The 72,089-nt window shown below is 35.3% G+C and overlaps 3 protein-coding genes across 3 annotated transcripts in view; 2 read left to right on the top strand and 1 right to left on the bottom strand.

Annotated features, from left to right (window-relative positions):
• zpax1 (zona pellucida protein AX 1) overlaps positions 1-6,730 on the top strand; it is a 16,865-nt gene extending 10,135 nt beyond the window's left edge. Inside the window, exons 13-19 of the mRNA XM_030128706.1 lie at positions 156-325; positions 975-1,069; positions 1,147-1,274; positions 3,349-3,538; positions 6,207-6,348; positions 6,437-6,542; positions 6,632-6,730. Of these exons, the coding sequence (XP_029984566.1) occupies positions 156-325; positions 975-1,069; positions 1,147-1,274; positions 3,349-3,538; positions 6,207-6,348; positions 6,437-6,542; positions 6,632-6,696 (896 nt within the window). The 3' untranslated portion in view covers positions 6,697-6,730. The remainder of the gene's footprint in view (positions 1-155; positions 326-974; positions 1,070-1,146; positions 1,275-3,348; positions 3,539-6,206; positions 6,349-6,436; positions 6,543-6,631) is intronic.
• Positions 6,731-11,919: 5,189 nt separating this feature from the next.
• Positions 11,920-44,071, bottom strand: LOC115414863 (uncharacterized). The gene is made up of 19 exons (XM_030128228.1): positions 43,963-44,071; positions 37,749-37,835; positions 37,014-37,135; positions 35,430-35,573; positions 35,176-35,274; positions 34,891-35,061; positions 32,823-32,925; positions 32,523-32,743; positions 30,094-30,226; positions 23,889-24,100; positions 23,694-23,803; positions 21,938-22,139; positions 20,852-20,966; positions 20,606-20,775; positions 18,637-18,728; positions 18,395-18,525; positions 15,495-15,684; positions 15,253-15,394; positions 11,920-12,018 (listed from the first exon to the last, which is right to left on the bottom strand). Exons 1-19 carry the CDS (start codon positions 44,069-44,071, stop codon positions 11,920-11,922), a joined length of 2,652 nt encoding a protein of 883 aa, XP_029984088.1.
• LOC115414832 (potassium voltage-gated channel subfamily S member 3-like) lies at positions 44,013-49,101 on the top strand. Its single transcript, XM_030128180.1, is given in 3 exon segments — positions 44,013-44,132; positions 46,815-46,910; positions 46,912-49,101. Coding segments are annotated over 2 exon segments (1,497 nt in total). The 5' UTR covers positions 44,013-44,132; positions 46,815-46,818; the 3' UTR covers positions 48,317-49,101.
• Positions 49,102-72,089: the final 22,988 nt, after the last annotated feature.

The following is a 72,089-nucleotide window of genomic DNA, read 5'->3' as shown; positions in this document are numbered from 1 at the left end:
AGCAGTCGCTGCCAAACACGAATCCATGTCATTCTGTTTAAGTGGGAACTGACGCAAGTGTGCTGCCTGAACCTTTTTTTTTTTTTTTTTTTTTTTTCCCCCCCTCTTGCTGTTGTGGTCAAGGCCAGCATTCTAATCTCATTGTCTTCCTTCAGAGTGTCACCCCAACGGAACAATGTCTGCTCTGGCTGTGAAGGTAGACTCGACTCCCAACCTCGTCCCCAGTTGGCTGACACTCCGGGACATGTCCTGCAAACCAGTTTTCAGTGACGACCGTTTTGCGTATTTTTATTTTGGTGTAGATTCCTGCGGGACCACCAGAACGGTACGTTTACTTTGAAGGACTGATATTTTGCTTTTTTTTTTAAATGGAAATTATGTAGACCACAGGGAAATATTCTAAAATTCATAAACTGTAAATGGGTCTGAATTCCTCATTAAACTCCACAGGTCCATCTTCAACTCTATTTCTGAGTCATGACACCAGAAAGGTCATTAAGTGTTGGCCCTTTAAATGCAAATGAGCAATTTCAGGCCCCGCCCCCTCTAGGTTGTTGGCTGTGCTTTCTGTCCCATTCAACAAACTGAATATTTTAGGTAAACTGTTAGAAGTTTGGACATATTTTCTTTTTTTACTACAACCGCTGCTGCTCAAACAACTATTGAGAAATATTCATCAGAAGTCTTGATCTTATATGTGCAAATATTGTGATGTAACTAGTTATAGATGTAACAAATTGAGAAAGAATTAAAACGAGTTGTAGAAATCCACTTGCATTTTGCTAAAATGAATATAAAGATAGCTTTGCAGCACCTGGAGGGTTCAAATTCAAACTTTTTGAACTATTATGGTCCCCAAATACACAAACAAATGTACCAAAGACTAATAAAAGTGGGTTTAGCAAAATGACTCCTTTAATCAAAGTCGCATTAAAGCACAGTACTCTTAATTGGAATGATGCTTGTCTTTTTAGTTTTTCGACGACCGCATGCTCTATGAGAATGAGATCAGGCCGCATTATCACAACACAGGGAAGGCCTACTCATCTCCAGCTGATCCTGAATACAAGTAAGACTTACCAGTTAAACTTAATTCATTGATGAGGAGTAAGCAAATGGAATCTTTCTAATTTCCCTCTTCTGCAGACAGACTATTTCCTGCTACTACAAAGTAGATCAGAGTCAAACAGTTGCTTTTGGCTACAAGAAAAGCAACCAACCAGCAGCAGAGATCGGGACAGGACAGCTGATGGTGCAAATGAGGATCGCCAAAGGTGATGTGATGGACTAAGTCAGGGGTGTCAAATTCATTTTAGTTCGGGGGCCACATTCAGCTAAATTTGATCTGAAGTGGGTCGAACCAGTAAAATAATAATATAATGTATAAATAATGTCAACTCCAGACTTTTCTGTGTGTTAGAGTGGGAAAAAAAATGACATCATGAAAAGGTTTACATCTACAAACTATCATTTCAAAATATGTGAATAACATCAACAAACTGAAAAAAATAATTGTAATTTGAACAATATTCTGTCTCAGTTCATTACTTACACATGTACACTATAACTTACAGATCACACTGGACCTACAAATACACACATTTAGTAACAGGCAGAATATTGTTGAATTGTACTTCTCAAGACATTTCAGGTTGTTTATATTTGTTCAGGTTATTCACTTTTTTTTTTGTGTAAATACATGAAAAAATTTACATTTAGAAACAGAAAAAATTGGAGTCATTATTTGTTATTATGATAGTATTTTACTGAATCCTGCCCACTTGAGATTGAATTGGTCTGAATGTGGAACCTGAACTAAAAGGGTTGTTAACCCTGTCATGCATGAATTATAATATCCTTACCCAATATATTTTTCCTGAGTGTTTTTATTCCTTTTTAGGCATGAAAAAAACAATGCAATTGAGGGGTTTTTTTTTTTGTTAAGAAGTTAGAAAAATGGCCACTCTATGTATTTAATTTTTGAAGCAAAGAAACATGTATTTGAAACCTAATACAGGGTGGGGAAGCAAAATTTACAATGAACATTTAGCTGTTTTTTCTCAGCAGGCACTACGTCAATTGTTTTGAAACCAAACATATGTTGATGTCATAATCATACCTAACACTATTATCCATACCTTTTCAGAAACTTTTGCCCATATGAGTAATCAGGAAAGCAAACGTCAAAGAGTGTGCGATTTGCTGAAAGCACTCGTCACACCAAAGGAGATTTCAAAAATAGTTGGAGTGTCCATAAAGACTGTTTATAATGGAAAGAAGAGAATGACTATGAGCAAAACTATTACGAGAAAGTCTGGAAGTGGAGGAAGCAACAAAAAACGTACCAAAGCTTTTATTAAAGCTCTCAAATCCAAAATCCTAAAGGATCCAACCAAATCCATGAGAAAAATGGCAATTGAACTTGAGGTAGACAACAAGACCGTTAGAAATGCAGTAAAATATGATTTGAAGATTTAAATTCTCATGACTTTGAATAAACTAATTGGTCATACACTGTCTTTCAATCCCTGCCTCAAAATATTGTAAATTTTGCTTCCCCACCGTGTATCAGAAAGTGATATGGAAAACTATGCAATAAAAACATTTTTAATGGTGCTAATCAGATGTTCTCACAATTTAACACACTCTAATACTAGTTCAATTCATTTCATGGAGGTAATATGCAAAAAAAACCTGTTACAATCTAATAACAATTGGCAATTGATTTACAGTAAAAAAAAAAGTCACTGCAGATCAGGTTTATCAAGAACAGCAATGTTACAGTAATGGTATGTGAGTGTATGGGATGATACATAAGTGTCCACTGTGTTGGCTGAAATGCAAATAAACCAACAAAACTCATGAATATACAGGAGAACAGCTGTAGAATAACTGTCCACTGTAGTGACCACTGTGCATGAAAGGGTTAATATCTTAGTGTAATTTTTGTATTTCACAAATTCATCCCAAGGACCGGGCCGGATTTGGCCCCCGGGCCGCATGTTTGACACCTGTGGACTAAATGAACGTGACACTGCTAAGTTTAGGTGTGACCCAATATTAGGAGGTCGTGGATGAAGCGATAGAGGGAATAACTCCACAGAAAAAATTTTATTATCCGTCCACCACTCTCAGTACTTCGAACTCGCCCTGTCACATGACCTCTCCCTCACAGTATCCTTCTGCCAACCCATGACAATAGTCCCAATAACAGAAACGATATAGACCCAGTGAAATTATACAAATAAAACTAACAAAGCAAAACTAAACTGTCTTACATGAACACTTTTTAATTAGGAGCCCATATGCTCTGGATATGTAGTTTTCTCAAATGAACTCTTCTTATAGATGTGTCTTACGAGTCCTTCCACGCGGCAGAAGATTATCCAGTCACTAAATACTTGAAGGAGCCCGTGTACTTCGAGGTGGAGCTGATGCACTCTGTCGATCAACATCTGGAGCTCATTTTGATGAACTGTTGGGCCACTCTGGAGCAAGACAGGACGTCCCTGCCCAGCTGGGACATCATTATTAATGGGTAAGTAGAGAGAAAGGAAAGATCCCTTTTCAGTCATGTTGTAAGAGTATTAAAAAAAAAATAAAAAAAATACAGTGGCCTGAATTATTGATCAGATTGTTTAGCCCAAAAAATGTTTACTTTCATATTCTACAAGCATGGAATGTACATTTTAGATGTTTTATAAAGCAGAACTAGATTGGATTCAGTTCAAATGTTGGATGTGACAAATCCACGTTTTTCATTGACCTTTAGAGCAGTGGTTCCAACCTTTTTTTTTTTCTCTTTTTTTTGGCTAATGATCCCATTTTAATATCACACATTTCTGGCGACCCCAGATATTCAAAATAGACTTTTTTTTTTTTTTTTTAACTAGAATTAATTTGTTTTTGATCATGTAATAGTTTGCTATACTATGTTGCAAATAAATGTTAATTTTAGATGACATTTAAGCTATATAATGTATATTATTATTATGGACGGAGGCAGTAAATCCAGGTGTAGATTACTGTACAAAGTGAGAATTGGATTTTCCTTGGTCAGGATATGTACAGTCAGTCCAGCTTGGATTTACAAGGCTGACAATTGATATTGAACAAACAAGAACTCAAACTACGAATTATGAAAGAGCTGCAGCACCTTAACCCTTTCATGCATGAATTATGACAACCTTAGTCGAGATTTTTGTCCTGAGTGTTTTTATTCCTCTTTTTAAATCAAATGTATTTATTGATTTTTCTGGTGTGAAGGAAAATATACAATATTAGTTCAACTGAAGACGTTTTTCGACACAGGAAACAAACATCAGACTCCCAACAACCAAAACAAGACAGAAAAAAACTAGAAGCACTCGGAGAACGCAGACCTCCGCCAAGGCTGATCAGTGACCCCCCCTGTGGGCCCCCCCACCCCCGATCACCACCAAAATTTAATCATTTCTTCCTTATCCCATTTCCAACAAACCCTGAAAATTTCATCCAAATCTGTCCATAACTTTTTGCGTTATGTTGCACACTAACGGACAGACAAACAAACAAACCCTGGCAAAAACATAACCTCCTTGGCGGAGGTAAAAATCCTGTTTAGACATGAAAACAATGCGATGGAAATTTATTTGATGAACCTATTTTTCATGGAGTTACAAAAATGTCCACTCAGCTGGACACCATGTGTTTAATTTCTGAAGCAAAGAAACATGTATTTAAGACGCAATATCAGAAAGTGATAAACTGTGTGAAATCTATGAAATAAAACATATTTAATGCAGCTAATCTGACGTTTCCTCACATTTTAACATACTCTTAACACTATTACTCACTTCATAGAGATAATATACTAAAAAAAACTTTTTGTTTATGAAAACTGTTCATTACAGTCTAATAACAACTAGCAACTGATTTGCACTCAAACATGTTGGTGCAGATCAGGTTTATCAAGAACATCAAAGTTACAGTAACGGTATGAATTAGTGTTTCGGATGATGCACATGCGTCCACTGTGTTGGCTGATATGGAACTAAAATAACCAAAGCCATGAATATACAAGAGAACAGCTGGAGAATGACTGTCCACTGTAGTGACCAGTATGCATGAAAGGGTTAAACTGACCACAATGAACATTTGAAAGAAACAGTACCACAGTGTGTTTCAGTTTGTCATGTCTTTGATGTATTGGAATTGTCTCTCTCAACTCACATTATTATTATTATTATTATTATTATTATTATTATTATTATTATTATTATTATTATTATTATTATTATTATTATTATTAGTAATAATAGTAATAATAGTAATAATAATAATAATAATAGTAATAATAATAATATATATATATATATTTTTTTGTTTTTTTTTTTTTTTGTTTTTTTTTTTTTTAGCAATTACAAGAAATTTCAGGTGATCCCATAGTTGAAAAACACTGCCTTAGATTCTCAACATGGAAAATTAAATAACACTGGGTTACAAAAATGTTTTTTGCAAGTTGTCTAGGTTTTTTCAACTGAATTAGGACCATTTTGCACCACTAAATCCAAAAATGACATGTTTTTCTCAATCAGGTCAGGTTTTTTGGCTAATTTGATTTTGAAAAATTTGATCTTCTCACAAAAATATAATAATTAATACCAAAATAAGATTGGTAAGCACACTTTATGAAACTTGTGACTTGATTCCTGTTAGGTACAATGGTGTATTCACCGCAGATGTAGCAGAATATGTCAGGCTTATTTTTGCAAGATCTTCTAGTCGAAGCCATTTCATTCACCTGTAATATTAAAAAAAAACAAAAAAAAACGTTAATCATAAATTGGCAAAAGTAAAATCTTCAGAACTCATTTATTGCAAGAAATATGAAAGAATTTTGTATCATATGATGTGAAAATGCCCATAAATGTAAGCAAAAATGTTAAAAAGCCAATATGTAGCATAGTTCAGAAAGTTGACCTGATTGAGCAAAATTGTGATTTTTGGATTCAGCACACCAAAATTATCCTAAATCAGCTCAAAAAACTTAAACAATAAATTTGTTGTTGACCAGTGTAATAAAATAAATACTGTGTGGTTTAGTTTCTTAAATGTCATTTTTGCTGTGCTGTCAGTCTGCTGTGGCTTCATGAGGTTGAAGTTCACTCAACATGACCAGCTTTACATTGCAAACCTTTTCTTTAACTGATCAAATCTTTCTTCAGCTGTGCGGACAGTGACGACAGCTACGTAACAATCCTACATCCTGTGAAGAATCACGACAGAGCTGCGATCCTTTCTCACGCTAAACGCTTCTCGATCAAGATGTTCACCTTCACTCAAGAGCAGGAACTTCTCAAACATGAGGTAAAAACACACTTGCGGTTTCCTTTTGGTCAGTGAACACAACAGCTGTGTCCATCCCTCTTTACCAAACCCTCCTGCTTCTCCACAGATCTACGTCCACTGCGATGCGCTGATCTGTGACAAAAGCATCAGAAAAGAAGGTGCCTGCAGTCGTCGGTGTGCACATCCCACAAGCACGAGAAAAGCTGGACGGCGTAAGTTTTTTAAAAATATGCACTGAGATGTTTCATGAAAGTTCAGATGTGTATTGTGACAGGTTTTTTTTTTTTCCTTGTATTTTCAGACCAAAGTTCAGAGTCGGCCCATCAAACGCAGATTTCCTCTGGACCAATTCGATTAAACGGTTAATCCTCTAAATAAAAGGTTTCTTAATTTAAAAAAATCTCATTGTGCAGGTGTTTTTTTTTGTTTTTTACACTCAACACACTACAGCAGTGTTTCTATTCCTTTTAATGTACAAATAGTCAATTCAACTCTCTGTAGTTTGTATGACTCTTGAATATACTTCTTTTTCTCAAGAAGTGCTTAACTGAACATGCACAGTAGCCAAATTCTTAAACATTCAGGAAAAGGAATAGTTTGCAAACAAGATTTGGTTCAATGGTTAAACCTTTGCAGTTTCATCTGAATCCCCCCCTGAACGGAAGGTAAGGGGTATTGTTTATGGTTCGGTTTAACACTCAAGCAGCAAAACTATTGGTTGAATTCATACTAAATTGGGTTTATAAGATGGCCAGTGACCCAGTATAGATCTTACTACATTTTGGGAACTGTAGGTCAAACTTTGAATTTTTTTTTTTTTTTTTTTTTCCCCCCCATTTACCTATTATGGGTGAAATTTTAAATGTCTGTAGCAACTAAACTATTGGCTGAATTCATACCAAACTGGGTTTATATATTCCCAGTGACCTCGAATAGATGCCACTACATTTTGGGAAAAATAGGTCAATTTCAATTTAATAAATCTTTACCCCCACCCCATTTACTGAACAGGCAAAGTTTCAAATGTCTATAAAAACATCAATTTTGTTTCAATTCATTTCAAACTTGCCACATATATAGAGGCAATGATATGCTGATATCGGCACACGCAAAGGATCGTTGCCAAAATACACTAATATGAGGGGTGGGGTTTGTTGTGCCTAGTACCGCCTCTACATGCATCTCAATTTTTTTTTTTAACCCTTTCATGCATAGGGGTCACTACAGTGGACAGCTATTCTACCGATGTTCTCTTGTATGTTCATGGGTTTTATTGTTTTAGTTCCATATCAGACAACATGTATCATCCCATACACTGCAATTCATACATTACTGTAACTTTGCTGTTCTTGATAAACCTGATCTGCACTAACATGTTTGAGTGTAAATTAATTGCAGTCTAATAAGTATTTAACAGGGTTTTTTTTTTTTTTACACAAGTTTTTTTTTTTGCATATAATCTCCATGAAGTGAGTAGTGACTAGTATTAGAGTATGTCAAAATAGTTTATAGTTTATTTGAAAGGGGACAATGCAATTTCATAACACATGGTTAAAAAAAAGCCAGAATTAGCCAGAAAGTAGTTTTCATCTGTAGTCCCCTGGCCAAGTTTTAAAAAGGCAGTAAAAAAAAAAATTTACAGGAGAAAGATAAGGTTAGACACTTGATAGGGCACTAATGTAACAAATAACATATACGTAACAGACTGTTAAGGAGCACAAAGCACACAATACCTATACAATATAATACAAGATACATATTTGAACACTTACTATAAAATTAAAAAAAATAAGACATCACAACCATTCACAACAACATTTGATCACATCAAAATATCACAACAGGCTTGTTTTTCAGTGTTGGCAGCTGTAGGTGTTGATAAGCCACATGTTCTATTTTTTTTGTGAAGACCTTGTATGCTGTAAGCAGTTGAACCTCCTCAGGTACTGAGTTCCACTCACTAGCACTCCTCACTGTCCAGGCCGACTTACTGAAAGTGCTCCTACGCAGAGGAATGACACAGTCACCTCTAACAGAGCCTGGAGTGACACGCTCAGAGCTGTTTCTTTAGCTGATGAACTCTGCCAGAGGATCTGGAGCCAAATCATGCAGTACTTTATAAACCAAACTTAAATCTGCAAACGTAAGAAGACTGTCCCAGTGAGAAAACATCAGATTAGCAGCATTAGAAGTGTCTTTATTTCATAGAATTCACAGTATATCAGTAAATACATGTTTTTTTGCTTCAAAAATGAAACGCATGGGGTCCAATTGCAACTCCATGAAAAATAGGTTCATAAATTTTCAATCACATTTTTTTTAAAGCCTAAAGAGGAATAAAAACACTCTTGATTAAGGCTCTCATAATACATGCATGAAAAGGTTAAACTTTATTTAAAGCCATTCCCTTTGGTTTGTTTCATGAATGACGTTCCTTTTACACAATAAAACTGAAGCTTTTTTTTTTTTTTTTTTAGAATGTTGGTGCCCACCAAGTTTTAAAGTGGGTTAGGTGTTTTTACACACTACTACAGGTAGTATTTGGCCTCTAGTTCAGTCATTGCTTCCCTTGTCCTGTATTCCAGTTCCATTAGTGAGCCAGAATAAAATCTGATTTGCTATGATGAGCTACTACTCAGATTAGTGTACAAACCAGCATCTCTGCATATTCTTACCCACAATCCTTTGAAGATGTTCAATAAAAGGCCCATAATGAGATGGTCCACTAGGGAGCCATCTTTTGCATCATGTTTTCCAGTCTCATCCCTTTGGGACCAGCAGATCCTGTTCCAGTCATTCCCATGGGAGATGAGAATGTGACTAATCAGATTTTAAAGATTAACATTAAAATGACATTTGACAGATCAGGAGAACATTTACTTTAGACTTGTCCACTTCAGCATCACTTATAACAGTGGTTCTCAAATCCGGACCTCGAAGACCCCTGTCCTGCATGTTTTAGACCAGGGGTGTCAAACTCCTTTTCTTTCAGGGGCCACGTCAGCCCAAATTGATCTTAAGTGGGTCGGACCAGTAAAACAATAGCATAATAACCTGTAAATAATGACTCCAAATTTTTCCTCTTTGTTTTAGTGCAATCAAAATTAAATTATAAAAATATGTAAATTTACAAACTATCCAAACACAAAATGATGTGAATAACCTGAAATAAACTGAAATTTCTTGAGAAAAATAAGGGCAATTTTAACAATATTACACCTCAACTTACCATTTATACATGCATATTATAGACTGGATCTACAAAGGCTTAACATATTTAATAACAGGAAGAATGATGTTAAAATTTTACTTTCAAGATTTCAGGTTTTTTACACCAAAGCTCGGCTGGCAAAAATATATGGTACAGTGTCTCCTTTATGTGATAGATGTCAACAGGCTACAGCAGATTATATTCATATGTTTTGGGGTTGCCCATCTTTTAATAATTTCTGGTCGGAAATCTTTGATGTTTTGTCAACGGTAACAGGAAAGAAAATTGTTCCTAATATTTTTACTGTTTTGTTGACCACTGACCTCTGACCACTCAGACTGGAAGCAAACAGTACCTTTGTTATAATGCAGTAGATGGCAGAATGAGAGTTTATCGTTTAAAGCAGGGCTCTCAGACTCATTTTCTTTCAGGGGCCACATTCGGCCCGATTTGATCTCCAGTGGGCCGGACCAGTAAAATAATAGCATAAAAACCTGTAAATAATGACAACTCCAAATTTTTGTCTTTGTTTTAGTGCAAAAAATCCCTTTAAATAATGAAAATACTTTTATAAACTATCCAAAGATGTGAATAACCTGAAAAAACTGAAATTTCTTAAGAAAATTAAGTGCAATTTTAAAATTATTAGGCCTCAACTTATCATTTCTACATGTGCATTACGGATCGGATCTACAAAGACACTAAACCAGGGGCCTCAGACTCATTTTCTTTCAGGTTCAACATTCAGCCCAATTTGAGCTCCAGTGGGCCGGACCAGTAAAATAATAGCATCATAACCTATAAATAATGACAACTACAAATTTGTCTATGTTTTAGTGCAAAAAAACCCATTACATTATGAAAATACTTACTTTTATAAACTATCCAAACAAAAAAGATGTGAATAATCTGAAAAAAATGAAATTTCTTAAGAAAAATAAGTGCAATTTTAACAATATTCTGCTTCATCTTATTTCTACATGTGCTTTATGGATCAGATTTACAAAGACACTAAACCAGGGGCCTCAGACTCATTTTCTTTCAGGTTCCACATTCCGCCCGATTTGATTTCCAGTGGGTCGGACCAGTAAAATAATAGCACCATAACCTATAAATAATGACAACTCCAAATTTTTTGTCTGTTTTAGTGCAAAAAAAACCCATTAAATTATGAAAATACTTACTTTTATAAACTATCCAAACAAAAAAGATGTGAATAATCTGAAAAAAACGAAACTTCTTAAGAAAAATAAGTGCGATTTTGACAATATTCTGCCTCAACTTATCATTTCTACATGTGCATTATGGATCAGATCTACAAAGACACTAAACACTTAGTAACAGGCAGAAAATAGTTCAAATTGTGCTTAATTTTCTTTAGACATTTCAGGTTCATATTTGTTCAGGTTATTCACATTTTATTGTAACAGGATAGTTTGTAAATGTAAATATTTTCATAATTTAATGTTATTTTTTGCACTAAGACAAAGACAAAAATTTGAAGTTGTCATTATTTATAGGTATAGTGTAATATTTTTTCACATCTACCAAGAAGAACATTGTCATTTTTTGTAGGTTATTCTGCGGTCATTATTTTACTGTAGATCATTAGTCTGTATGTGGAACCTGAACTAAAATGAGTTCGACAGCCTTGACTGTGGAATTTTTTGCACTTTACAAATTCATCCCAGGGGCCGCATTGGAACCTTTGGTGGGCCGCATGTTAGAGACCCCTGATTTAAAGAATGCATGCCTCAATAACAATAGCAGCAGCACATACTACAGTTGGAACCTGGTGTCAAATTGAGGTTTTATTGCTACCTTGTCCTCTAAACAGACCCTGATTGCGTCCTGAGACTCACTTAAACCTGGATCGGCCTAGTCCACCAGACCCTTGTGAACCAAGTGGTCACATAAGTGATGTTTACGAGCAGGATGAGCTTCGATGCAGTGTCATCCTTGTTCTTACTCATACCTCCAAAGAGCTTTTAGAGCATGTCAAGTGCGATGACCAATGGTAATGTCTTGCGGTGAAGCCACAACGACTTAAAATGCTCATCCGGGAATAAACTGCACAGCATACCGCTAACATGTTTTACACAGTGCAGTATTGAATTGTTATGCTTCTGTTATTTCCATCAGCATCTTTCATAACCAGTGTGTAGATTATAAAAAGTAGTTTGACTGTAAAGAACTGGGTTTCAAAAGGTAGAGGTCTTGTAAAAATCACTTTTATTCAGGATGGATAATTTATACGAATTAGTCCTGATGACACATGGTTGACGCTGTTCACTTGTGAAGCAGTTGGTCTTTGACCTGTTAATGAAAAAATACATTCTTAAGAACTGGACCTGAGAGACAGATGCAGAAAGAAGATTTCACCCATTACCTTTCATCTGGTTTGAACACTGGCCATTGCACACTCCACCCTGAGGGTTCCTGGAGTCACAGATCACCACATCACAGTGGACGAACATCTATGACAGAAACACATCGATGACCATTGTGATCAGCTTACACCTTTAACCAGAGGCGATTTCTCATAGACTGCAAGGGAAGCTCAGCTTCCTCTAAAATTACGTAAATTAAATGGTTAAATATGTTCGGTTGTGTTGACATTTCATCGACTACAAATGTGTTAGAACACGTTCATCTCACAGACGAGTTCGTTCAGAATCAGCTTTATCACAAATCAAACGGACTCGATGTTGTTCATTTCTCATACATTCCCGTTGCGCTGTTTTCTCATTCGATCTCTGCTCAGTGCATTTGCCCGTAGACGCTCAGCGTCCATGCACTTCAAAGGGACTGAGTGGAACAGTTGTTTTCATTGCCTCTAAACTGGACGGTAATTGGATAAATGCCACGATGTTGTCCCGCCCCCGGACGCCTGGCGTCTCTGGGGGTGAATGGAGCTGTGGGCGGAGCTCGGCCAGGCTGGATGCCAGGCTTTCACGTGCTGATTGGAGGATCAGTCGAAAGGCTGAACCCCATTTGATTGACAGCTATTTTCAGATCTACTCCTTCACTGACGGTTCAGTTTAATACCGTCGCACATTCTGCTGGGAAATCAAGAGAGAAACCACTATGAAATTACTCGTTCATTTCTTGCACTGTAAATAAAACACACTCATTGTACTTCCTTGTTTCAATTTAACAATTTCAACATTTTCTTGTTTACTTGGTACGATAAGGTCACTGACCATTTTCTTGAAAAGGAACAGAGGGCCGAATTTATGTTTAAATAACTTGACTTTTTTTTTTAATGTAAGCCGACAATGAGCTTCCCCTGTCTGAAAGACGAGCAGTCGCCACTGGCTTTAACTCTTTAAAACCTGACATGTCATCACTAGTCGCTTTTCCATTGGACATCTGCACAAAACTTTACCAATAGTTAATGCTGAAAAAACAGAAGCGCATAATGTTGGTTTTTCCATGAAATCACAAATGCAATGATTTATTATCGCTAAATGACACAAGAAGTCATTCCATAAACATGGTGATGAACGTAAATATGGTGTTGATTTACAGATATATTCATCATCATTATTATCATTATTATTATTATTATTATTATTATTATTATAATATATTACCCCCCTATCTCGTACTAAATTCAAAAATGAGTGGGTTTCCTGGTGTGTCCACACATACTGCGACATGTTTCTGTTTCTTCTTCATTTGTTGTAACGTCCGTCAACATCCAGTTTTTTAATTCACCTGACTCTAGTTGCGAAAAAAAAGGTCTTTCTATTGCAGTTTTTCGTGATATACCAATTGTGCTACACCCAAAAAAACACCTCGTCAGCCCAAAAACTTATAATCGAAAAATAAGACTTTTGGTAAAATTGTCATTTTTCCATTAGGTAAAATTTTATGCGCAAGTTATATTTGCCCAATTTGAGGGTCAATGGAAAAGCGACTACTGACACACCCTGCACATATACAGTATGGATAGCTGTAACTTTCACTGTTTGTGTAAATGAAAAAATTCCAACGGTTTCTGAAACCTGAGACATTGCGCTTTATAGGCTTTATTGGGTCATTACAGTAGTTTCACTCATGCCTGTACTAGAAGCAGGAGAAGCTGTTTTAGCAGAACTATAACAAGCAGTAAATTGCAAATGACTGCTAGATTTTGAAAGATTTGGAGAAGTCCATACTCTGGAATAATGGCCAAACAGACTCACTCGGTATATTTTTGAACCTTTTTGTAGTTAAAAAAAAAAAAAAAGTCTAGGTGGAGCATTTTAGGCTCAGAGTTTGAAGCAGGGGTGTCCAGTCCTGGTCCTCGAGGGTCGGTATCCTGCATGTTTTAGATGTATCCCTCTTCCAACACACCTGATTCACATGATGAGCCTATCATCAAGTTCTGCAGAAGCCTGATAACAACTGTCAGGTGTGCTGAAAGAGGGAAACATCTGAAACATGCAGGACAATGGCCCTTGGGGACCAGAGTTGGACATCCCTGGTTTAAATGGTTAAAAACTCTCTAATGCAGGGGTGTCAAACTCATTTTAGTTCAGGGGCCACATTCAGTCCAATCTGATCTCCAGTGGGCCGGACAAGTAAAATAATAAGAGTGAAAAAAGTAAAATTATATCACGATCAGGTTTACATCTACAAAGTTTCCTTAAAAATTCTAAATAACAAGCGGGCTATAGCATTTACCACACTCTTAGCCCGAAGGTTGATTCTACTTAATTGGAAGGTCTCCCATCCCCCTTCATATGCCCAGTGGGTATGTGAGGTGCTTTACAATCTTAAGGTTGAAAAGTTGAGATTCTCTCTTAGAGGCTCAATTAAATCATTTCATACAACTTGGGATCCATTTTTACGGTATTTTGATTCTTTAGATTTTCCTCAGAATATAGATGATTAAACATCATTAAGAGGGGAAAGGAGGGAATGAGAAATTGTGTGTAGTCTTTTCCTTTCTTCTCTTATTTCTGTGTACTATACTACCCTTTTTTTTTTACTTTTACAATTTGAGTTCCTTTATCATTATTTATGGTTTCTGTTTTTCTTTATGTTTTTCCTTATTTTTTTATTGATTGATTTTTTTTTGGCCTGTGGGTTGGGTGGGTGGGAAGGGATGGGTGTTGACAGTCAGATATGTCATTCTTGATTGTGCATTGACTGTTACAAATTGATATAATGTCTGTTGTGTTCATTGAAAATGTTCAGTAAATATAGTTGGGAAAAAAAAATTCTAAATAACATGAACAACTTGAAATGTCTTGAGAAAAACAAGAGCAATTTTAACATTTTACCAATATTCTGCCTCGGTTTATCAGTTTATCATTTACACATGTGCGTTACAATCACAAAAAACATTTAGTAACAGGCAGAATATTGGTAAAATTGCATTTACTTTTCTTATGACATTTCCGTTTGTTCATATTTGTTCTGGTTATTCACGTTTTTTGTAAAAGTAGTTTGGTAATGTAAAGATTTTCATGTAATTTTACTTTACACCAAAAAAAAAAAAACGAATAAAATTTGGGGTTGTCATTATTTATAGGTTATTATGATAATATTTTACTGGTTCTGACCCACTTCAAATCTAATTGGACTGTATGTGGAACCTGAATTAAAATGATTTTGACACCATTGATTGTTTAATATCTTCAGTGTAATTTTTGCATTTCACAAATTCATCCCACGAGCCGCATGTTTGACACCTGTGCTCTAACGTTTGTGCTCAGTACCTGTGGACTCATGGTATCTTGGTCTTTCATGAAGGAAAACGTCCGGACTTCGAACCGTTTGTGGTGAGACGGATACTTAACTCTGGCATCAACCCAAACAGAATGGAACACCACCTGATGCGGGTCCACAGGATTAACACAACTGCAGTGGAAGAGAGTTTCAATGACTACATGAGGTTTTTTTTTTTTTTTTTTTTTTAGCTGAACAAGTGCCTTTCTCCTGTTGCACATGTGACCGTTACCCATTAATGATGAGGTTCCATCTTGGTTGGGACGTCCCGTCTTTGTCCACCGTTGCCCAACAGTTTTCCAGTTCCAGGGATACGTGGGGATTTGTCAGCGTCATCAGCTCCACCTCGAAATACAGCGGTTCTTGGAGGAACTTTGTTAACGGATAGTCCTCATCTTGGTGAAACGCGCTGTATGTGTCATCTGCAGCGACACAGTGGAAAAGTGGAAAAGGGATTCAGTTTAATAACAAGTAGACATTCCACTTCTGCAGTTTGGACATTCAGATGATTAATTTTAAGCCTTTTTTGCATGAAGAATGGTTATTTCCCCCCCAAAACGACAAATGTGTCAGTTTGGATTAATGAGTGAAATGTACAGTACATCCTCTTAAGATTCACCAATATATATTTTCCTTTTTTTTTTATAAAGTAAAGCTGTGGAAAAACTTGTCCCCTGCAGAAGACAAAGGATATTCCATTAAAAAAAAAAATATGAAGAAAAAAAAAAGTTTCCAAGCAAGACAATTATCTAATGTAAAAGAGCCAAAACTTCTACTTTCCTGGGTGTCGGGAAGATAGATTACAGGCGACCATTTGTATCTTAAACACAACTTTAATTATTATTATTATTATTTTTTTTTTTTTTTTTAAACAGCATCCAAAAGCCTCAAGCTATAAAGAAAACATACACCTGATTTAGGACAACTATGTAAAATGTAGCTGTAGTAGATTTATATTAATAATTACACAATCCACGTAGTAATTTTCATTTTGTTGTACTATATCTACATTATTAATTATTGCAAATATAAAGAAGTCTGAGCGACACCATGTATGAAAGGGTTAAAGATGCTCTGGTAAATATTCTCAAACTTCTGTTTTTGGTGACATACTTTATAAATATGACAAACCATGCTGACCCAGTTCACAATGGACCTCATTTACCATCATGAAGATTGAATTTATACATAAATGAAAGTTCCTGATGATTCTTCTTCATTATAGAAAACAGTCCAGAGTTTGTTTTTAGATACTTTAGGAAAATGAGGCCCAAAAAAAAACACAGACTCATTTCTATCTTGCTTTAAGTGGAATTTTTTTTTCTTTGAAAATGCTCTAAAAATTAGATTTCCCCAGAATACTTTGCTTGGGATCACTTTTAGACTTATAAATCTCATAAATAAATAAATACAATTGTAGTTTCTCTTAGCCTTTCGTTCACTTTTGTTTTTTGTTCAAAACAAAGTTCATTATTCATTAGTCATGATTTTATTCATAATCTACATTATATAGATGAATACAGTGGGATTTGATCCATAGTTTAGATCAGGGGTGTCAAACATGCAGCCCGGGGGCCAAATGCGGCCAGCCAAAGGGTCCAGTTCGGCCCCTGGGATGTTTTTGCCAAGTGCAAAAATTCCACAGTCTTGAATTGAATTAAGCAAAAAAAAATTTAGCTTTAATTAAGGAAAAAATCTGAATTAAGCCAAAACACAAAACAAAAAAAATTCAATTAAGTAAGAAAAAAAATCTTCAAACAAGCCAAAAAAAAAAAAAAAAAAAATTCTTCAGTTAAGTTTAAAAAAATCTTGAATTAAGCCAAAAAAAAAAAAAAAAAAAAAAAAAAAAAATCTTCAATTAAGTAAAAAAAATCTTCAATTAAGCCAAAAAAAAAAATTCTAGAATTAACAACTTAATTTTTTTTTTTTTTTTTTTTTTTAAATGCAAAAAAATAACATTAAATTATGAAAATATTTACATTTACAAACTATCCTGTAACACTAAATGTGTGGCCCAGGGGCCAAAACCGGCCCATCAAAGGTTCCAATCCGGCCCACAGGATGAATTTGTAAAGTGCAAGTAAAGGCATCAAACTCAAAAATAATATCATAACCTATAAATAATGACAACACCAATTTTTTCTCTTTGATTTAGTGCAAAAAACATTAAATTATGAAAATGTTTACATTAGCAAACTATCCTTTAACAATAAAATGTGAATAACCTGAACAAATATGAACAACCTGAAATGTCTGTAGAAAATTCAGCACAATTTTAACAGTTTTTCTTCCTGTTCCTCAGTGTTTAGTGTCTTTGTAGATCTGATCCATAATGCACATGGACAAAACACAAGTTGAGGAATAATATTGTTAAAATTGGACTAAATTTTCTTACATTTTTAAATTTAAATTTCAGGTTTTTCAGGTTTTTGTTTTTTTTTGATAGCTTATAAAGTATTTTCATAATTTAATGGGGTTTTTTACACTAAAACAAAGACAAAAATGTGGAGTTGTCATTATTTATAGGTTATTCTGTTATTTTTCTGGTCTGGCCCACAGCAGATCAAATTTATCTGAATATGGCCCCTGAACTAAAATGAGTTTGACACCCCTGATTTAGGCTAAACTATGATATTGTAGCGTAGGTGACAGTTTGATAGGAAGTTAGCTCTGTATCAAGTATGAGCACAAGTTGTGCTTTAAATTTAGCAAGTAGGAAAATGGGAAATACAATAATCACAACAGGACAGCCATCGCTCTGCCTATGGCTCTCACTCAGGGTGCAACTTTACAAATTACAAAAATATATTAAAAAAAAAAAAAAAAAGGCCAATAAACATTGCCATACATATGTTAAGTCAAAACTAATACCCAACACAACAACCCTTGCACATAAAAATAACACATTTACAACAAAATACCCACCACCCATAATGCACTGCGGCAAACATGCCACAATATTTTGGTGATTTGTGATTTTATTGCAGCTGTTTTCGGTCCTTAAAAACAACTACTAAAAGCCATGAGTTCAGCTCTATCAGCTGATGCAGAACATGAAGACTATAAGACACAGTTTGAAACAGCCCCTTTAATGTTCAGCTCTGAGAACAGTCGGATTCTTAGTTTTCTCACCTAAAGCAAGTCTCATTGCGATCTGCAGTTTCCCTTTTGCTGCTTCAGCATATGGTTGACTTCTGCGAGCTCTGGTGTGGAAGGTCAAAGCGTAGGTTGTGTTGACGACATAGTAACAGATGACTTTCAACCTGAAAAAGGCAGTAAAAAAAAAAATCTCATAAAACATGAAATCAACACATCAAACCGGTTTTATGCGCCATATTATTAATGTATGTTTTAACCTTTGGCTGAAAACTCACTCGTATTCAGACTCTTCGCTCTGTGAATCCTGTTTTTCAAGGTAATTGGGCAGGGAGATTTCATTCTCGTACCTCATGACATTTGGCAAAAACTAGGAAACAGAAAATACGAAGAATTAATTTCTCATACAGAGCCAAGAGTCTGTAGCAGGAGAAAAGTCCTGTGAGAAAAGTGCTAAAAGTCCTGGGTTTTTGTGAGCATTTTTTATCATGTTAACTTATCACCAAATGTTTCTGTTATGTTGTACACTTCATGTGTCAAACATGCGGCCTGGGGGCCAAAACCGGCCCGCCAAAGTTTCCAATCCGGCCCACAGGATGAATTTGTAAAGTGCAAGTAAAGGCATCAAACTCAAAAATAATATAAAAACCAATAAATAATGACAACACCAATTTTTTCTCTGATTTAGTGCAAAAAACATTGAATTATGAAAAAGTTTACATTAGCAAACTATCCTTTAACAATAAAATGTGAATAACCTGAACAAATACGAACAACTGGAAATGTCTAAAGAAAATTAAGTGCAATTTTAACAATATTTGCCTGTTTCTAAATGTTTTGTGTCTTTGTAGATCTGATCTGTAATGCATATGTATAAATGATAAGTCGAGGCATAATACTGATAAAACTGTACTTATATTTCTTAGCAAATTCCATTTTTTCAGGTTATTCACATCCTTTTTATGTGGATAGTTTGTAAATGTCAATACTGGCATAACTGAATGTTGTTTTTTGCACTAAAATAATTTGGAGTTGTCATTATTTATTGGCTATCATGCTATTATTTTACTGGTCCGGCCCACTTCAGATTAAATTGGGTTGAATGTGGCCCCCGGAAGAAAATGAGTTTGACACCCCTGTTGTACACCAAATATACCCATCAGCTGTCAATATACAGTCATAATATATTTGTTGTTGCCACTTTTTGTTTTTCAGCTTCCATGAGCGCAACCATTTCCTGTGTGATTTAGTTAATGGCCACAGCATTGTTAAAAACGAATATATTTAGTTGGAAAAAATAAATAAATAATAAAAATCAAACATAAAATAAAGGCTTCATATGTCAATTTACATCTACAATATTTTGTTACTGTCATTTACATGGATGTATAATTTGGAATTTGAAATAATAGTAACATATCATATACAATGTACATTATAGAAATTAACATGTTAACACTTCATATATTATATTGAAAAATTAGCATAAGTGGTGCCAGGCACAACAAACCCCGCCCCTCACACATATTGTAGCTTATTTTGGCATTGATCCAACTGATGTCATCATGTCTATGCGTGTGCTGATCTCAGCATATCAACTGCCTCTATATATGTGCCAAGTTTGAAATAAATTGAAACAAAATTGATGTTTTATAAACATTTGAAATTTCACCCATTATAAGTAAATGGGAGAACTTTTTTTTTTTTTTTTAATTCATAAAAAATTTGAACTTTGACCTACTTGTCCCAAAATGTAATCATATCTATTCTAGATCACTGGCAATCTATAGACCCAATTTGGTATGAATTCAACAAATAGTTTTGCTGCTATAGACATGTGAAATTTTGCCCACTATAAGTAAATGGGAAAAAAAGATAGATTTTAAAAATTCATAAAAAAAATTTAACTTTGACCGACTGTTCCCAAAATATAATGGGATCTATTTTGCTCATGGGCAATCTATAAACCCAATTTGGTATGAATTCAACCAATAGTTTTGCTGCTACAGTGTTAAACAAACCAAACCAAAAACTTGCCTCCCCTTTAGAGGACAGGGGTAAAAATACACATACTATGACTGTATGTCAACAGCTGAAAGGTATATTTGGTGTACAATGTTACAGAAACATTTGGTGGTAAGTTAACATGATAAATCTCCAGTAAAGGTAAGAGGAAAAAAAAAAAAAACACTCATGAAAACCCCTGACTTTTAGTATGTGTCGCAGCAGGAGGGTATTCAGCAGCACCTTTCTTTTTGTTCCACAAGAGTTGGCGGTAAAGACAAAGTATGCAAAGCGGTCGTCGCTGAATCGGGGTCCACAGTTGGGGTCTCTGAGGGTCAGCTGACCAGGATTCAAACTGGGAACTGATTCTACTTTCACAGCTACAGTCGTAATGGTTCCATTAGGGAAACACTCTAAAAGAAAAAGGTGAGATTAGTTCTATTGTTTGTGTGTTTAGGGAGGATGGGGTTCATTTTGCTCACAACGTACCGGTCAGAGTTGAGTAGAACTGGCAGGTCAGAGCGAAGTCTTTGACGTGTCTGCCGGTTTGTGGGTTCCTCAGGGTCACATCGAGTCTGCTCCGAATGGATGACCCCTGAACGGCCTGAAAGTAGAGAAAAGCATGATGGGAAGCTCCACTCTTTGAAGAGATTTGAGGTTTTCTCTGCTGCAAATTCAGACCATACCTCGATAACACTTTATAATAAAGTACACACTATGAAGCATTAGTTAAGCATTAATAAATACTGAATTAATTATTTATAAAGCATATTTCTGACATAAATACTCATTAGTATATGGTTTATAAGCACAGTTTTAAATGTTTTACTCATCATTCATAATTATAATTACTCAGTCATGCAGTTTGTTTGATAATCCCATGTGCTGTGTCTGTCCTTTGTAAGAATAACTCAGACTTTTGTGAGTCTTTAGGCATTGCCAACCTTTAAATCTCATTTGTAAATGCTTTATATGTCATAGATAGTGCACACTTTAGATGAGCTCACACCATAGACTTAATTAATGAGTAGTAAGTGCTTTAAAACTACCTGAAATAATGAATTCCTGTATTAATAACTGTTTATATGACATCTATTGGGAAATAAATGTGTGAGTTAGTATAAAATACACACTAACATGTTCACTAACCATTCGTACATGTCTGAATAGTGTATGTGTGAGCATAAATGCACATCATAACTGGTTTGTAAGTGATGCAATACTAAATATTTAAATGCTGAATCCATAATTTATAAAGTATGAAAATATAATCATTAAGCACATTGTAGATGAGCTTATTAATGATGAGTAAAACCATTATAACTGTGCTTATAAACCATATATTAATTAGTATTCATGTCAGAAATATGCTTTAAAAATGATGAATTCAGTATTTGTTAATCCATAACTAATGTTCTTATTAATGAGGAGTTAAAACATTTATAACTGTGCTTATAAACCATATACTAATGAGTATTCACGTCAGAAATATGCCTTAAAAAGGATGAATTCAGTATTTGTTAATGCTTAACTAATGCTTCATAGTGTGTACTTATTATAAAGTGTTACCCGTACCTCAAACACGACATCAGGGGCTGAAAATGGCACGGTTACACTGAAGTGTGTTCCGTTCTCCCTGGCGTTGTACTGCTGAGCCAGATCTGGAGACAGCGTCCGTTTTCCTAATAAAGTCTGAAACTGAGCGCCGTGAGTCCCGTATTTCACAAGGACATAAAAGTTTGCATGATCGCAGCTGCCAGAGATAAACGGAGAAACTGCAGAGAAAGAAAGGCACGTGAAAAACCACAAATACATGCAGCTTAATTTTCCAATAAAATAAAACTGACACGTCTGCTCACTTAACCCTTAGATGCACAAGTGTCTGGACCCTCCACTCTTCCATAAATGGGTAAAAAATGACCAGTGTTAAAAATCAATGTGTTTTTATGTCACGTTTGTCATGTTAAAAAAATAATTTGTTTTATATTTTGGTCCACAAAAGAATGATTTCATATTTCAAATATTTTTTTAATATCTTGACAATGTGAAAAGTATCTGGTTTCTAATGAAGTGAAAAGGATTTAAAGGGATTAAGACATTATACTGTGATTTAAAACATGATCTGGGTTTAAGACAAAGCACAAAAATCTGCGTCATTGCAGCTTATGGATGGATATTATTAGTTGAAGAGGAATTGTTGCAAAAATGCAGAAAAGAAATGCAAAAATTAAATGTTCTATCATAGAAGTGTCACTATCTTGATGCTGTGGAAAAATGAAACACTGGAAAAATTGTCTTCTAGCTTTTTGCAAACCAAACATCCACAGCTTTTACATTAAGCAGTTGTATCTGTGGAAAGTGTTAATACACATTCATTCACTGTGTTACATGCAGTAATAATATCAGATAGTGTTGAAGTAATATAAAGGATTTAAATGCAAATAAGGAGAAAATAACAATACTCATACAATGACAACTAGGGATGGGAATCATTAAGAATTTAACAATTCCGATTCCATTATAGATATTGCTCATCAATCCGATTCCTTATTGATTCTCTTATCGATTCTCATTGGGTGAGGGAATAAAAGGGTACAAACAGGTGTGTTTGCATTAACTGTCTTTTATATTTCCATCTCTGCACAGAAAATATAACATATACAGTATGCACTAATAATAAGAACACATGATGCCAGGCCTGGTGGGGGGGCGTACAGTGAAAGTGAAACTAAAGACGCTTTACTAATTCCTCTATTGCCGCATTTCTACTACGTGGAACCAGTTCGACTCGGCTCGGCTCGTCTCCCGTTGCTGTGCACCTCATTTCCTTTCCCTTCTTCCCTTCGGAAACTTCTATTTGAGGAGTTACGACGTTTGTTGCCCACACCGGAACCGGCCCAGCGGTAAATTACTGTATGTTGTCACTGTATAATGTAACTGTATGTTGTAACTATGTGTTGTGCTGCCTCTTGGCCAGGACTCCCTTGGAAAAGAGGTTCTTAATCTCAATGGGATTTTCTTCCTGGTTAAATAAAGGTTAAATAAAAAATAAATAAAAAATTCTATTATTCGTTCTACATATTTTTATTGCCGTGTGCCTTCTTTTGTATTGTGTGGGACAGTGCTACGATTTCATTGTACTATGTACATTGTACGTTGGTGCAATGACAAAGATTCATCTTATTTATCATATATTGCAAGAAAACAACTTCATCTGGTCATTTTTCACCCACTTGTGCATCTAAGGGTTGGAAATTTTGTGCTACAAAGACAGAAATCCACCCATGTCAAGCTTCCAAAACACCTTGTCTATAAAGAAATCACAAACCTTATGTCCAATAATTGAGCCTCCAGACGAGCAGTGAATGAAAACGGTCCTGCCAGAGCGGCCATCAACCCAAAGGTCATATGAAGGGAGTAGACCGTATATCCATTTCCTCTCTGTTGGGGAATGAGAAGATTAGCAGCTTCCTGTGCGATCAGAATTAAAACACGTCCTAATGTTCATTCCCAGGATGAAGAATACCATCTGCAGGACGAGACGGTCCGTGAAGGGCACTTGAAGTGTCAAGAACTTCAAGCTGCCGTTGTGGGACCTGTGTTCCTGGACGTTAAAACCTCTGACATTGCAGTCTGCCGCAGACAAGACCCCAGAGGGGAACGTGATGTTTATTAGTGCCACGTCGTCTCCAAAAGGCCCAAGTAACACCTTAAATATCCGCTCTTTGGCAACAGTGTCTATAGGGAAAAGAAGGATATGAAGGTCAATTTTCACCATGATGCAAATATAAGAGTTTGGCCATTTACAAACATGCACATGAAGAGTTCTAAAGTTATTGAGGTTTTGCACATACCTCACATGATCACGTGGTTTCCTGTTTACGACGCCTTATTAGGGATGCACCGATACTGCTTTTTCCCAGACCGAGTACGAGTACTTACATTTGAGTACTTGCCGATACCGAGTACCGATATGAGTACTTAATCCCATTCCAGTTCTTAGTTCTTTTTGTAAATGTGCTTTATTGTCGTTGTCATTAGTCTGACTGGAACAAAGTGCTGCTACTGACATTTAATGTGTTGGAATGAGCGTTTGTCAATTAAGCCACCAGGGGGTGCCACTCTTAACCATACTGGACAAATACCATGAAGAAGAGTAAACTTTTTGAGAAGAAGAAGAAGAAAGTCAGTAATAAACATGGAGATGACAGAGGTAACACTAATGTGATACTAATATTGCAGCGTTTTCGCTGGTAAGGTTTAAAAGCTTAGCTTCAGCAGGTAGGTTAAAGAGAAATGAGTGATAAGTTTCGTTTTCACTTCTGCTGGTGGGGGTCCGCACCGCTCCGTACACCCGCTGGTGTTCTCATTCTGTTTACACATCTGTGAGCACCTGGAAAACAGATGGAATGTACGCAGAGGACAGACAGAACGCTGTGTCCGTATCTGTTTGTGTCTTTAACATTACTTGCATTCAGCGTTACTTTTATCACCGTCATTTATTTGGTTAAATCTCCACACTCTTCACACATTATTCCTCCTCCTCGTATCTGCTGCACTGAACTGTGAATGTCACTCGGCCGTAAGTGGTATCGGTGCATTTGTATCGGATGTCTTTTACGAGTACAAGTACACACACTGAGTATCGGAGCCGATGCCGATACTCGTATCGGTGCATCCCTACGCCATATTGGTAGGCAAGCTTTCCTTGGATCGTACAACATGTTAAACGATGGCCCTACTAAACTCCTGTGTGCTGTTCATTACTTAGCTTTCACCCAGTTATAAGTTAGGCAGAAAGACCGCTTGGTTCCATTGGCGGCAGCGGTGGTTCTGCTCTGCCGACCGCTGTTCATAGTTATTATCGCAGTTAGTGTAGTTTCTCAGTATAGTTAGCCTGCGTGCCTGTTGTGCTTAGCGGCGTGGAAAAAAAGAACTGTCATCATGTGGTACGGTGATGAAGACCCCTTTAAACCTACCAGGAGGGCTTCCCCTGGACTATCACCTATAGAGACAGAGTGATTGTGGATCTACCTGCTCCCTTTTGTCGGCGATGGCAGCCAGAGTTTCCTCAGCTGGAAGTGGCAGTAGGAGCTACAGTGGGCGACACCAGTGAGTTCAGCTGGAGCTGGTGACAATACTGCCCACCCGTCTGTGACAGTCTGCTTTTCTACTATGGGACAGCCTTCCTGATGCAGTCAAGTCAAATTATGCGGCCGTGAAAGAGAAGATGGGATCGGCTTTTGGACAGAGACAGTTAATGGACCGTTTTAGAGCTAGCATATCGGCTCGTTCACCAGTTCCGGGGCAGAGCCTGGAGGTGCACGCGGCTGATGTGAGCCGGCGGTAGCTGGTACTCATGTTTTTACCTCCGAGTTGTGCACGCATCACTGTTGTTAGTAAACACTGAAACTCATCTATGGTGCCTTCATCACAAGCAGACATACTCGCAAATAACAAAACACGCAAACATAACACAATAAATTATACTTCTTCCCACCCCTTTTCGGGCATGTAAATGGAATTATTGCGCTTTTCTTCTGACTAAGATTGTTATGATTTTTGATATTTGTATTATTATATATGTTTTGCAAGTGCATATATGTTAAATTTCATTGCATGTTCGGAATAAATCACTAACACGCAAACATGAGTCCAAACAAAAACACGATATAAAGCAACAGTTCTGACTTTCTGGATCCAGATAGCATGCCTTCCAATATGGCGGTGTAAACAACAATCACATGACCAGTGACATCAGCTGCAAGTCCTCAATGCTGTATTATATAAGTCAGAGAAAGAATTACAGGCCATTCTGACAAGGAACTTCTCCTGATATAGCAGGGTTCAATTACTGGAAAAAACCTCTTATTTCAGTTTTTTATCAAAAGGTTCAGCATGTAATTTAGTGCCATCTAGTGGTGAAGATGCAAACTGCAACCAGCTAAAAATTCCCCCCAACCTCACCTACAGTGGCTGCAAAAACTTATATTTCATTTGGGCAAGTGTATGTTTTGTCCATCCTGGATTAACTCTAAAAACAGAGCTAATGATGGAAATGTACAACACTGTCATTTACCACCCATATGAAACAGAAAACAGAGGGAGAAGGAAAACTAGAAGAAATGAATCCCCTCCAAGTCTTTCTAAAGGTGATGAAAACATGCCCACTTACATTAATGTAATTATACTCAGGTATTAATTTGACAGGTATCATGTAAACAGCATATTCCATTTGGATATTCTAAATTAGGCCTTTGTCCAAATGAAGCATTGTCACATTAAGATGTGGGATGTGCAGATATAATGACAATTTATGGGGAGCCCGTGGACACACAGCGGATTCCAAAAGTCAATCTAATTAGTGCTTTGTTCCTGCAGGTTGTGACTCACAGATTCTGTTTATGCTCAGCCAGAGAAGAGACAAAGATCCTCTCTGGTAGATATGATTTATCAAAAAAAAAAAGTAGTGTACATTTGTGACTGGAAGAATAAACACCTACTATTAAATATTGTGACAAAATACCAACAGGTTTATGGATATTAAACAGTATCTAAAAGCTCATATCTTCCATTAACAATAATATTACAAGGAAATTCATTTTCATTAGCCAAGAACATGGATTATAAGGAATTATATCCATTTCAGAATAAAGGCAAAAACTGGAATATTATGTCAATATGTAAAGTTTGTTATGTTCAAATAATTATACACTAATGAAGTCAGTCAACATGTTTAAAACCATTAAGGAATGGAACCAGTTCCCAGAACGTCTGAAAACATGTCTACATTGCCATGTGTTTTTTCATCAGGCTAAATGCATTTCGGGATGACAGCATTAACCCTTTCATGCATGAATTATGAGAACCTTAGTCAAGATGTTTTTTTCCTGATTGCTTTTATTCCTCTTTAGGCATGAAAATAACAATGTGATTGAATTTTTTTTATGAACCTATTTGTCATGGAGTTACAAAAACCATGTGTTTAATTTTTGAAGCAAAGAAACATGTATTTAAAACCTATGATTGGAAAGTGATAAACTGTGTGAAAACTATGAAATTAACATTTTTAACGTAGCTAATCTGATGCCGTCTCATATTTTAACATACTCTAATACTAGTAGTTACTCACTTCGTGGAGATAATATGCAAAAAAAAACAAAACTTAATTACAGTCTTATAACAATTAGCAACTGATTTGCACTAAAACATGTTAGTGCAGATCAGGTTTATCAAGAACAGCGCAGTTACAGTAACGGTATGAATGTGAGTGTATGGGATAATGCATGAGTGTCCATTGTGTCGGCTGATATGCAACTAAAACAACAAAACCTGTGAATATACAAGAGAACAGCTGGAGAATAACTGTCCACTGTAGTGACCACTATGCATGAAAGGGTTAAACATCAGACAAACTTTTATGACCATCACCTTTAATTATGCTGCCAGGATAGTCTGGGTAGTGTATATGTACAGTCATGTGGAAACATGAGGTGGGTCTGACCTCCCAAATTTTTAGCTACTTTGGATGTGCATATATTTGGTCTTTGTCCTCACCTGCCCAGAAACCACAAATGGAATTTACGGTGCTACAAATCTTATCCCACTGAAATTAATGTTTTTAATCATCAGTCCAGTTCTGAGGTCTCTACACTGGCTCCCTGTCTCTCAGAGAACAGACTTTAAAATTGCTCTTGCTAGCATATAAAGCACTGAATGGTTCAGGCCCAAAATCCACCAGAGACCTTCTAGTCCAGTCTGAACCATCCAGACCACTCAGGTGGTCTGGTGCAGGTCTGCTCTGTGTTCCAAAAGTCAGAACTAAACGTGGAGAATCAGCGTTCAGCTTCTATGCTCTGTATATCTGGAACAAACTACCAGAAAATCTCAGGTCTGCTGAGAGTCTGAGTTCTTTTAAGTCAAAGTTAAAGACTCGCCTGTTCACTGCTGCCTTTGACTAAAAGGCTTTTGACTTTTTACATTTTATATTCTCCTTCAAAACTCTGCACTGCAACTCTTACTTTAATATGTGTGTTTTTATATTTTTGGATTTTTTGTGTTTTTTTCTTACTTGCTGTTTTTAAATCACCTTTTACATGTTTCTTTTATGTTTTAAATGAGTTTCTTTTTCCCTGTTGTATTTCAGTGTCCTGTGTGAAGTACCTTGAATTGCCTTGTTGCTGAAATGTGCGATACAAATAAACTTGCTTTGCCTTTTTTTTTTTACATTGTCCCTGTTAAATAAAACAAATTTATATATTTATGCAATCTGATCTTCCTAAATCTTACTCGCTGAATGTTTGTCACTTCAGTTAGGTTTAGGTAAAGGATACGATCATGATTTGCATTAATAAAAAAAAAAAAAAAAGGATCTTTTCGCAAAATTAATCACTTGTCCGAAATGCTTTGGTCTACAGCAGGGGTGTCAAATATACGGCCCGTGGGCCAAAATTGATCCATGTGAATAACCTGAACAGCCACATACAACCTGATATGTCTTAAGAAAAATAAGTGCAATTTTAACAAAATTCTACCTGTTACTAAATGTTTTGTGCATTTGTAAATGTACAAGTGTAAACGATAAGTTAGATACAATATTGTTAAAATACAATGCACCATTTTTTTTAAAGAAATTTCAGGTTGTTTATGGTTGTTCATGTTTTTAAAATTTTTGAAGGATACTTTATAGATGTAAACATTTTCATTATGTAATTTTACTTTTTTCAGTGTCATTATTTTACTGGTCCGACCCATTTGAGATTGAATTGGATGGTATGAGGCTGTTGAACTAAAATAATTTCAACACCCCTGGTCTGTCATGTAGATCAGGGGTGTCAAACATGTGGCCCGGGGACCAAATGGGCCCGCCAAAGGGTCCAGTTCAGCCCCTGGGATGCTTTTGCCAAGTGCAAAAATTCCACAGTCTTGAATTGAATTAAGCAAAAAAAAAAATATTGCTTGAATTAAGAAAAAAAAACCTTGAATTAAGCCAAAAAAAAAAAAAAAATCTCAAATTTAGCAAAAAAAATCTTGAATTAAGCCAAAAAAAAAAAAAAAAAACCTTCAATTAAGAAAAAAAAAAAAAAAAAAAAAAACCTTAAATAAAAAAAAAAATCTTCAATTAAGTAAAAAAAATCTTGAATTAAGCCAAAAAACTCTAGAATTGACAACTTAATTTTTTTTCTTTGTTTTAGTGCAAAAAATAACATTAAATTATGAAAATATTTACATTTACAAACTCTCCTGAAACAATAAAATGTGAATAACCTGAACAAATATGAACAACCTGAAATGTCTAAAGAAAATTCTGCACAATTTTAACAATTTTTCTGCCTGTTCCTCAGTGTTTAGTGTCTTTGTAGATCTGATCCATAATGCACATGGACAAATGATGAGTTGAAGAATAATAGTTAAAATTGCACTAAATTTTCTTACTTTTTTTTTTAATTTAAATTTCAGTTTTTTCAGGGTTTTTTTTTTTTTTTTTGATAGTTTATAAAAGTAAGTATTTTCAGATTTTAATGTTTAGTTTTTTTTTAACACTAAAACAAAGACAAAAATGTGGAGTTGTCATTATTTATAGGTTATTTTACTGGTCCAGCCCACTTCAGATCAAATTTAGTGGAATATGGAACTGAACTCAAATGAGTTTGACACCCCTGGTGTAGATGTAATCTTACACAATAAGTGAGTGTAAATAACATGGTGGATTGCACATGTACAAAACTTACTGTCAACAATTTGTGGGACTGGGATCGTTATTGGGAAGAGGACTTTGTATCGTGTGTTTTCGAGGGTGGTGCCCTCAGTCCAGAGCAACTCAAGCATCGGCTCAATTGTGTAAGTCTTGAAAGGCTGATCATCCTGAAGAAGCAAAAAAAAAAAAAAAAAAAAAAAAAATCAGGATCAATGTGCAGCTCATGGAGGGTTTACTAAAGATACCCGTTTACATTCACACAAAAAAATCCAATCTGATTAATGGAGTCATCAGATTATTTAAATGATCATGTAAACAGCACAATGTGATATGATTAATCAGATAACCATAATCTGATAATGAGAATCCAGATAAAACACACCTGGATTTCTCCTCAATACTCTGATTTCTTTGTGAATGTACCTATTACTCTGATTTATTTCATTCTTTTACAGCTGCTCAAATGTAAAAACAGAAAAAAATAAGCAGAAAATGAAAGTCATGTTGTCACAACATGAGTGGAAGACAAAATGTGTTGAAAATAACAGGAAGTTTGAGTTATTAGTCGCTTTTCCATTGACCCTCAAATAGCGTGACTATAACTTGCACATAAAAATTTCCCTAATGGAAAAATGACAATTTCGGCAAAACTAATTTTTCGATAAAGTTTCTGCACTGGCAAGAGGTGGTTTTTTGGGCGTAGCGCAAATGTTATAGCACACAAAACTACAAAGGAAAGACCTTTTTCTGCAACTAGAGTCACATGAATTTAAAAAAAAAAAAAAAGAAAAAAATGGATGTTGACGATGTTACAAGTGAAGAAGAAGAATTTTAAAAGAAACATGTCGCGGTATGTGTGGACACACCAGGAAACTGAATCATTTTTTAATTTAGTACGAGATAGAGGGGTAATATATAATAATAATGAATATATCTGCAAATCAACACTATATTTACGTTCATTACCATGTTTACAGAATGACTTCTTCGTGTCATCTTGTGATAATAAATAAACAAATCATCGCATTTGTGATTTAATGGAAAAATGAACACTACACACTTCTGTTTTTTCGACATTTAGTAAATATTGGTAAAGTTTTGCACAGATGTCCAATGGAAAGGCGACTATATACTCTGAAATATAACTGATAATGGACTGAAACACATAAACCAGGGTTTTCTGCAGTGGCCCAGAGGTGCAACAGCCCAAAAAATTATCCACTCTAAGAAAAAAAAGAACAGCCCAAAAATTATGCACTATAAGAAAAAAAAAGACAACAGCCCAAAAAAATTATCCACTACAAGAAAAAAAAAAAAAGAGAACAGTGTAAAAAAAAGTTATCCACTATAAGAAAAAAAAAAGAGAACAGCCAAAAAAATTTTCCACTCTAAGAAAAAAGGGAGCAACCCAAAAAAATAATCTACTATAAGAAAAAAGAACAGTCCAAAAAACTATCCACTATAAGAAAAAAAGAGAGCAACCCCCCAAAATTATCCACTATCAGAAAAAAGAAAGAGAACCCAAAATAATTATTCACTTTAAGAAAAAAAAAAGAGAACAGCCCAAAAAAAATTATCCACTATAAGAAAAAATGAGAACCCCAAGAAATTATTTGCTCTAAGGAAAAAAAAAAAAAAAAAAAGAGAGAGAGAGAGAACAGCCCAAAAAATAATCCACTCTGAGGAAAAAAAAAAAAAAAAAAATCCACTTTTTCTGTTCTTTTTTTTTTCTTAGAGCAAATAATTTTTTTGGGCTCTCTTTTTTTCCTTATAGTGGATAACTTTTTTGGGCTGTTCTCTTTTTTTCTTATAGTGAATAATTTTTTGGGTTCTCTTTCTTTTTTCTTATGGTTGATAATTTTTTTGGGCTGTTCTCTTTTTTTTCTTACAGTGGATAATTTTTTGGGCTGTTCTCTTTTTTTCTTATAGCGGATAAATTTTTGGGCTGTTCTCTTTTTTTCTTATAGCGGATAAATTTTTGGGCTGTTCTTTTTTTCTTATAGCAGATACATTTTTGGGCTGTTCTCTTTTTTTCTTATAGCGGATAAATTTTTGGGCTGTTCTCTTTTTTTCTTATAGCGGATAAATTTTTGGGCTGTTTTTTTTTTTCTTATAGCGGATAAATTTTTGGGCTGTTTTTTTTTTCTTATAGCAGATAAATTTTTGGGCTGTTTTTTTTTTTCTTATAGCAGACAATCTTTTGGGCTGTTCTCTCTTTTTTTTTTTCTTATAGCGGACAATTTTTGGGGCTGTTGTCTTTTTTTTTTCTTGTAGTTGATAATTTTTTGGACTATTGCACCTCTGGGCCACCGTAGTTTTCCAAATACCACATTTCTGAAGTGTATGTAAATGCATCAGATCTGATTCTATAATTATCTGAATCCTCCCAGTGATCAGATTTTTACGGTCATGTAAACGGGTTCACAGTAAATTGCTAAAACGTTGAATAGGAGTGTGCATGACCTTAAAGTATCCACCGACGGCCCCCACAGGAATATGAACGATGATGTGTAGGTCGGTGACAGTTATGGCGTATCCTCTGGCGGCTATCTCGGCAGGACTGAGCCTGTGTCCGTCGATGCCCACGAACACCTCCAACAGTCTGGGCTGGTTGGTGGAAATCAGCGGTTCAATGAACTTGGGCAGGAACCAGATGATTGTGTACGGAGTGAAGGAAATGCTACCTGGACACAAGTGACACACACATACATCAATTAAAGAGGATGCGTGAGAGATTTAAGGACCTTCAGTTGTTTTCATTACCTTGTTGTATTGGACAAGCAGCTGCGGCATCGATTTGAGTCATCTGCCATTTCTTCTCAAAGACCGTAGATGTTTTTAGCACGATCATATTCACTCCTTTTACCTGAGGGCACACGCATTACACAACAATTCCAATAAATGTTGGTGTTTACTTCCAGAAACCATCACAATTTAATGTTTTCCTGTCATAATTTTCATGCATAGTTAGGAAAAAGGATGTTTTAATTAAAACTAATGGCGGATGTTAATAAAACAAGTAGCATGCTAATGGGTTTTACTGTGCCAACTGGATTCAAGACAAGGTAATCAGTTTAAATGCAGCCTGATCACAGTGTTTGACCCAAATGCAGTGAGTTAGCGGCTGCAAGTGTAAGCAAGAAGTAAGTTAATCTAACGGACTAAGAAATGGACAGAGTTTATTTTGATGTATAATACTGACATGAAAGACAGTTTATTTTTGATACGTAATTATGTTTATGAAATGGACAGGTTTTTTTTAATATGTGTATTATAGCTATGAAAGGGACAATTTATTTTTAATGTGTAATGCTGTTATGAAATAGAGTTTGTTTTTGATGTGTAATACTGACATAAAATGGACAGTTTACTTTTGCCAAGTAATAATGTTATGAGATGAACAGAATTTCTTGATATGTGTATTATAGCAATGAAATAGACAGTTTATTTTTGATAAGTAATAATGTTATGAGATGGACAGGATTTATTTTTGATGTGTAATTGAGTTATGAAATGGACAGAATTTATTTTTGATGTGTAATTGAGTTATGAAATGGACAGAATTTTTTTTGATGTGTAATTCTGTTATGAAAAAGCATTTGTTTTGATGTATAATACGGACATGAAATGGACAATTTACTTTTGGTAAGTAAGAATGTTATGAAATGGACAGAGTTTCTTGATATGTGTATTATAGTTATGAAATGGGCAGAATTTATTTTTGATGTGTAATTCTGTTATGAAATAGGCACAATTTATTTTTGATGTGTAATGCTGTGATGAAATGGACAGATTTTATTTTTTATGTGTGATTCTGTTATGAGATGGACAGAGTTTATTTTTTTATGTGTAATTACCTCCGCCAGGGGGTATTGTGATTTCTTTGCTTTGTGTGCGTGTGTGTTTGTTTGTTAGCAAGATAACTCAAAAAGTTATGGATGGATTTTCATGAAATTTTCAGGAAATGTTGATACTGGCACAAGGAAGAAATGATTAAATTTTGGTGGTGATTGGGGGTGGGGGTGGGGGGCCCACTGATCAACCTTGGCGGAGGTCTGCGCTCTCCAAGTGCTTTTCTTGTTTTTTCTGTGTAATTCTGTTATGAAATGGACAGAGTTTAGTTTATATGTGTAATACTGACATAAAATGGACAGTTTACATTTGATAAGTAATTCTGTTATGAAATGGACAGTTTTTTTTAAATGTGTATTATATCTATGAAATGGACAGAGTTTATTTTTGATGTGTAATTACCTCCGCCAAGGAGGTTATGTTTTTGCCAGGGTTTGTTTGTTTGTCTGTCCGTTAGTGTGCAACATAACTCAAAAAGTTATGGACAGATTTGGATGAAATTTTCAGGGTTTGTTGGAAATGGGATAAGGAAGAAATGATTAAATTTTGGTGGTGATCGGGGGTGGGGGGCCACTGATCAGCCTTGGTGGAGGTCTGCGCTCTCCGAGTGCTTCTAGTTCTGTTATGAAATGGACAGAGTTGACTTTTGATATGTGTGTTATTGCTTTGAAATGGACAGTTATTTTTTTTACATACATGTATAACATTTTTGTGTTTTGTGCAGGGCTGGTCAGAATCTATTTTGATTTGTATAAGATTTTGAGGAGCTGACATGGGAATTTATGGTCAGTAAAAGGATGGGGTAAGGGGGCGGGAGTATACAAGTTGAACTTCATCCTGTTCCTTTTCAACTATGTTTTCTTTTGTTTTTCCTTGTTGTATTGATTTTAAATGCTAATATTCAAAATGAATAAACTTTATTCAACAGGGACTTGCCCGGGTAGTGAACTCAGACCGTGGCTGTTTGAGAAGGACTTACTTGCTGGATGTACGTTTCTGGTGCAGTCTTAGAGCTTCTCAGAGTCAGCCTTGTAGGAGTGTTTGCGATTTCATAACCTGCCCTCTGAGCTTCAGTCACTTCCATTATCCTCTCCTCAGGGGTGAAAAACACAACTTTTGTGATCTTGAATCCTTTGTCTATGGGTCGTTTCTGTGACACAAACATTGAAACACAGTTAAATGCAAAAAAAAAAAAAAAAAAAAAAAAAAAGGACAGTTTACAGAAAAATAAAACATCCCAAAATGTCAAATGGATTCCTCTAACCTCTGCAGCTCGTCGAGGATCACCAAACTTTGCATTAACCTTTGACAGGGGCTGTTTCGGGAGGATATAATCATCTGGAGCTGCCCTCTTCACAGACACCTAGAAATGAGGTCACTCTGTAAGAGCTGATCCATCTTTCCCTCTCTCTTCTGCAGTGACATTAAATGCACCAGCCTCGATGCTTATATGACACATAAGTCACTTGTCAAATAGACTGGAACATGACCCCTAAAAGTCCTGCTGCGTTCACTTGCCTCCATATAGTTGCGGTCACAGATAATTTCCCTTGCAGCCCAGTCGGTGTAGTAGCAGGTTTCAGCCACCTGGTACAGCTCGTCCTCAACCATCTGGTTCCCATACAGCCGAAGATTTAACACTGTTTTGAACACTTTATCCTCCTGCAAACAAAAGGAAATTAAACTGGGAATGATCACCACATTATAGAGCTGCTCCTCAGAACTATACTCTTAAAAAAATACTATAAAATAAAAACAGGATCTCCTTAAAACAAGTGGTTCCAGGCACAACAAACCCCGCCCCTCGCATGAATTGTAGCTTATTTTGGCATCGATCCAGCTGATGTCATCATGTCTATGCATGTGCTGATGTCAGCATATCAACTGCCTCTATATATATGTGCCAAGTCTGAAGTAAATTGAAACAAAATTGATGTTTTTATAGACAGACAAATATACCCATCAGCTGTCAATATACAGTCATAATATATTTGTTGTTGCCACTTTTTATTTTTTCAGTTTACATGAGCGCAAAAATTTCCTGTGTGATTTAGTTAATGGCCACAGCATTGTTAAAAATGAATATATTTAGTTGAAAAAAAAAAAAAAAAAAAAACCCAAACATAAAATAAAGGCTTCATACGTCAATTTACATCTACAACATTTTGTTACTGTCATTTACATGGATGTATAATTTGGAATCTGAAGTGATAGTAACATATCATACACAATGTACATTATAGAAATTAACATGTTAACACTTTAAACATTTTATTGAAAATTTTTTGCACAATGAATGGTGCCAGGCACAACAAACCCCGCCCCTTACATGTATTGTAGCTTATTTTGGCATCGATCCAGCTGATGTCATCATGTCTATGCATGTGCTGATGTCAGCTCATCAACTGCCTCTATATATGTGCCAAGTTTGAAATAAATTGAAATAAAATTGGTATTTTTTATAGACATTTGAAATTTCACCCATTATAAGCAAATGGGAGAAATAAAGATTTCAAAAATTCATTAAAAATTTCAACTTTAACCTACTTTTTCCAAAATGTATTCAGATCTATTCTTGGTCACAGGAAATCTATAAACCCAATTTGCTACCAATTTGCTGCTACAGACATTTGAAATTTTGCCCATTATAAGTAAATGGGGAGAAAAAAAGATTTAAAAAAATTTGTAAAAAAAATTTTAACTTTGACCTACTGTTCTCAAAATGTAATCACATATATTCTGGGTCACTGGCAATCTACAAACCCAATTTGGTATGAATTCAACCAATAGTTTTGCTGCTGCAGACATTTGAAATTTTTTCCCATTATAAGTAAATGGGATAAAAAAAAAATTTAAAAATTCATTAAAAATTTGAACTTTGACCTACTGTTCCCAAAATGTAATGGGATCTATTTTGCTCATGGGCAAACCTAATTTGGTATGAATTGAACCAATAGTTTTGCTGCTCATGTTAACAATAAAGAAACAGGCAAACTGAACAAAAACAATACCCCTTGCCTCCCCTTTGGGGGGCGGGGTAAGGACAGAGTGCATCTCCAGGGGATGCCCTTAATAAAACTTAAATACATCCTGGATTGTTACCACATTTAGAGCAAAGCAGTTTTGGAGGGAGGCGTAAACTATGGCGTCTCCCAGCGGGTCGATCTTCATGCTGAAGCCACAGTAAGACGCTAAACGTGGTGTTACCAGGATGACAGAGTTATCTAAGGAGGAAACATAAGTTAAGAAAAAGTTATAGGATTTTTTTTTTTTTTTTAAACCTATAAAGACCCAAACATCCACTAACAAACAAAACCATCTACTGATCTAAAATTTTTAATATCTGCTGATCCATTCATCCTGTCAATACATGTAAATAATTGGTGTAAAGTACAGTTTGTCATCTTTTCATGGTCATCAGATATGACCCATTTGGATGTTCAGAGGCTCTGTAGTTACCGTGGAAACACCGTCATCTTCTACAGCATTGATTCACCAGTAAAACCCATGGAGTTGGATCAATGACGGCAAATGGAGATGCTTGTTTTATGTTCAGTTAATAAAATATTAGCTGAAAAAGTCACTTTTTTTCAATTTTTGATACAAAGTTTTGATATAATAACCTTTGAATTTACTGAGTTTTCATGAACATCCAAATTAAACATAGGAAAATATATAATTTACAGTGAAAAATGCAAAACGCAGAGGATAATATTATAATAAAATGGTGATAAATCACTTAAAGGTTAAATAAATAGAGAAAAATCCATTTGAGAACTACCAGAAAAGTAACACGGGGTCTTTATGGGTTAAATAACAGATCAGACATTAACTTACTAATCACACCGGAGACTTCAAGGATTTTCCCTTTGAGGGGTCCAATGTCAACACGCATGATATTACCCAGGCATTTTGAATGGATATCTGGATATTTATGAGAATAAGCACGTTAAAATGCATGATAGTATATGATAAATGCATTAAAAACAATAGGAAAGTAAAAACTAAGTACTTATAGATGGTGTCTTTTGAGCCTCTGTGATTACTGCAGCTACGAGGAGCATAAAACACCTGCAAAACAGACATTATTTTCATTGGAGCAGGAACTAAAATCTGATATGTAAACAAAACCAGCAGATAAATGTAAAACTACATACCCCAGTCTAAATCCGTGACCCATTTCACAAGAAAGCAGTGAATTTAGAGTCCTTGTTTTTGCTGCTTTTGATGAAGTTTATGTTTGGAAATACAGGCCTGTGTGTCTTTTTGGTGGGTGGAGTGGAGGTAGAGGAGGCTGCTGCTCCACAAATACAGCCACACACAGGTGGATCCGATTACAGCCTGATGGAGGTAATTGTGTGGAGGAGCCTTGTAATCTGGCCTGAAGTGAGTCTGTGCATGTATACAAACAGGTTGATTTCACTGCTCACTTAAGTTGAATTAAGTTGGAGTTATTGCACAGTTTTCTCTATATGGACAGGATGCAAAAATAAATGACATTAGGGAATATACGTTAACATAATTACTATATCTAGATGGAATGAATGAATTACAGTCCACTTAATTGAAAATAATTGCATTACTTTCATCAAAATATTCAATATCCATAGGGTAGAAATTAAATAAATGTGAAAGTAAACAAATTCAGGCCTTCTGAGTGATAAATATGAAGTCAAAGGGGATGTCAGTGAAATATATCATTAGTGTAAAAACATGTGTCTGTAACCGCTGCAATTCATCAAATCCTATGGGTTTTACTGGTGAATCAATGATGCAGAAGGTGATGATGTTTCTATATTCACTACAGAGGCTCTGAACGTCAAAGAAGACTAATCTGATGTGGCTGAAACGCTGAGAAACTGTGGTTTACTTGAATGATTTAAATGCATAAATAGGAAAACAGGATTAGTGGTTTGTATTAGACATTTTAGATCAGTAGATGATTTTTAAATACTGTACTGTCGTTTTTTATACACTACACCATTTGTGCAGTTTTGTAAAAGAATACCTTCTTTTGTTATATTTATTTTATTTAATGTTATTTATTCATTTCTAATGTATATTTTTTTCCAACATTCTTTTTATTGAAGTCAAGGTAAACCAAAATGGCAGTCATACAAGAAAAAAACAATACTTTTAGATTTTCTACAAAACAAAAAACACAATGCATCCCCATCTAAGATAAATAAATAAAGAAGCAAACAAAGGAGAAAAAAAACATATAGAGGCAATAATATTAGTATATCTATCTATCTATCTATCTATCTATCTATCTATCTATCTTCTATCTAATCTTATCTATCTATCGTTCTATCTATCGTTCTATCTATCTATCTATCTATCTATCTATCTATCTATCTATCTATCTATCTATCTATCTATCTATCTATCTATCTATCTATCTGTTCTATCTATCGTTCTACTATCGTTCTATCTATCGTTCTATCTATCATCTAATAGATCGTTCTATCGATCGTTCTATCTATCATTCTATCTATCGTTCTATCTATCGTCTATCGTTCTATCGTTCTATCTATCATTCTATCGTTCTGTCTATCTATCTATCTATCTATCTATCTATATATCTATCTATCTATCTATCTATCTATCTATCTATCTATCTCTATCTATCGTTCTATCGTTTATCTATCTATCTGATCATTTCTGTATACATATATATATATATATATATATATATAAATGTATATGGGTTTTTGTATACACTTTCCCTTTTTTTTTTCTGGTAAAATTATTTTCCTTAGCTATTTATTTGTTTTTGTTCTGAGTGTGTGTGTGTGTGTGTGTGGGGGGGGGGGGGGGGGGTGCATTTAGGTGTGGCAGTTGATGTCTATTCTACATTTTTCTACCTCATGCTGTGCATCACTCTGTCTGTCTGAAATGTTCAAAATATTCTATATACAAACTTAAAAAAAAATAAAGAATGCCTTCTTTTTTTAAACTTTTATTCTATATATCCAAACATATATTTATACTATAGTAAATGAGAGCTACGAATAAGTACATTTCTTTGCTTGTGTGCACAAACTTGTCCAGTAAAGCTGGTTGTGATTCTAGTCACTGGCTGTTATTTAGAGGAAAAAATTTTATTTGTATACAGTTGCGAAAAAAAATTATTAGACCATCAAAAGTCATCAAAAACTACGGTTATGCAATCAAGTACTAACTCCTGTGAGTATCATGTGACTAAAACAGACAGAAAAGAAAACATGGAATGCCTAAAAGCACTGTTTTTGTCAGTACAATGCCATAGATATTGATGTAAGAACTGAAGTGATTTTGGTTATTATCAAGAAAACATGGAAAATGGATAGATATCAGCTCTGAAATTAAACTACTATGAGCTATTTTTGTTGTTATCATTATATTTGTCCAAACAAATGTACCTTTAGTTGTACCAGGCATTAAAATGAACAAGAAATTGAAGAAAACAAGGGTGGTCTAATATTTTTTTCCACGACTGTATATTTTTTGAGGATTTCAATATCATACATGCAACAGTCATGAACGGTTCTGACAGCAATGAATTAAGATCTATAGATGAACAGTAAGGAAAGACGATATTAAAGAAAGACAAACAACCAGCTTTAAATACTCACAACAAACCAAAGTTATTATTGTTAACACAAACTAATGAAATGACGAAAACTAGAATTGTAAAAACATTTTCGTTAACTGAAATAAATAAAAACTATAATTAAAAGAAAAAAAAAACGATAACTAATTGAAACTGTATTGTGTATTTACAAAACTAACTAAAATGTAAAAAAAATTATGGATAAAATAACATGGAATGCATAAAAGCACTGTTTTTGTCAGTACAATGCCATAGATATTGATGTAAGAAACTGAAGTGATTTGGTATTATCAAGAAAACATGGAAAATGGATAGATATCAGCTCTGAAATTCAACTACTATGAAATATTTTTGTTGTTATCATTATATTTGTCCAAACAAATGTACCTTTAGTTGTACCAGGCATTAAAATGAACAAGAAATTGAAGAAAACAAGGGGTGGTCCTGCAACACACACTGAATGAAGTCCTCACTCTCTGCACATGCAGGAACACACCACACACTGCAGACTATTACAGGAGCAGTGGGTTGTCATGTCAGGTACCTGGGGAGCAAATAGGGGGTCAAGTGCCTGGGTCAAGGGCACATCAGCCAATGAATCTGGGGAATTGAACCCAGGGGCCATGATATTCTGCAATTTTAAAGTGTTTGTGAACTGACACTAGATATTTGAGGAATAAAAAGAGTTTTGTTATTCTACATCAGTACATCTGAGGGTAATTATTATGATTATTTTCAGAGCTTTTACTTATAGATACTGAATTTACTTTAATACGTTTGCTTTTTAAGAGCTGCACAGGTCTTGTTCCTGATGTGCAATAACTCTTTAACCCCTGACGTGTCTAAATGAATGATTTATTTTAAATATTCATAAAAATTCAAACATTTTCTCGATAATTAATGTTTCCAAACAGGCTGATAAAATAGACCCTATTCTTTCCGGAGACATCTGAGCATGCTCAGTGCAACCCCCATCACCCGTGTAATGGGGGTAAAACACAGAGCAGTGAGTGAGACCGACACACTATAAAAAATAGATGGTTTGTGCTTTTTTTTTTTTTTAAACACCGTTTTCCTTGTGATTTTTTGTTTTTACTGTTGTTTGCAGTGTTGTCATGAGTTTATTTCTGTCTTACTTTCTTTTTTTTTTTTTTTACTATGTTTTGACCAAGTTTTGATCATGTAACTGCTTTTTGGAGTTCAACCAGGTGCCAAAAAGCAGCTGGACTGATTTAAAAAAAAGAAGAAAAAAAAAAGAGCCCCAAATAAAAAACTGTTAGGACAAAATTCAAATTCTTGTAGTTTTTCGGTGTGTTCCAGTTCACAGTTCATGTTCAACATCCTAAATCTCTTATTGATGTACATTCTGAGTGCCTTATTTTGCAAAAACCCTGTCAAACTTCAATCCTCCTCTTCGTCTTTTTCTGTTATTCCATCTGTTTTGACCCTAAAACACACTATAAAACCAAACCACTGAAGAAAAGGAACACAAGCACATACTCACATCAGCTTTTATGACACTATGACACCATTCACAGCAGCACATTTACCTGGAATAATGTCTCAGGGGTTAAAGAACAATTGACACAGTGTGTAGCATTATATGAAAAATAAACAGTTTTAACATAATTTGTGTTTCTTTTGCTGAATTCATCCATATACCACCCTGCAATAACATCTTACCCCCTTCTCCAACCCCATGTGAAGTTTTCTATATCTGCCCCTGTATGAGGTAAGATGTTAAATGACACAAACACAGACTCAGGAACTGCATTTCGGAAACACCTCATCACATTTGACAGATGGAGCAAAATAAAGTGATGGAACATCCATCATGTCAGACAGAGTGCACAGATAAAACATCTGAGAGGTGATTTTTTATTTATGAGCTTGTTACGCTTTAAACATATTTCACAGGATGGACTCCTGCGATAAAGATTGCATAGCTTTTGCTGCCAAATACAGTGTTGCTGACTGGTTTGGCAGGGTGCCCGCCAGCAGTGCTTTTTCTCAGAGGATTGAAATGTCAGTGAGTGATTTTTACCTTCTTACTTCTTTCCAGTACAGGAGGAGGTTGCAGTATAACAGAGCTGCACGTTTTCATTTCATTTCATTTTATTTATTTATCTAGACAGGGACAATGCACAATATACATTAACCTTAAAAAGAAGAGATGTAGTGTTCCAAGTTGTAGCGTTAATGCTAATTTCCACCTGTAGTCCCTGGCAGGCTGATGTTATCAATAAAAAACCAGACATGAAAAATGCTTAGTATGTGGATGGCGTTTATATTATGGTTAAAGAAAGAGTGCAACATAATTGTCTATGACCTTCCTGGTTACTATTCTGTTTATATCTGTAAATGATATTCTCTTTCATCTATATATGTGTATTTGTCTTTATTAGTTGGTTTTCGTATTCTGAGATCCAGACTGGGTTGGTATGTGGGTCGCCACTGGTTCTGGGGGGTGGGGTTTATACTTTGTGAGTCACAGAATCTTGTATTATAAAATGTGAATTTCTTTCTTTCTTTTTCTTGTGTATTGTACTTCTGAGATGCACAATGAAAACAAATAAAAAATTTATTTAAAAAAAAAAAAAGCAATTATGAGAACCTTGGTCACAATATTTGTAGTTGTCATTATTTATGGGTTATTGTGTTGTTCTTTTTACTATAGATCACATTGGTCTGTATGTTGAACCTGAACCAAAAGGATTTGGACAACCCGGACTGTTCAGGTTCTTTTTTGCACTTTCATCCCACGGGCCAGAATTGAACCTTTGGCAGGCCAGATTTGGCCCCCGGGCCGCATGTTTGACACCTGTGGTGCAAATCAATTGTTATTTGTTAGAAAAAAAAAAGTTTTGTTTTGTTTTGTTTTGTTTTTTTCTGTTTTTTTTGTTTGTTTGTTTGTTTGTTTGTTTGTTTGCATATTATCTCCATGAAAAGAGTAATAATTAGTATTAGAATATGTTAAAACATGAGAATACGTCAGGTTTTATATCATTGTTTTAATATCAATTTCTGATATTGGGTTTTAAACACGTTTCTTTACTTCAAAAATTATTGGACATTTTGTAACTCCATGAAAAAAAAAAAAGAAAACTTGATCACATTGTTTTTTTGTTTTGTTTTTTTCATGCCTATGGAGAAATAAAAACACTCAAGAAAAAAATCTTAACAAAGGTTTTCATAATTAATGCATGAAAGGGTTAAGTTCAATACTTTCAACATTAAAGTTGAACCTACTTAAACTCAAATCATTTAAGTGCAATCACTTGCCTCAGATTTTTGGAGTAAACTCTACTTATCCAGGCTTACAGTGTATAACAGAGTGCCCACTGGACATAATGTCTGGTCGGTGATATTACAGTAATGATGTGCGGAGCCTGCTTCTCTCTCCCCCCTCCCTCCCCATCTCTCGCCCCTCCCTGTTCCCTGTAAAAGGGAACAAACCCGCCGAGTCCACCTCTCGCCTCCACTCCAGTTCTTCTTGTCCCGTGGAAGGCGCGTCCGTGGATCCGCAGCTGCGCTCCGTCCGCCGAACCTGCAGCGATCCACGCATGTGAGGAGTCAAACTACACGGACAAAAGTTATTTTAATGGAAACAAAGGCTCCAAGATCAGGTAGGGTTTTTATTTATTATTATTATTTTTATTTAGATTCATTTTAAAAGTAACGGACTTGATTTGAAGGAAAAATATTGTGTCGCGTCTGCCTTTACGCAGTGAGTGTGCGTAAATGCACGTGCGCGTTTTGTGTGTTTACAGAAGGATACAGATAATTTACGCATACTGGAAAACAATCCTTGGCTTTCATAATTGCCCTGAATGATAATGGTGTGTGGGTCCAGTTTCAACTTGTTGCCTCTCATTTCCTCTGAGTTAGTCAGTCTGCACTGTAATTTGATTCTCTTAAAGATAATCCTGTACTTGAACCCTCCAAGAAGTGACACTACCTCACGCCTCTTCACCCACTCCAGCATTTAAGCCATTTCCTGTGTGTGCCATATTGATTTTTTTTTTTTTTTTTCCCTTCAGAGGACTAATGCGATCCACAAACAGTGCAGTCAAATATGTCCTGATACACATCCATCCATGTAACAGTACCACTTAGCCCAGGGGTGTCAAACATGCGGCCCGGGGGCCAAATGTGGCCCGCCAAAGGGTCCAGTTCGGCCCCTGGGATGTTTTTGCCAAGTGCAAAAATTCCACAGTCTTAAATTGAATTACGCAAAAAAAAAAAAAAAAAAAAAAAATAGCATGAATTAAGGAAAAAATATTGAATTAAGCAAAAAAAAAAAAAAAAAAAACCTTCAATTAAGTAAAAAAAAAAAAATCCTCAATTAAGCAAAAAAATATACTCAAATTTAGCAAAAAATCTTGAATTAAGCAAAAAATATATATATATATATTCAATTAAGTAAAAAAATGTTGAATTAGGCCAAAAAATTCTAGAATTAACAACTTAATTTTTTGTCTTTGTTTTAGTGCAAAAAATAACATTAAATTTTGAAAATATTTACATTTACAACTATCCTGTAACACTAAAATGTGAATAACCTGAACAAATATGAACAACCTGAAATGTCTAAAGAAAATTAGCACAATTTTAACAGTTTTTCTGCTGTTCCTCAGTTGTTAGTGTCTTTGTAGATCTGATCCATAATGCACATGTAGAAATGATAAGTGGAGGAATAATATTGTTAAAATTGCACTAAATTTTCTTACATTTTTTTAACCCTCCGGTATCCGGAGGCCTTTTAGGCACACTTTGCATTTCGCTTTGCATTTCGTTTTAAAAAACTTCATATTATTTTTCATAATTTAAATACGGTGAGAATTCAAAAGTTGTTCATTTTTGCATGATCTTTAAAATTCTGGCCACCAACTAAAATGTGCACATTGTAAACAAAAGAAGATTACAAAACTAGCGTTTCCCAAGTGTGCCTAAAACGCACTATTTCTTCCATTTGATATGTATGATTAGGGCTGACCTTGATTTACAAAAATAAAATGAAATTGGAGCAGAAAAATCAATCAATATATAATATTTAATAGTTTAATTTATAGGTGTGCCTTTTACGCACACTTGGTGACAGATGGTAGTATTTTTGAACATTTGACCTAGCGCCAAAAATCATCATGCAAATTAACCCAATGTTGGAGTAATCATTGACATTATGCCAGGATGGAAAAATCAAATAATATGTGATTCACTTTTATGTAATATATTGAAAAATATATATATTTTTTTGTTTTTTGCATCCAAAAAAATTGTTTGTTTTACATTACAAACACGGCATTTTAAAGGGTTACAAAATGTGACAATTATTGAGTATTGGTATTTTATTTACGGCTCAAGTTAATGAAATAGGAAAAAAAAGTGTTAAAAGACTTAAAAACAACTGTATGAAATTTTTTTGGACATTATTCCACAAGTGTACGAAAAGGCACACTTGGTGCTTAGTAAGGGCCTTGCTGAACGGGGTACTGGAGGGTTAATTTAAATTTCAGTTTTTTCAGGTTTTTTTGGGGGGGGATATTTTGTAGAAGTAAGTATTTTCATAATTTAATGGGTTTTTTTACACTAAAACACAGACAAAAATTTGGAGTTGTCATTATTTATAGGTTATTATGTTATCATTTTTCTGGTCCGGCCCACTGCAGATCAAATTTAGCTGAATATGGAACTGAACTAAAATGAGTTTGACACCCCTGACTTAGCCTATTATTTACATTTGACATGTTTTGGAGCATTTTCATGTCAAAAAGCAAGAGTGTGTCAAACTCATTTTCTTCCGGGGGCCACATTCAGCCCAATTTAATCTGAAGTGGGACGGACCAGTACAATAATAGCATGAGAGCCAATAAATAATGACAACTGCAGATTGTTTTAGTGCAAAAAATGACATTCAATTATGCCAATATTTACATTTACAAACTATCCAAACAAAAAGGATGTGAATAACCTGAAAAGAATGAAATTTGTTACAAAATATATGTACAGTTTTATCAATATTATGCCTCGATTTATCATTTAAACATATGCATTTGTTAACGTAAACATTTTCATAATTTTATGTTTTTTGCACTAAATCAAAGGGAAAAAATTGGTGTCTTCATTATTTATAGGTTATTATGATATTATTGTTGAGTTAGATGCCCTAACTTGCACTTTGCAAATTCATCTCACGGGCCGGATAGGAACCTTTGGCGGGCCGGTTTTGGCCCCCGGGCCGCATGTTTGACACCTGTGTCATAAAGAAATGATGAAAAGCAGCTAATCTCTTTTCTTGATGCCACTAGAATCATGGGGTATGGGCAAATCCTCCACCGGCGTGGGACAGAGGAGGACCAGATCCACCTCACGTGGGAGGGGTACGGCATGAAGTGGACCCGGACTCCTCCTGCGTTTCCCCCACACACGTCTGGCTCGGTTACTGCACTGTCGAAGCGAGGCGGCCATCTGGAGCTGGTGTGACGACTACAGCCCGGCAGAGAAGGAGTACTACTTCGACAGGAACCGCGAGTTTTCCCTGTGCGTGCTCAACTTCTACCAGACCGGACGCATCCACATGATGGAGGAGCTGTGCGTCTTCTCCTTCAGCCAGGAGATCGAGTACTGGGGCATCCAGGAGCTCCACCTGAGCCCCTGCTGCAGCAACTGGTACCACGAGAGGAAGGAGTACATAGAGGACAGAGACTGGGACATCAGGAGCGAGGACGGACATCAGCCCAGCTTCGACTCGTCCTTTGAGGAGCTTTCCGCTCTGGATAAAGACCTGGCTAAGTTTAAAGGTGCCTGGTGTGCAGAACTGAGGAGCTACGTTTGGCTCAGACTCGAAGACCCGGGTCACTCTCGGGCCTCTAAGATCATCGCTGTGGCGTCCCTGAGTGTGGTGTTGACCTCGATTGTTGCCATGTGCGTCCACAGCATGCCCGAGTTTCAGCGCCTAGACGAGAACGACAAACCCATCGAGGACCCGGTCTTGGCCATCCTCGAGGAGATCTGCATCGCCTGCTTCTCTGCTGAGTTCATCATCAGGCTGATCGTTGCCCCTTCACGCAGGAAGTTCCTGGGAAACCCCTTAAATATCATCGACGTTGCTTCCATTTTGCCATTTTACGCCACATTAGCTCTGGAGACGGCAGATGAGGAGAGCGCAGAGGAGAACGAGGACTTAGAGAACGTGGGGAAAGTGGTGCAGGTCCTACGCCTCATGAGGGTCCTCCGAATCCTCAAACTCGCTCGCCATTCCATCGGGCTGCGAGCGTTGGGCGCCACCGTCCGCCACAGCTACCATGAGGTCGGTCTGCTCCTCCTCTTCCTCTCTGTGGGCATCTCCATATTTTCTGCTCTTATCTATTTTGCTGAGAAGGAAGAGGAAGAAACAGATTTGGGGACCATCCCCTCAGGATGGTGGTGGGCTACCATCACCATGACAACAGTCGGCTACGGTGACACCTGCCCCGTGACGTTGGCGGGAAAGATCGTCGCCACGTTGTGTATCGTCTGTGGCCTGTTAGTGGTGGCTCTGCCCATCACCATCATTTTCAACAAGTTTTCCAAATATTATCAAAGAAACAAAGCCATGGAGGGTCAGTGTATCACTAAACCTGAGAGACAAGACCCAGAACTCCCATATTACAACATCAGAGACCTGTTCACTGAGAGCGTGTACCCTTTTATAGGAGGTATTGCTTTCAGGGGTAGCGTGAGCAGCGGAGGCGACGAAACAGATGCCTCCAGTCTCCAGGACATAGAGGTATACGATAATGATACCTGTGAAAATGGGGTTGCAAAATGAGATTCTTGCTATTTTACAGAGTGTAACTCCCTTTATGACTGCAAGTCACTCGGTGCCTCTCAGGGCAGAACGCTCGATCACTGACCCTGTCTCCCTGCACTGTCTTCCTTCTGCAATCTGACAGAGAAATATCGTGGCCATGATTTTTTTTTTTTTTTCTTTTCTACCAGGGAATAGCTTGTGAAATATATGGCGTCGCTAAAACCGGGAATCCTAAAGGGAATTATCTGAACCCTGCTCTGAGGTTTGAAAGCCCATTTTCTGCTTGAGAAAACTGCAATGATGCATGTAGGAGGCCATAATGTTAATGTTTTTCAAAGTAATGTCCTGTATTGATTTGTCTGCTTGCTGAAAGTTCAGCCTGAGAGTTCAGCAAATGCAAAAGTCTAGGATGACAACAACACTATTTGATGTTTAAAAATGATATTATAGATCTGTAAGTTGACTGATATTACAGTCTGCATGAACAAAAATAAACACACAAAGGACTATTAATATTATAAATAGCTCTATAAAATGATGCCGTTATTTGATGCTGAAGAAGAGTTAAAAATACCTTTTGAGCACACTATTGAAAGCACTGATATGCCAGGATATTGTTACTCAACGTTTTTGGAGAGTTCTGTCGGCATGCTGGGTGAGTTTTGGCTCATGTGGAAATAAAACCTGACTCTGTGAATCAAAGAAACACGACTCTTATTTGTAAAATCACATAGAGTAAGAAGATAAGGTTCCTTTAACCTTTTTATTATTTAGTGCTAGAGCTGGGAGATATGACCAACACATTCAATCATGTTTTTTTGTTAGTTTTTTTCAGTACAATGGATTATTTATGATTTTAACCGTTGGCTTTCTGTCTACATCAGGGGTGTCAAACTCATTTTAGTTCAGGGGCCACATTAAGCCAAATTTGATCTGAAGTGGGTCTGACCTGTGAAATGATAACATAACAATATATAAATAATGTCAACTCCAAACTCTCCTCTCTGTTTTAGAGCGAAAAAAGTAAAATTATCTGATGAAAATGTTTCCATCTACCAATTATTCTTTAAAACATGGGTGTCAAACTCATGTTAGTTCAGGGGACAGATTCAGCCGAATTTGATCTGAAGTGGGTCTGACCAGTGAAATTATAACATAATTATATATAAATAATGTCAACTCCAAACTTTCCTTACATGATGAATACGTTTACATCTATAAGCTGTTCTTTAAAACAATGTGAATAACATGAACACCCTAAAATTTGTTAAATAAATAAGTGCAATTTTAACAATATTCTGCCTCAGTTTATCATTGACATCATGTTCATTACAACTGACAGATCACAGTGGATCTACAAATACACTAAATATTCAGTAACAGGCAGAAAATTATCAAAATTACACTTACGTCTCTTCAGACATTTCAGGTTTTTCATATTTGTTCAGGATATTTACGTTTTCTGTGAAATTATAGTTTGTTTTAGTGTAAATACAGGAAAATTACATGAAAATATTTACATTTACAAAAAGAAAAAATTGGAGTTGTAAGAATTTAAAGGTTATTATGATAATATTTTTCCCGGTCTGTATGTGGAACCTGAACCAAAATTTTCTGTGATCATCGTAAGTGTAATTTTTGCATTTCACAAATTCATCCTGTGGGCCGGATTGGAACCTTTGGCGGGCCGCATTTGGCCCCTGGGCCGCATGTTTGACACCCCTGCTTTACATGAACTGAAGACAAATCTCTGTCTTCACTGAATCTGTACTAAATGGGTATCTATTTATGTATAAAACTAACATATATAACTGGAGAGACATATTCACAATTTATATATAGGTGCTTCTATGAAACTGGGTTCATTTTGGTTTCTTTTCAGACCCAATAATAAAGGAGAAATTTAGACATATATCCCCCCAGGATGTACCTAATGATGACCTCAGATAAATGCAAAAAAAAAAAAATTATACTCTTGCTCTGAGCTGTCCCAAAATTAATACATTTTTAATAAAATACTGGGGCCAGAAATAGGACCAAAATTGGGACATGAAAAACTGCTCAGGTGTCAGTGCATTTTATTTTGAAAACATGGCTTGAAATGGTCTTATATAGCGCTATAAATAAAACACTGTTAAATTTGATGATCCTAATGTTTTTTTCTAATTCAGACATGCAGGTTTTTCATGAATCTCAGTCTCATTCCAGGTTTTGTATGTAACCCATCGTGTCCACTTGCATTACATGCAGAATCTGCCCAGTTAAATGCATACAAATCATGAATGATTTTGCAACAGCGGTCATTTTTATGAAACACTCTGCCTTGCTTAATTAGTTCAACTCCCAAAAAGTATCTGCAAGAGAATAAAGTGATATTAAAAAAAATAGTAGTGCGTAATTTTTGTGTCCTTTTGACCGTGTTACATGCAGATTTTTGTATTAAATATAATGTAGAATAATATACAAATGTGTTTTATCTGAAAAATAGTTTCTGTTTTATCTCAGTAAGTATTTATTTTTAAAATAGACCCAAAGTGCTTCTAAACTTGCTTCATCACATTAGTCTACATCTGGTTTGAATTTTTAGCCCCCATGTCCTGTTTTTAGGGACTAGTTTCATAGAAGCACCCATATTACAAGAAGTAAAGAGGTTGCATGCGAATGTCATTTTCAGGCATCTTTCACAATTTTCCAAGAGCAAAACTTTGATTAATCCAATTAATTCAATATATTTCCAAGACTTATATAAAAATGAAACAACATGCAGGGTCAATCTCAGACCAAAAATGAGTTTGTCATTGAAATATAAATAAAAAAACAAACTAAAAATGGAAATGAATGCAGCCTTTGTTTTTCCTGAAAGTATTGATTTCCTGTTACATGTTATCATTGCTAGTTGGATGAACTGAGCAAGAAGTGTAAATAATCTTTTCTCTGCAGGGTTGTGTGCATGCATTTTAGCACAAAAAAAAAAAAAACCTTCTCTCAGAACTGAACGTGTTGTTATTTACCTTAGCTCGGCCGATTTGTCATGACACTTCCATATGTACTAGTTGAGCTAATGAGAAAATTGTCAACAGTTCAGCTCCTACACAGATTAAAAAGCAGGAGATTAAAACAAACGACAAACTGCATCTGAAACAAAACAAGAAAAGTCCATTCCGCTCTGGTTGTAGTAAACGACTTTTGGTCACTTCCTTTGCCAGATGCGCATCACGTAGAAAGTTAGCATATTGCTAAATCTACACTTTCGGTTTTTCGCTTGTCAGCTGCCATTTATTGTAATGAAATACACATTATAGGTTCAGACAAGTATTGATTATCTTTATATAGTCTAATTAATGTCACCCAGTGGGGGTTCTAAGCAGTAGTAGTGCTTTGGAGCAATGCTTTTATTAGTGAAATGCTGATGTTGATGCTCTGTCACTTCTACAAAATAGATGCAGGACTGTGTAGAGAATCAGTAAAACAAAAACAAACAGGAGCGATGATTTAGCAGAATTAGAATCAGCTTTATTGGCCAAGTATGTCAACACTTACAAGGAATTTGGCTTCAGTTTTTCTTTGCTCACAATTTCAACATGAACCCAATCACACTTGAACATAGACCTAATATAGACAAACATTCGCCTAGAACACAGGTGTCAAACATGTGGCCCGGGGGCCAAATCTGGCCCGCCAAAGGGTCCAATCCGGCCCTAGGGATGAATTTGTGAAATGCAAAAATTACACTGATAATAACAATCGTTTTATTTCAGGTTCCACATTCAGATCAATTCAATCTCAAATGGGCAGGATTCAGTAAAAATACTATCATAATAACATAGAAATGACAACTCCAATTTTTCTCTTTGTAAATGTAATTATTTTCATGTATTTACACTAAAACAAAGTATAATTTCACAAAAAATGTGAATAACCAAAACAAATATGAACAACCTGAAATGTCTTTAGGGAAGTAAGTACAATTTTAACAATATTCTGTCAACAATTTGATCTAAAGTGGATCAGACCAGTAAAATACTGTCATACTATCACATTTTTCTCTTAGTTTTGGTATAAAAAAAAATTAACTTATGTGAAAATCTTTACATGTAGAAGCTATCCATTAAAAAAAATATGAATTATCTGAACAAATATGAACAACCTGAAATGTCTTAAGAGAAGTAAGTACAATTTTAACAATATTCTGCCTGTTACTAAATGTTTTGTGTATTTGTAGATCCACTGTGATCTGTAAATTATAATGTACTTGTGTAAATGACAAACTGAGGCATAATATTGTTAAAATTACACTTATTTTTTCAGTTTGTCCATGGTATTCACAACTTTTGAAAGGATAGTTTGTAGATATAAACCTTTTCATAATGTAAATTTACTTTTTTTTTGCTCTAAAACAGAGAAAAGTTTGGAGTTGACATTATTTATATATTATTATGTTACTATTTTACTGGTTCAACCCACTTCAGATCAAATTTAGCTGAATGTGGTCCCTGAACTAAAATGAGTTTGACACCCCTGGCCTAGAGACAAGTTTGGTTTTTTTTGGTTTTTTTCCAGAATTGACAACGAGTTGAGATTTACAGTGGATTTATATTGTAATATGTACAGAGTGTAAGAAGAAGAAATAAACAAAAGAAGCACTCGGAGAACTCAGATCTCTGCCAAGACAGATCACACACACACACACCCCGATCACCACCAAAATTTAACCCTTTCATGCATAGTGGTCACTCCAGTGGACAGTTCTTCTCCAGCTGTTCTCATGTATATTCATGAGTTTTATTGTTTTAGTTCCATATCAGCTAACACAGTGGACATTTATGCACCATCCCATAATACACTGACATTCATACCATTACTGTAACTTTGCTGTTCTTGATAAACCTGATCTGCACTAACATGTTTGAGTGTAAATCAATTGCTAATTGTTATGAGACTGTAATTAACAGTTTTCATAAACAAAAAGGTTTTTTTTTCCTGAGACCCAGCAATGCATTGTGTCCTCTATAGGGGACAAAAGTTTGACAGTTTAACTAAAATGCTGTCCATTGCAAAGGACATTCCATTAAAAAAAAATCAATAAATAATCAATAAATAAATCAAAATTATTTTTAAAATTTATCTGAAAAAAACTGTGCTTTATGCAGTTTCCAATCAAGACAATTTTTTAGTGTAAAAAAGCTAAAATTGTCAATTTCCTGGGTCTCAGAGGATATTATCTCCATGAAATGAGTAAGAACTAGTATTTGAGTAGGATAAAATGTGAGAAAACATCAGATTAGCAGCATTAAAAATGTTTTTATTTCATAGTTTTCACACAGTAAATCACTTTCTGATGATGAGTTTTAAATACATATTTCTTTGCTTCAAAAATGAAACGCATGGTATCCAGCTGAGTGGACATTTTTGTAACTCCACGAAAATAGGTTCATAAAAAAAATTCAATTGCATTGTTTTTTTAATGCCTAAAGAGGAATGAAAATACTGAAGAAAGAAAGAATATTGACTAAGGTTCTCATAATTCATGCATGAAAGGGGTTAATCATTTGTTCCTTGTGCCAGTATCAACATTTCCTGAAAATTTCATCAAATCCGTCCATAACTTTTTGAGTTATCTTGCTAACAGACAAACAAACAAACAAACAAACAGACAAACAGACAAACCCCGATGAAAATATAACCTCCTTGGCAAAGGTAATAAATAAATAGGCTAATCGTGCAATAGCAGTTAATTAAACATAGGAAAATAGATGATTTTCACTGGAAAAAATGCTAAATTCAGAGGATAATGTTATAATAATAAATGGTGATAAATCACTCAGAGAAGGTTAAATAGAGAGAAAAATTCATCCTGGAACTGACACAAGAGTCACACTGGGTCCTTTTGGGTTAAATTTACCATTTCCCAAACCTGTTCTGTTGATGAATATTTTCCAAAATCTAAAAATCTCACAAATGTATAAATATTAATAGTAGTTGCGAATAGCGTGCTCATATTAAAGCTATAATCTGAATAATGGGAGCAAAAGTTGGCTTGTAAGCGGCGATATCACTGCATTATAAAACGTAAAGGGATGTAATGTGTAGATAACATTTGACACATTGCCAGAAAGTTGGCAGCAAAGTGTAAATAGAAGTGTAAAAATGACATATTGGTGCCATGAAATGATAATGGATACAAATGGCGGTCTTTATTGCTGCTGTGCTGACACTGAACAAGCTTGTAAAAGTAAAGTTAACATTAAAAGAAACAGAACAGAAGCATTAAACACAGCAGGAGGTTATGGAATGTGTTGTATTCTGTACGCACTGCATACACAGAGATGAGAGGATTAACGATAAGAACGTCTATTGAACACGTATTTGATTTCTATTCAGATGAAATTGAGTTTAATGGCTCTTGGGACATTTCTGTAATTGTTGTTTGATGTTTCTCCAGAACGGCTATCTCAGTTTTTGTGCTGAGGAATTCATCGTTCAACTCGCAGATGACAATCTAGCACCACCGGCAACAGATAATGATAGTTTGTGGTTCCTCACCATTACTCCCAGTCACATGGTTTTGGGCATGGCTTCTGCAGACGGAGGTGGAATTCGATATTCTGTCACTTTGCTGCAAGCAAATTATTGAGTTCATGTCAGGCTGTGTATCTTAAATTTACTTTCCACAAGTGGTTTAGATGGTTTTAAAAACTTTTGGTTACTTTATATTATAGTTGAGTTTACACTGCAGAACAATTTTTGGAGTAAAGCTCATTAAATTATTAATTTATTTAAAGGTGAATTTAGAGCATGTGCATTTTCTCACCTAACAAAAAATTAAATAAGCTATGGAATTTTATTTTTTCATCAAGTGTCATCTTTTCTAATAGATCTGATCAATTTTGTAATTGCTTATGACCAAAATGTTCTTAAATCATCCCAAAACATATGTTATATGTTTTTAATGCTCATGAATGCTATTGCTAATGCCAATTTTAAATTAAGGGATAAAAATGCATGTTTAAAGAGGTTACTACCCCAATAAAAAACAAAAGAGGACAGAGGAGTGAATCATACCTATATATGTATGGATAAATCAGAAAAGTTGATCTAAAGCAGAATAAATACACTATATGGACGAAAACAATGGGACATCACACCAACAGCTTGTAGGACTTATAATTTTTGTTGATTCTGACATATAATAAAAAATTTTCACATCATTTGTCAATAATTATACTATGTCAAATTAATATTTCTTTTAATTCTAACAACTGAAGTTTTTTTTCCTAAGAGAAAGAATATCATGAATATTTATGGCCATAACATTAGAAACATTTAGAAAATGTAGAGGTAGAGCAATTTTTTTCTACGTTTTTATGTTATATACCTGGTGTGAAGCACATTGAGTCTGCCTTGTGCATGAAATGTGCTCTATGAATAAAGTTGAATTGAATTGAATTGAAATTGAATAAATACAATTACAATGATTAAAAAAAAAGTCAACAATGAGAAAAAATTATGTAAAATCAAAGTGTGAAGCATTTTGTCTGCATTTTAGATAATAATAATAATAATAATAATAATAATAATAATAATAATAATAATAATAATAATAATAACAAAATGAACCATAAAGCCACATTGAAACATTTCTTGCAGTGATATTTATTGCAAAAAAAAAACATTTTATTACAGCATTTGTCACTGTTGTTTTGTAGCCACCTGCTAGCAACAAAACACCTGAATTCAATGTGTCCCAATACTTTTGTCCATATTGTATATTTTAAAACAATACAAAAGGTGAAAAAGTTTAAAGTAGATCTTAATATATTGGGAAATCTATCTATCTATCTATCTATCTATCTATCTATCTATCTATCTATCTATCTATCTATCTATCTATCTATCTATCTATCTATCTATCTATCTATCTATCTATCTATCTATCTATCTATCTATCTATCTATCTATCTCGACATGCCTGAATTCAATGTGTCCGAATACTTTTGTCCATATTGTGTATTTAAAACAACACAGAAGGTATCAAAGTCTAAAGTAGATGTTAATATATTGGGAAATATATAAGATCTAGATAGATAGATAGATAGATAGATAGATAGATAGATAGATAGATAGATAGATAGATAGATAGATAGATAGATAGATAGATAGATAGATAGATAGACGTGCCTGAATTCAATGTGTCCCAATACTTTTGTCCATATTGTAAAAACAATACAGAAGGTATCAAAGTCTAAAGTAGACGTTTTAAATATTGGGGAATATCACCTGGTGTTTGACTTTTTATGGTATGTATCGCTTATTAATCAACAGAAACATAAGAAACTGTTCGAAGCGAGGCTTATTTTCATTTACTGTCTATAGCTGGGTGTTAAAAACCAACACAAAAACTGAGAAAAAAAAAAGAAAATGTCACAAATAATACAAAGGATTAATAAAAGAGTGGTGAAAAAACACATTAAAATGAAATACAATACATCTATACCAGGGCTGTCAAACTCATTTTAGTTCAGGGGCCACATTCAGCTAAATTTAATCTGCAGTGGGCCGAACCAGTGAAATAATAACATAATAATAAATAAATAATGTCAACTCCAAATTTTTCTCTATGTTTTACAGTGAAAAAAGTAAAATTACATTTTGAAAAGGTTTACATCTACAAACTAACCCTTCAAACAATGTGAATAACATGAACAAACTGAAAAAAAATGTAATTTTGACACTATTATTCCTCAGTTTATCATTTCCGCATGTTCATTATAATTTACAGATCACAGTGGATCTACAAATACACAAAACATTTAATAACAGGTGGAATATTATTAAAATTGCTCTTCTTTTTAGACATTTCAGGTTGGTCATATTTGTTCAGGTTATTCAGATTTTTTTTGCAAAATTGTGCTTTGTTTTAGTGCAAATACATAAAAATATTTACATTTACAAAGAGAAAAATTTGGAGTTGTGAGTACTTATAGGTTATTATGAGATTGAATTGGTCTGAATGTGGAACCTGAACTAAAAGCATTGGTAATATCTTAGTGTAATTTTTGCATTTCACAAATTCATCCCAAGGGCCAGACTGGACTCTTTGGCGGGCCGGATTTGGCCCCCGGGCCGTGTGTTTGACACCTGTGATCTATACTAACAGTTGTACCATTAAATAATAATAATGGATAAAAACTGAGCAGTGAAGCAGGTACTTTTACATAAATAAACACATGTTCGCTGTTAACTGATACAGAAAGGGAAAAAAAAAAAAAAACCTGCATGAAACTGAATGTAGGGAATAAATTGCCTCATGCTCTACATTTCCTGTGGAGAAACTAGATCCAGACCAAATGCCCTAGTAAACCCTACACCTGAGTGTCTACTGTACCTCTAATAATGACTGTGGTGGTGTTTGAGAGGGAATGATCCAGTTACAGACGGGACTTCACTGGGTCAGACTGCAGAGCTGTACAGTCAACAGGGTTCTGCACCCACAACAAATTACCTGGAAAGGTCGCACTTAAACTGTCGGTGCAAATGTCACAGAAGGGGAGGGGAGTTCCAAATGTGATCCATTTTTTTGCATTTGATGAAAAAAAAACATATGATTTCATTCCAGTAGCCCTGAGGTGAAGGTGTTTCCAGGACCATGTATGTATGCTCAGTCAGATGAAGTGTTCATCCACAGCTGATTGGATGTAGTGGAGCATGAAAGCATCAGGAGGGGAGGAGTCACTGAAGCATCCAGTTCATGTCACAGACAAACACTGTGGACGGTTTCATGAGTGGGAGGGAAAAACGAATCAATGTCATGTTTTTAGACTTCTTTCTTTCTTTCTTTCTTTCTTTCTTTCTTAAACAAATCGATGCTATTTCAAATAAAAAAATTCCGTGGGGAAAAAAAAATCCTGGAAAAAAATTTGTGTGGGAAGAAAACACAGGAAAAATTTTCTTTCTTTCTTTGTCTCTTTCTTTCTTTCTTTCTTTCTTTCTCTCTTTCTTTCTTTCTTTCTTTCTTTCTTCCTTTCTTTCTTTCTTTCTTAAACAAATGGATGCTATTTCAAATAAAAAAATTCCGTGGGGAAAAAATATCCTGGAAAAAAATTTGTGTGGGAAGAAAACACAGGAAAAATTTTCTTTCTTTCTTTCTTTCTTTCTTTCTTTCTTTCTTTCTTTCTTTCTTTCTTCCTTTCTTTCTTTCTTTCTTAAACAAATGGATGCTATTTCAAATAAAAAAATTCCGTGGGGAAAAAAAAATCCTGGAAAAAAATTTGTGTGGGAAGAAAACACAGGAAAAATTTTCTTTCTTTCTTTCTTTCTTTCTTTCTTAAACAAATCAATGCTGTTTCAAATAAAAAAATTCTGTGGGGAAAAAAAATCCAGGAAAAAAATGTATGTGCGAAGAAAACACAGGAAAAATTTTCTTTCTTTCTTTCTTTCTTTCTTTCTTTCTTTCTTTTTTAAACAAATGAAGGATATTTTTAGACTTCTTTCTTTTTTCCCTCTTTCTTTCTTTCTTTCTTTCTTTCTTTTTTCTTTCTTTTTTAAACAAATGAAGGACATTTTTTAGACTTCTTTCTTTTTTCCCTTTCTTTCTTTCTCTCTTTCTTTCTTTCTTTCTTTTTTAAACAAATGAAGGATATTTTTTAGACTTCTGTCTTTCTTTCTTTCTTTCTTTCTTTCTTTCTTTCTTAAATAAATCAATGCTATTTCAAATAAAAAAAATTTGTGGGGAAAAAACAAACTCAGGAAAAAAATTTGTGGGGAAGAAAACACAGGAAAAAAATTTAGTAGAAAAAAAACAGGAAAGAAATTTAGTGGGGAAAAAACAAAGCAAAAAATTTAGGGGGAAAAAAAACAAAAGAAAAAAATTATTGAGTAAAAAAAACAAAGGAAAAAAAATTACTGAGGAAAAAAACCGAGGAAAAAATTAGTGGGAAAAAAAACCCAGGGAAAAAAATTGTGGAAAAAAAACACAGGAAAAAAATACCCAGGAAAAAAAATTAGTGGGGAAAAAAAAAACAGGAAAAAAATTTTGCGGGGGAAAAAAACCCAGGAAAGACATTCAGTGTAAAAAAAAAAAAAAACATGAAAAAAAATATTGGGGAAAAAAGACACAGGTAAAAAAAAAAATTAGGGGAAAAAAAAACTGGAAAAAAAAAAATTGTGGGAAAAAAAACCCAGGAAAGAAATTTAGTGAGGAAAAAAAAAAAAAAAAACAGGAAAAAGTTGGTTTTAAACAGTCCTAACACATAATTTTCCTGTATCCACTGGGCCCCCTGGGAATGCTGGGCCCCATGAATGTGTCATGTTTACCCCCCCCCCCCCCCCCCCTTTACGGTGCTCCAGAGTACAGTACATACTACATACTTAAAGACTTTAACTTGAATATCATTTCAGTTGGTGACTTGAACTTCCACCAGAGTAATTTCTTGGTCGAGTACCTGTACTTCTACTCTGGTGTGACTTTCCAGTAGTTTACACAACACTGATCACTGGACGACGGAGAGAGAGCAAACATGGCAGGCATTCACACTGATCCATGTGTGCACTCTGACAGGTTTTTGACAGGAAAACATAAATCTTGCGTTGAAATATACACCATTTATTCTTCGGCGGGAGTTTGAAGTTGTACATTACACGAAGCCTCGGGGTCTGCGAAGGCGTTTGTCCCTCTGCCTAACACGGAGGGAAAAGGTCACTGCAGTGATGAATGTGCAAAAACTAAATGAGAGTTTTATGTAGCTGTCGGTCCCTCTGGACATTAAACACACCAGCTGTAACAAAAAGACTTCAGTGTCATCGGAAAGTCAACAACCAATTAATAAAAGTAAAAGAAGGGCACCTCAAGAGCGCACACCTCTACTATAGCCCCAGAGGGCTGCAATTTAATCAAACGCCACAGAAATCTGCAACGTACGACTCAGATGAAACTCAAATAAAACAGGAAAGTCGTCAGAGTTTTGCATGAGGCTGATTTATTTTAGATTCGAACAAAGTGCAGCAGAACAGGAGCCAACTGTCTCTGCAGAACAGCAATTTTTCACATCCCTGCTTCACTTTCTTCCTCTGACATGACCCATTTGATGCACCGGCTGAATTTGCTTTGACCATCTAACACAGGGGTGTCAAACATGTGGCCCGCGGCCAAAACCGGCCCGCCAAAGGTTCCAATCTGGCCCACGGGATGAATTTACAAAGTGCAAAATGCAAAAATGACCCATCGAACTCAAAAATAACAGCGTAATAACCTAGAAATAATCACTCCAAATGTTCTTCTTGGTTTAAGGCCCTATCAGCTCGCCGGCGGGCCGAAAAAATGATTTAATATTCATCTACTATAAAAATATAATAAATCAGAACAATGGATGTTTTTTCAACTTTGGTCAAAGTTTAGACCCTAATGTTAATAAAAGTACATCAAAAGTGTATTTTAGTGCAAACTTTAATGTTCAAACATGATTTTTAATCTTTGTGGGGTGAAATATACACTATTAAAATCTCCGACACGAACAATTAATTTATGCATATCATCGTCAATCTAGCTGAAAAAAAACAGGCAAGGATAAAAAATTCTAATTTCTCTTTTAGTTTGTTACAGTTTACTCGGGCATAGTTATAGATACAATATTTTAGACAATGGGAATAGATTCTGTGAGGTCTGTAAATGTCCATAGACACCAAGAACATCCATATGAACCTTATTATTATAAGTATTACAAGTAATTCTTCATTTACTTTGGGTATGTCTTTTTAGGTGTTTTTCCCCTGAAAATATGGTCAGGGTTAAACAGGTTAATGTGAAAAAAATAATATGACATCATGCCTACAAATAATGGCAACGCCGATTTTTTCTCCTTGATTTATTGCAAAGAACATTAAATTCTGATATCCTTTGACAATAAAATGTCAATAACCTGAACAAATATGAACAACTTGGAATGTCTAAAGAAAAATAAGTGCAATTTTTACAATATTCTGCCTGTTTTGTGTCTTGGAAGATCTGATTTGTAATGCCCAAGAAATCATAAGTTGAGGCAGAATATTAATAAAATCATTCTTCTTTAGAAATTTCAGTTTTTTCCAGTTATTCACATCTGTTTTGTTTTGGATAGAAATAGTTTCATCATCTAATGTCATTTTTTGCACTAAAAAATTTGGAGTTGTCATTATTTATAGACTATTCTGTTATTATTTGACTGATTCGGCCCACTGGAGATCAAATTGGGCTGAATATGGCCCCTGAACTAAAATGAGTTTGACACCCCTGATCTAACACATCATCATTATTATCTGCTTTGATGAGTATTAATTACACTGGTCTACAATTTTTTAGAAATGATTTGCTTCAGAGATTAAATGTGCTAAATGTTACGTATTTTAATAAGATTAATTGGAAAATAAATGACAAAAGTGCCGGTTTGCTGATGTTTTCAAGGTATATGATTAAGTGTTATTACACATATATATTGGTTTATGTACATTTATATAATAGTTTTATAAATCTTCCACTAAATAGAACCTGTAAAGTGAATGTATTCTAATGTGCAGACAGTGTTTTGAAGTAGATCTTGTAGCTCTGAGACAAATATTCCTTTTGAGTCAAACTCATTCTCTCGTTAATTCTTGAATTTCACATTTTGACCCAAGGCTGTATCTTGGAAAGTTCAGCCAACCAGCATTTTTTACTTGATTTTCTTTATCAGTGACTGTCATGTGGTAAAATTTCATTACTTTTATTCTGGAAGCATTTTCCTTGTAGACCAGTGTAATCACCAATACTAATACTGCCCAGTATCCATGCACCCTAAAAAACACTAGTGTCCTTGGGTTTTTCCTGCAGCTGTTTATCTCCACAGACGCCGTTTGCAGTGTTCTCTTCCTTACAGTAAAAATCAGTGGATGTCAGTGGAGATTTGCCTTCCAATACTATTATTCAACGGACCTCAATCCGGGGTTCGTCTGAAGGGTAACTGATGCACCCCTCTCAGCTTTCTTGTTCCAAAAGACTTGCCCGTGAACCCTCAATGTGCCCCCCCCCCCCCCCCCCCGCAAAAAAACAGAAACTCAGAGCTGTTGAGGAAGATTCGTGTGTGTCTTTCTTCAATTCCAATTTGTGTTAACTAAACAGGTCCACTTCCCCCACTGAGTAAGTAAATTGAGACTAGATTTGCATAATATTTCAATAAATATACTTTTTGTGACATTTTTGTTTGGTGGTGTGCTTTGGGATTTTTCAAATGTAAAATATGTGCCATGGCTCAAAAAGGTTGGGAAACACTGTGTTAGGCCACTGAGTTTCATGTACACTTACTACAAAATGCATTACATTCTAAGGCACACTCCTCATTTATATATTTATATATTAGGGCTGTCAAAATTATCGTGTTAATGCAGATTAATCCATCATCATGATTAATCTGATTAAAAATTTTAACACAATTAACTCATCTGCAGTGCAGAATGACTCTGAACATCTCTGGCACTGCATTTGGGTCAGTTTGTCCAAGTAGAGTTAGTGTTGCACATGAACAAATGGGCATTTGATCCAGTAGTGACAGGCAGCAGAACCAGCCCATAAAGATGGAAGACGCTACACAACACGTTGGCCCTCTGGATGGAAATATGAGGATAAAAATAACTAAGACAGAGCAGTCGACCAACGTAAAGTATTATGCACACTCTGCAGGAAGGAGTTTTCTTTTCACCGAAGCACTTTCAACTTAAAATACCACTTGAAGTACGAAGCATTTGTTAGTCGAGGACAGTGTTGGGCAAATTACTTTTAAAAAGTAATTAGCTATAGTTACTAGTTACTTTCTAAAAAAAGTAACTGAATTAGTGACGGAATTACTCCTTCATAAATGTAATTAGTTACTGGGGAAAGTAATTATTGCATTACTTTTTTGAAAAACCTTCAAATATGTAAAAGGAAACTGATTTTGAGCGTGTTTCACAGGCCAGTTTCATAGAGTAGAACAGCAGACAGGTACTGAATACCATGACTGTGGTGAGGCTGGGGTCCACCAGGGCCCGGCTTTTCCACCACATAAGTGCATATCTGCATTTATAGGAAGAAGATGCTCCTCCAGTTAATCCCACATCTCCACTTTTTTCAGTCGCTCCTCCCTGATACAGCAGTAAATGTCTTCAGTCCAGTCAGTCGGACTCACTGATAACTCCTCCCCTAAATTAGCTGTGCACGTAGCTGCATTCAAGTGAATGGGATGTGCTGCGGACAACTCAGACTCGAACATGTCATTAGTCGTTCAGGTGAAGGCAGCGCGGACAACTCAGACTTATGGACACACAGGTGAAGCATGAAGGCACTGTGGGTAATTTGAATATAAGAACAGCTCGTAAACGGCTCATAAACGAATCGGTTTTTATCGTTCACTGAAAAGAGCCGTTCGAAAGACTCGACTCGTTTGCGAACGTCACATCTCTCGTGCCTGGCTGAGCGAGTCAGGACGGATAACAGCTGTTAGATATCAGTGTGTAGTAATGCAACACATTTCACTGCCGGTAACAGTAACGGCGTTGTAATGTTTCAAATAGTAATTCGTTAGATTACCCAATACTGGAAAACAATAACGGCGTTAGTAACACCGCTATTTTTAACACCGTTATTCCTAACACTGGTCGAGGATTCTGCTAACACTTCAGTTAACACATCGCCCAGCTTGCTACAAACATGTTAAGTGCATATATATTCCCTTCTTTCTTGAGTCTGTTTGCTCATGCAAAATGAAATGTGATTAATATAGATTAAAAATGAATGATATTTGATCGCAATTAACCTAAATTAATCTACAGTAACTCTGTGATTAATCTGATAAAAAAAATTAATTAATTTAGTCATTTGACAGCACAATCTTTGCCCATTTTGCAGATTCTCCTCAAAATTATAAAGTGTCTAGATTTTTTTAAGGAAAATTTAACAACAAAAATGGAATGCATGATTTATTATTGTGTTTTCCTTGAAATTGACCTTCTTTTTTTTTTTGCGTTTGTTACCTTAGAACGAGCTGTTTAAAGCAGGTTTCCTTCATAGAGTCCATTGTGATGTGCTGCCATATGTCTAGAGTTACTCAAAGTTTATTTCCTCTTCTTTCCTCTTCTGGGTTTCATTTTTATGGCAGATGGCACCCGCTGACAAGGATAATGACTGTCACTTATTATGTCTAAGTGTGGAGTTATTAGCTGCATAATTAAAAAGGTCAGAAAAGACAAAACAAACAGCGGCTCCAACAACAGCCTTTCAAATTTTTGCATCCAGAATGGGTTTTCTGTGGGTTCCTTGTTGTCCTGCCCTTTGAGAAATACTTTTTTTTCTTCATCTTACTTACAGAAAAACAAACAAAAGATAATGAAAACATAAAATCCCTCCATTGGAAGGAGACTCAATGGCAGTGTGATGTAACAAGGCAGGCCTTAAAAGGTAAACACTTGTTTCTACCTTTGTAACATCTTAATGAGCTGGAAAATCACTTTCTTTCCGACAGATGCTTGTTGTTTTGTCTCAGGACACCAACTGGGACAAACAGTTTCGATATTTCCATTAGCTTCTAGATTTAAGTTAATTTCAAATGTTTGGATTGAAGTCATTATGTGGACCTGAGTGTACACCACAGAGTACTGCCAGATTACTTTCACTCAGCCATTACCAGCAACTATGTGGTTTCTGCTCCAGGGTTTATTGTACTGAGGCTGGGTTAGACGTTGTTATTGTGCGTGTCCATAATCATTTATTACACTGACAGTGGCTCTGTGTTTTTTGGCTGAGCTGCACATAAATCTGCTCTGATTCAGTCTGACTTAAGTATTTTACATTAATATATTATATATAATAATTCAGATCAAGCTTCAGAGTGATTCATTTAATTCAGGGGTGTCAAACTCATTTTAGTTCAGGGGCCACATTAAGCCAAATTTGATCTAAAGTAGGTTTGACCAGTGAAATAATAACATAATAATATATAAATAATGTCAACTCCAAATTTCCTCTCGGTTTTAGAGTGAAAAAAGTAAAATTATCCAGTGAAAATGTTTACATCTACCAACTATCCTTTAAAACATGGGTGTCAAACTCATTTTAGTTCAGAGGCCAAATTCAGCCAAATTTGATCTGAAGTGGGCTGGACCAGTAAAATAATAACATAATTATATATAAATCATGTCAACTCCAAACTTTCCTCTACGCTTTAGAGCTTAAAAAGTAAAATTATCTGATGAAAATGTTTACATCTACCAACTATCCTTTAAAACATGGGTGCCAAACTCATGTTAGTTCAGGGGACAAATTCAGCCAAATTTGATCTGAAGTGGGTTGAGCCAGTGAAATAATAACATAATTATAAATAAATAATGTCAACTCCAAACTTTCCTTACATGATGAAAAACTTTACATCTATAAGCTGTTCTTTAAAACAATGTGAACAGCATGAACACCCTAAAATTTGTTAAGTAAATAAGTGCAATTTTAACAATATTCTGCCTCAGTTTATCATTGATGTCATGTTCATTACAACTGACAGATCACAGTGGATCTACAAATACACTAAATATTCAGTAACAGGCAGAATATTACCAAAATTACACTTATGTCTCTTCAGACATTTCAGGTTTTTCATATTTGTTCAGGATATTTACATTTTCTGTGAAATTATAGTTTTAGTGTAAATACAGGAAAATTACATGAAAATATTTACATTTACAAAAAGAAAAAATTGGAGTTGTAAGAATTTATAGGTTGTTATGATAATATTTTTCCCGGTCTGTATGTGGAACCTGAACCAAAATTTTTTGTGATCATCTCAAGTGTAAGTTTTGCGTTTCACAAATTCATCCTGCAGGCTGGATTGGAAGCTTTGGCGGGCAACATTTGGCCCCCGGGCCGCATGTTTGACACCCCTGCTTTAAAACAATGTGAACAACATCAACAGACTGAAATTTATTAAGAAAACTAAGTGTAATTTTAACAATATTATGTCTAAGTTTATCATTTACACATGTAAATTACAACTTACAGATCACAACGGCTCTATAAATACACAAAACATTTAATAACAGGCAGAATATTGGAAACTTGCATTTCAGACATTTCAAAATGTTCATATTTGTTCAGGTTATTCGCGTTTTTGTAAAATGATAGTTTGTTTTAGTGTAAATAAAGTAAAATGACATGAAAATGTTTATATTTACAAAAAGAAAAAAACGAAGTTGTGAGTATTTATAGGTTATTATGACAGTATTTTACTGATTCGACCCACTTCAGATTAAATTGGTCTGTATGTGGAACCTGAAGTAAAATCATTAATATCTTCAGTGTAATTTTTGCATTTCACAAATTCATCCCTCAGGCCAGACTGGACCCACATGTTTGAGACCTCTGATTTAAAGAAAGAAGTACATATACATTTTGGGAAAGTTCCGTTCATATTGACGTATCCCATGATGCCTATGGACAGCTTGAGGTTTTATAGGGATAATGTATGTGCTGTAAATATTTCTTGGCAAACAAAAGACAGGTGCAGTGATTTCCCGGAGTCTTGTTATCGCAGTGTGGTTGCCTGGCAACGAGAGGAGATGCTGTACAGATGGATAAACTGTCTATAAAGAAACACAGCATCTAAAATACACTATAAGATAAACTGCTCTGTCATTGTTCCTAAATTAATTAACTGATTAACTTGAATTCTACCAACTGGTGTCCCTGACAACTCCAGGGGTTTATTCATTTTATTTGTGTCATATTCAACAAGTGCTTCATGCTGTTGGTCATAATGAGTCTGTACAGCTGCTCTGTGGTTCTGTTTTAAGTAGTGCTTCTTAAAAAGACAAATATTTGCAGCGGATTTTCATTTTGAAACCCTAGAGAACTTCTATGTCGTCTTAGGAGTCAAGTAAATCTAAGTAGAAGGTTCTGGCACCACTTCAACCACCTCCAAGATGCATGGAGAAGCAGGTTAAGAACTCCAACAGGACATGTTGTATACAGTCGCAGAAAAAATTATTAGACCATCAAAAGTCATCAAAACGATGGTTACGCAATCAAGTACTAACTCCTGTGTGTACCATGTGACTAAAACAGACAGAAAAGAAAACATGGAATGCCTAAAAGCACTGTTTTTGTCAGTACAGTGCCATAGCTATTGATGTAAGAACTGAAGTGATTTTGGTTTTTATCAAGAAAACCATGGAAAATGTCCAGATATCAGCAATGAAATTAAACTACTATGAGCTATTTTTGTTATTTTCATTATATTTGTCCAAACAAATGTACCTTTAGTTGTACCAGGCATTAAAATGAACAAGAAATTGAAGAAAACAAGGGTGGTCTAATAATTTTTTCCATGACTGTAAATAAACTTGACCTTGACCTCAGTGTTTGTAATGCTGTTTTGTCTTTTATTTTCTTAAATAAGTCTGATTTACTCTGAATTCTGGGTAAATACAGACGAGAACCAATTTGTTTTGTGCCGCCATTTCATTCCTTTCAGCTCACTTCACACAACTTTTACTTTTCAGAAGCGTTTTATCTTTACAAGATACTTTACTGGTAAAATACACATGGTGTTCAGTCCCATTTCATGTTATTCGTGATTTTGGTTATTATCAAGAAAACCATGGAAAATGACAACATATGAGCTCTGAAATTAAACTCTTATGAGCTATTTTTGTCGTTATCATTATATTTATCCAAACAAATGTACCTTTAGTTGTACCAGGAATTAAAATGAACAAGAAATTGACGAAAACAAGGGTGGTCTAATAATTTTTTCCACAACTGTATATTCATTCATTCATTTTCTGAACCATTTAGTCATCTAGAGGGCCGTGGGCGAAGGCGGGGTACACCCTGGACATGTCACCAATTCATCGCAATTCTGATATAAACAGATACACCACCATTCACTCTCACATTCACGTCTACAGGTGGTTTAGATTGACCATTTAACCCACAGGTGTCAAACATGCGGCTCGGGGGCCAAATCCGGCCCTTCAAAGGATTCAATTTGGCCCCTGGGATAAATTTGTGAAATGCAAAAATTACACTGAAGATATGAAGAGTCAAGGATGTTAAAATCATTTTAGGTCAATTCAATCTGAAGTGGGTAAGACCAGTAAAATACTATCATAATAACCTATAAATAATGACTATTTTTTCTCTTTGTTTCAGTGTAAACAAAGTAAAATTGCACAAAAATGTTTACATTTACAGACTAGCCTTATACAAAAATGTGAATAACCTGAACAAATAAGAACAGCCTGAAATGTCTTAAGAGAAGTATGTGGAATTTTACCAATATTCTGCCTGTTCCTAAATGTTTTGTGTATTTGTAGATCTACTGTGATCTGTAAGTTGTGATGCACATGTATAAATGATAGATCATGGTGCAATATTGTTAAAATAGCACTTACCTTTCTTAAGAATTTTCAGGTTGTTCATATATTTTTATGTAATGTTCAAGTACAGTTCGTGGATGTAAAAATTTTCATTATGAAATGTTACTTTTTTCACTCAAAAACATAGAGAAAACTTTGGAGTTGATCTTATTTATAAGTTTTCATCCTATTATTTTACTGGTCTGTCCCACTATATATCATATTAGGCTGTTTGTGGCCCCTGAACTAAAATGAGTTTGACACCCCTGATTTCACGTATTAAGCTGCATGTCCTTGGGAGGAAGTTCATACAGACACTGGGGGAAAAAGTTAACTCCACACATTTCCAGTGTTCATCACACCCTGCTGTGAGGTGATTAAAGCCAACCACTACACCACCACTTGTTGTATTTTGAAAAATATAAAAAAAAAAAAATAAGGGGAAGAACTCAAGCAGCACTTGTCAAATGCTACATTTATGCTGTAGGTCTTAATGCTCAATTCAGATTTTTTGCTGAAATCTGATTTGTTTTGTGTAGGTGTTCACATTAGAATTGAAATGCGATGCCATCAGACTCACGTGTGACCAGTCTATGGTCCTGACGTGACCGGCATGTGCAGAAGAGGATGTGACATCACATGCAGCAGACTGTGTTTATGGAATGAATATGGATCTTAATCCCTAATGGTATTTTCTTACATATGAAAGGTCATCTTAGTTATCAAACATCACAGACCAATAAACCTTGTTTATTGATTAATGGCATTAATATTTTTAGCTCGAGCTGTAATAACAAGCATATACGCAATGCAATGCATGAAAAGAGGAAAATTTCCCCCAGAGGTAAAGCATTATGGAATTCAACTTTCTCTAAAACTGAGTGGTCAAAAGCATGGACATTACCATATAAATACTGTATTACAAACATAATTAGAATTTTACGTCTCAAAATTGTACATAACGTATATCCCTCCAGCCAGGGCTGTTTCAAGATATCTGGGGGCCCTAGGCAAGAAAGTAAAGTGAGGCCCCTAATACATGTAGATGTGGTGGTCGAATCACCGAAGAAGAAAAATAAAATCCAGATGCGATTTCCTGTTTTCTGGTGCATTTAGTACTAGTACTACTGATGATAAAAGGGTAAACAAATAAAATTACTTAAATTAGTATTATTATTTTTTTTATTTTTTTTTCCCTTAGGCCAATTTATTATATAATAATATGCAATTAGTACTGATTGTGATAGATTTAATAATGATAAGATTTTTTTTCCTAGACTGTGATGTTACTAATTCCATGTAGCCTGATAAATACCTTCAGCTTGTGAGGAGGTGGCATTGTCACTATCAATTGGCATTGGCAGAAAGCAAAGCACTTAAAAAAGCAAAAAAAAAAAGGCATTTGGTGAGTAGGCTTACTTTTGTCCTTATTCTAGAAGTATATGATTAAAGTGCGGAGGATTTGATAGTAACTTTGCAGGAGAAGAACTTCACTTCCCATAATGCACCAAAATGTAACGTCAGACCTCATCGGCAAAACTACCTGAGCACATGGTGCAAAGTGTTGTGATGTGTTGATGGGCAAGTGTGGGAAATATAGATAATTACAGAGTTTAAAATGTAGGATTGTGATTACATGGTTCACAGACATGGTTGATGTTGTATTTGAATATTCTGAATATTTGACGATTTTGAAAAGTATTGTAATTTCCTAATTATTCCAATTGTTCCTGAACGCCTCATGTATTGTTTACGTGTGCCTCCTTGAAAGTGAACACAACTCAGTTCCGCAGTGAGGGCACACAGCTGATGTGAGGGACTGAACTGATGTTGGACTGAAAATACAAACTTTTGCTGCAGTCCTACTCTAGTCCTCTTCTGTGCCTAAACCAGCTGACACACAAGGAACAGACGTATGGATGAGACGGAGAAACACAAAGGAAAAGGGACATTTTTCTCCTAATGGGATGGACAGATCACCAACAGAACTTGCTAGCTAACCGAAAATGTCCATTGAACTGGATGGATTATTTGTCCAAACTGGATGGGATTCATAGGACCAGACGATTTTGTTTGGAATAAAGTCGTGTCGGTGACCGCAGCAGGAGCAGACAACCGTCCAGAGTAAGTGAAAACACTTCAGTAGGCTTAGCTTTGGCTTTTCATGACAAAATGCTGTCGTACTTCGGTCCTCCACATCCAAATTATTTAGCTCCAAAGAAGTTTTGGAACGCTGTACAACAGTAGAAAACGGCGATGGAGAAGTTGTGTTTCTTCTCTCCTTAAATTCTCCAACAGAACACAGTTGTGTTGTGTGTATATGATCAGTTGTTGAACTGAATCCTCTCCCTCTCATGCTAACATCTGTCTGTGTGTTTGGTCACTGATGTGAGGGCTTTTGTTCGCACACTTTCAAACATATCACACAGTTGTAGCCTATTTGGAGAAAACAGTGGTTTACTTCATGCTTAACGCTGTGTCGTTGGCATTTTTCCTCTTCTTCTTTCTTTTTTTGTCTTTTTCAAACCCTGAAGGGTAGGAGCGCTTCATCATTGCTGTTCTTTTAAAATGGCCGCCGCCGTGCTCAGTGTGGACAGACCGTTAGTTCCACTGACAGCAAGTGGGGGGTGTGATGGGGGGTGCACGAGGGCGGAGGTCACTTCTACATGACCCTCATAGTGTTTGTCATGACATAGGGGGAATCCCTCTAGTTTGGGGGCCCCAGTCACAAAACAGTACAGGAGAGGGTTAGCGCTGCCTCACTGTGGTGGTTTGTTTACAATGGATGGTTTTGAATAAGTTGTACAGAAAAATGACCATGCGGCCATCGGGGGCCCTCTTCAGCGAGGGGGCCCTAGGCAGCTGCCTACCTTGCCTACGTCATCCCGACAGCTCTGCCTCCAGCGCTATTTTGTCTCGATTCTCTGATGTGGAAGAAATATGTAACTTTTGTCATTCTAACTCTGAAACTACTATACACTTATTCTTTGTATGTGAACATTCTTCTAATTTCTGGTCCGAAATTGAAAAATATATCATATCTAAAAGTAATAATAAGATAACTATAACATCCCAAAATGTAATTACATATTTTAGACATGATTTTCACAATTTGTAAATTTGTTCATCTTATTTGGAAAATTTCATATACATAAAAACAAATATACAAAACACACCCAAATTTTAAAATCTTCCTATTGGAATTTGAAAATTATATTAAATGTTTAGAATTTATCTATAATAAAAAAAAAAGCTCTAACACCCTGGCTATTTATAAACATTTTTTTAATATTGACTGAACTCTCTGTTGCATTTATTTATTTATATTTGTCAGATTTGTTATTTTTATTTCTTTATTTACTTTTTTATACTATTTGTATATTATGCTTTGTATCTTTAAATCTAT

This window comes from Sphaeramia orbicularis, chromosome 24 (assembly GCF_902148855.1).
Source record: "Sphaeramia orbicularis chromosome 24, fSphaOr1.1, whole genome shotgun sequence".
Lineage (NCBI taxonomy): Eukaryota > Metazoa > Chordata > Actinopteri > Kurtiformes > Apogonidae > Sphaeramia > Sphaeramia orbicularis.
Note: the sequence above shows the minus strand (reverse complement) of the source record. Positions and strands in the feature narration are given on the sequence as shown.

Excerpts from the sequence above, each read along its gene's own strand:
- LOC115414863 (XM_030128228.1), bottom strand. The coding sequence starts at position 44,071 with ATGCGTGGATCGCTGCAGGTTCGGCGGACGGAGCGCAGCTGCGGATCC. Across the intron at positions 35,062-35,175 it reads ATCCTCGACGAGCTGCAGAG|AAACGACCCATAGACAAAGG; the intron begins GTTAGAGGAATC and ends TTTGTGTCACAG. Across the intron at positions 18,526-18,636 it reads AGCGAAGAGTCTGAATACGA|GTTGAAAGTCATCTGTTACT; the intron begins GTGAGTTTTCAG and ends TGCCTTTTTCAG.